This window comes from Agelaius phoeniceus, chromosome 1 (assembly GCF_051311805.1).
Source record: "Agelaius phoeniceus isolate bAgePho1 chromosome 1, bAgePho1.hap1, whole genome shotgun sequence".
Classification (NCBI taxonomy): domain Eukaryota; kingdom Metazoa; phylum Chordata; class Aves; order Passeriformes; family Icteridae; genus Agelaius; species Agelaius phoeniceus.
This window is the reverse complement of record NC_135265.1, coordinates 42737409-42809147: the sequence shown is the minus strand read 5'-3', so window position 1 is coordinate 42809147 and position 71739 is coordinate 42737409. Positions and strand designations below refer to the sequence as shown.

Below are 71739 nucleotides of genomic sequence, written 5' to 3'. Positions count from 1 at the left end.
AATGCCTTTTTCTAATGAAATAAGGTTACTTCTGATTTAGTGGGGTTTTTCTTCCTATTTAAAGCAGAACAGTCCAGCTAGGCAGCACATGAATGTGATTTGTTTTGTTTTCTACAGCTTGCATACCAGACCTAGTGGTATACCAAGGTATACCTAATGTAGAAGTTTCTACTAGATAGGTTGGAAGAATCGGATTTTGACTTTGGATAGAAGCCCTTTACTGACAGTGGTGAACATACAGAGTACTGAGACTGGTTTTGGAGGTTCATAGTGTTTCCCTTCTGGTATCAGTTTGTCAGCTTATTGTTATTCTGACATTCTGACATTACATGTTGATTTTGCTTCAGGATTGAAAGGTGTCTGTGACAGTACCTCTTGTGCTGGTTTTCCACATGAATGTGTTAGATTCACTACAAAGCTTGATTTCAGCAGATAGTGCCTCCTGGAAAGGAGTGACTAGAGACTATTAGGGGAAGAGAAGATCTCAGGCTTCAGGTATTAGAAGGTAAAATAAAAGATAATGAGGTTTTTAGAGCTCAGATACCAAGAAATAGACACAAGTTCCCTGAGGAGGAGTCAAGAGGAAGTGCACAGTTATGCCTCTGGTCATGTAAAGAGATTGGAGCCTGGGCCATGGAATCTGCAATGCTGAGGTGATTGAAGCCAAACCTGGCAACAAATTTTGGACTATTCAGTAACTTCTGCATGTTCTTTGTTGTTTTACTTCATGTTCTAGCAAAGTTTGAGGCTGAAAGTCTTTGGTTCTTTTTGTGGTACTTAAAGTCCTTCCCAGATCTGAGAAGCAGGATCCCATCATAATCTTAGATGAAAATGCACACAGTAACTTACCATTTAATACATGACTTTTAAAAAAAACCTGCACAGAACAAAAGAAGGGTTCCTGGTTTTGCTAATTACTGGCTATTTATGTATTTATTTAGAAATAGGTGTTACTGCTTTGGTGTCCTGTGTTAGTTAGTGAAGTCATGGCTCCTTGCCTTAGTGCAAATGCTTCACCATTTAAGAAAGGGAAAAAGTACTACAGTTAAAATATTCTGGATGACATCAATCCTCTTCACCTTTCAAGTGGAAATCTTGTGTATGTTGTCTTCAGCCAGATGTGTCTTGTACTTGGTGATCATAGAGACCTGGGACTATAAGAGAAAAGTCTTTCCAATACTAATCTGATTCTTTCTTCCTGTGTCTGGACAGCACAGTGCAGTTGGAAGTCATTTGTGTGATCCAGTAGTGAATTTCTTTTCTATGCAGAACTCTTCTGTTGTACATAAACAGCCCTTTCAGAAAGTTGCAGCCAGGTGTGTTGTTCGTTTCCTGTGGCATCTCCAAAAGGTGCTGAAATTTACTGACACTGAATTCTTACTGAATTTACTATATTACAGGAATTTGGAATTTCTCAGAGCTTTCTATATTTAGTTCAGGGTTGCATCATGTCAGTGTGATTAACTTACACCCTTTTGTAACAAAGGCTAAGTCTTTTTGCTTAGCAAATTGCCACACATATCTTTGGCTGTGTTTTAATAAAAAAGCTTAACTGAATTTATTTCTAAAGTATTGAATTCAATATTCTATAAGTAAACTTGTTGTACTGTTCAACAGGGACCATTAAAGAACATAGTGCTTGGATAGAATTTTAATTGCAGATTCAGCCTAATATTTATTTGAAATGGTTCCTGCCTTAAGCATGAAATATTTTTCCATAAATTTCACATTTAGGAGGTCCTAGGAGTTCTTAAATATCATTAGTTCTAAGCCTTTGTAATACTTAGGAAATAAAAGCTTTGTTGTCTTGTAGCATGGGAAACACATAAAGCAATGCATTTGTACATTTTCAGCTGAAGATGTGAAGACCCACAACTCCTCCAGAGGAAGCAGTCCTTCAGGAGATGTTAGTGAGGACTTTCTTAAAGAGAGGCAACAGAGCAAACTAGATGAACTTTTGACAAGTGTGGATGGGGATGAAAAGGTACTGAGAAATTATGCTTTCTCTACTTAAATAGTTTAAGAAATTACAATCCGCATAATTGGATAATTTTAATTGCTAATGCTGTTTTATCAACAAAATCTTAAATTTCCTGAAATAAAAAGAATATTAGCATTTAGTAGATTACTGTGTATTGGCAATGTAATCTTCACTTAACAGAACTTGACTTTTTTTTAATTGTCAATTAAGCTTCAAATTGGAAGTGAAACAGGATATTTATTGTTACATCAGTTGTTGCAATAACATTGTATTCCCAATGGTATGAAAATTACTGTTCCAGTGTACTCCTATGAGTACTGCTTTGCATGTATGACATTTTTACATAACATACCTAATTTTAAATGTTGCTGTTAAATGCCTCTCAGTATCAGAAGGATGGGGCAGTGTTGGAAAGCTGGGGAGCTGCACAGCCATCGTGCATCAAAAAAATCATTCTGGGCTTCATTACTTGGGCAGAAGGGCCTTTAACATACAGATTTCTGGCTGTTCAGAGGAAATAATTTTCATGCTGACTGACTTTATCTGACCTTTCTCTGTCTTTCCTCCTCTAGATAATAAGTCTAGGTCTTTTAAGATTTACTGGAATTTTATACTATTTGCTTCTTTGATAATTAATTGGAATTTACAGAGAGAGACATCTCTCTACCACTCATACGTTGTTGCTTGCTGTTTTCCACTACTCCAGGAGTGGCTAGTGATTTTAACTGGATAAGTTAAACTGTACAATTCACGGGGTTAAAATTGGTAAGTAATTGGGAAATTAATCAAACAGCAGAGAATCGGTTTCCCTTTAAGCAAAAAAGTATTTAAAAGAAGAGAAACATTTCCTTCAGCAAATGGAATTGGGGCAGCTAACATGCAATTCACAAAGTTAACAGTGCCATTTTGTTTGCTGATCTTTTGGATAGACAAAAAGGGTCTGTCAAATTGTAAGTTTGCTGAAGGTGGGATACTTGTTGCAGTATTACCAGGTTAGTCCCGTTTGGCTTGTTTCATAGCTTTGTGGCTTTATAAAATCAGCATCCTAGTGCTTGCTTTTCTGTGCTGTGTTGGACAGTAAAAAATACGTGCAAATAATCTCACCCAACCCAAACTCAAACCAGAAAATGCATACTAAGCCCTACCTAAACCTGTTCTGTATGTGGATAGAAAATAGCAGTGCACACCTGCAGGGGGAATGCGATAGCAGAACCCTTATTGAAGGTACTCTACCATCCGGGGAGATTTTTAGATTATGCTTTTTTGATGGTTTTTCCAGTTAATAATCCTGTGAGAAGGGCAAAAACTACGCATGGAGAAAATGCTAAAACTGTTCAGAAGTGGTAAAAAAAAGTTTGGAAATCCAAGGAGAACATAGTCATCTCTAGTTCTTTGGCTATAATCAATTTGTAATAGAATATGAAGTCCTAAGTTACTTTGTGAAGCCAGGATTCTCTGACTTCATTCTGAATTTGTCTTTTCAGATTCTCTCCTCCAAATATGTGTTGTGCTGTCTTTTGTCTCCATATCGTTGGGGATTTTTTAACTGTCCATGATTGTGTAGGGCTGAGCAAAAGGCTTAAATTCCTCCTCAGTGCAGTTTTAAATTTCATTAAACTTGTTGGAATAACTTTTGTGGTGTTTCACACATCTGTCAGGCGCAGTTAAAGTCGGGCAGTGGGCGTAAAAATTGCTGAGATTATCATGGGAGCAAAGAGAAGTGAAGACAGTCACACTGTCTTTTTTTCCAGTTAACAATCACTATTTTAAAGAACACAGTGTATAAAGGCAGTATGTTCATTAACAAAGATGTTGTAAGAATAATCCTACACACCAAATAACAATTTCTGCAGTTAAGACTGTCTTATCACACCTTGCAATGATCTCTAACAGTTTTAAGTCTGTAAAGCATAACAGCCTTAGTAGTGCTTTGTTGTACCTGAAAATACTTGAATATCTTCACAGTTCAAGCTTGCAGATGGAGTGCCTGATGTTGAAGAAGAAAATAAGAGTGAAGCTGGGAAAAGGTACATATAGTGTGTCCTTCATGTAACCTGTGCTATTCTCCAGTTACTATACAAATAAAACGTGATGTTGTTACCTGAAAACCACCAGTATTTAATTGTTTTCCATGTTACTGTAACTATGTAATGAAGAACATAAATGCATGAAATAATATAATTTCACTCCACAAAGTACAGAACAAGTGTAGTCATAGCCTGACAGGACAGTAGGGCTTATTTTGACTTTTGACTGGTGACAAAGTATATTAACTTCATGACAGTGTCTCACTTTTGCATCTCAATGTGAGTGTAGCATAAGATGCATTTCTTGCCACAATAGCACTTACCAGAACTTAACAAAACCAAAGCATAGTAATAAATAAGTCATGAAGCTTTCCTTTTTCTTTTCTGCTTATGAAAGAATTGAAAGATCTCATTCAAATTCAGGCTGACAAATATTTGTACAGCAGTAGAAAAAGGTGCTTAAAAACATGTCACATGCAGTTAAGGACATGCTTTACTGTTCTTCTAGCTTCAAGCTGTGTTTGCAGTGTTTACTGTACACATTTCTTAATCTGATTTATAGAATCACTGAGTAAGCTGAGTTGGAAAGGATCCGTAAGGATCATCAAGTCCTACTCCTGGCCCACCACAGCACTATTCCCAAGACTCACACCATGTGCCTGAGAGCATTGTCCAAATGCTTCTTGAACTCAGGCTGGTGCTGTGACCGCTTCCTTGAGGAGCCTGTTCAGTGCCTGACCACCCTCTGGGTGAAGAACCTTTTTCTAATATTCAGCCTAAGCCTTCCCTGACACATCTTCAGGCCATTCCCTTGGGTCCTGTCACCAGAGAGAAGAGATCAGTGCCTGCCCCTCCTCTTCCCCTCACGAGGAAGTTGCAGACTGCAATGAGGTCTCTCCTCAGTCTTGTCTTCTCCAGGCCAAACAGACCAAGTGACCTCAGGCGTTCCTCACCAGGCTTCCCCTTAAGGCACCTTCACCATTTTCATTGCCCTCCTCTGGACACTCTCTAATAGTTTAATGCCTTTCTTACATTGTGGCACCCAAAACTGCATAAAATATTCAAGGTGAGGCCACACCAGTGTAGAGCACAGTGGGACATCCCTTGGTCAGCTGGAGATGCTGTCCCTGATGCCCCCAAGGTCACAGGGCCCCAGTTGGCTCTCCTGGCTATCAGGGCACTGTTGACTCAACTTGCCATCAACCAGGACCTCCAGGTCCCTTTCCACAGTGCTGCTCTCCAGCCTCTCATTCCCCAGTCTGTCTGTACTTCCAGGGTTGCCCCATTCCAGATGCAGAATCCGTCACTTTCCCTTGTTGAACTTCATACCGTGGATGATTTTCCGAGCCTGAATTACTGTCAGACTGAGAAATTTTCATTCATCAGCAATCCAGAAATGACAGAGAATTAGTTTTTGTAGGAAAGGTACACTTAAGATTAAATTCTTAAGTAATTAGAAGAGAAATAACAGAGTGTTGTGGTCTAGGAGCAGTAATCACCAATTAGCTACTGCAAAAGTAACCCTTTCCTGGCTGGAATTAGGACATAGTAATTTTCAAAATAACCAAGAAACCTTAGCTGACATAGAAGAGAGTACTTTTTTTTTTTCCAACCACGCTCACATTTCTGCAACAGACTTGAGTCTGCCAGTAGTCTGTCAGAATACTGCTTCTTTTTGTTAATCCACTAGAGAGCTCCAAGCTCCTCCTTCTGCTATAAAGTACCCATTTAAATTTGCCTTAGTAGCATAAATAGTTCTTTATATTACAGAATAAGTAGATTGTGCTGAACAAAATATGTTTGTGCAATGCAGTACTCTGTGTAGTTAAAGAGGCCTTCCTTTGGAGTCAACTATTTTCGCTAGTTTAACTGAAAAATGTTATGGTTGCAAAGTTTTATCTAGAAGAAAACATAGTTGCTGTTCTTATTTAGCAAACTCCTCTTCTAGTGATGCTGTTACTGAAAAAAATGCTTGTAGATGTATATAGTTTACAGTTCCTGGCAAAATAGTGTGTAATTTCATGTTTAGATTAAAGAAATCTGAAGGGAAACTGCTACAAAAATCCTATTGTGTCAGAACTGAGGCTGGCATCATGAGGTAGCATTAGAAGATTTTATGTGGTAATTTGAAATTTCTGAGTAACTAAAACTGCAGATTTTTTGTTCCCTCTGGAAAACAACCCAAATGCATTGATGAGAATAAAGAATGATGTTGAAAAAATTATGTTTGTTACCTGGAATTTCTTCCTCTCTACAGTAGCATTTTTATTTCAAATTGTATTGAAAACATCCTAAAGTTTAGGAACTATTTGAATTATCTTGGCTATGAGAAGTGTTAAAAATTTTGAATCCCTTCTACGAGGTAGCAACTCTGTCTGCAGAGGAGCAAGCAGGTTAAAACCAGGATTGTACTAAACCAGGATTCTTAATGGAAAGGGGGAAGGGGAGCAAGATCTCATGAAAGGGGATGATATTTTTCCTGTAGCTTTGTTTACAAATACAAAAGAGATTACCAGTGTTTTGCTAGCAATATTTTTATCTTATTTTTGAAAACACCACATTTTAGTCATTTAATTCTCTGGAATTTACATATTTGGGAATAAAAGCAGAACAGTCTTTAATTAGCGCTCTCTTTGAAATCACCTAAATCTTCTGTCCAGTAATCAGTTTTTTAGGAAAGAAAACAGTCAACTCTTTAAATGTAATTTGAAAAGCCTTGGGATTTATTCTTTGGCAGATATTATATAACAGACTAATGTAAATACTTTTTCAGAGATGACAGAAATAATCTCAATCTTCTTGTCAGCATGGTGTGGGGAGTGGTTCACAGGTGCCTTTTCTACTTATTTATTGAATTTAAATACAGTTATGCATTAGGGCAGAATAATCTCAGCTAAAATCATAATCAGATTGGACCAGGCAAATGAGAGTAATGAAAGTAAAATTGTTGGGACTGCTGGCTATTTAAATTTATGGCAAGTTTTGAAGTGTTGCATAAAGTGTTGCATAAAGTGTTGAAGAAATTCTCATCTTTTATACACTTAATCCCTCTTTAAAGGCATGCATTACATGAAAGAAACCCCTGTTAAATTTGGTTAAACAAACTAATTTTAACAAAATTATGGTTTTTAATATTCAACAGTGACTGTAAATACAAAGCGAACTGTGAATTGCTATCAGGATTGCCATTGAATGACCAAAAAGTAAATCTCTTCAGTGGAACTACAGAGATGAAATCCTGGACAAATGGTATTGTATGCTGTATTGATGAGCCTGTCATAATTTTTTATTTGTGCTTTATTTGCCAGTAGAATCTTACGGACTATCTTCAGTTCCTGAAGATATTGACTGGAATTTTACTTTGCATATATAAAAGTAAAACTGCAAGATCTCATATGGTAGATTAGTGAGAGGTTTGGGGTTGGGTTTTTAGCAGAATTCTATTCTAGAAATAATTCTATCTGGTATTTATGCCTGTCAGATAATGTTAGGGGAGTGCATGTGTTCTTGGTAGTCTGACACATTGTGCTTGACATGCGTTATTAGCAAGTAACTTGTTTTCCTTTATTTGTGGTCAGAGAATGTGACTGCAGATTGGGTTGGTTGATTGTTCTTAGTAAGATTTGCTAAAGTGGTTTGCCCACCTTGCTGAAGGTCAGAACTTTGTTGTTTATGCCAATTCAAATGTTTTGAGGCATTCACTAGACTGGATCAAATAATTATATGGATTTAATAAGTAGCACTTCTTGTTGACCCAGTATATTTCACATGTGGGACAGATATCTGTGCCACCAGAGAAATCATAATGGAACTGGAGTCACTGCACATTACAAATCTGACATTTAGCCTTGCATACATGTATGGTTTATTTGGCATACAAGATAGAGAAAAATAGGAATCAATTACTTGTGGATAGATACTACATTCTGTTTCTTCGCAACAGGTGCTTTGGAGATCAATGTTTTTAGAATTACTGATTAATATAGATATTTATAAACATGGATTTCTTGAATTAAGATCAGTGACAGGGGTCCTTGTTGAGTTTCAAATTATACTGTCAGTCTGAGCTTGTAGAACAATTTTATCGTGTCATTTAACAGTATTTTCATGTAGTGCAAGAAACACATGCTATAAAAAGCAATTTTGAATATGTCTTCAGACTCCAGTTATTTGAAGCTATTCATGTCTTTGGCCTTCAGAGTATACCTTCTGAAGAGTTCTTCAAAGTCTTCCTTCTTAAAGTTATTTGAAAGTTGCCAAAGCAAGAGTTTCTGTGCTGGGACAGAGTAAAACAGCCTTTTATTCCCAGAACTGTGCAGGCAGGATTGGCTATTCACTTTAGGGCCTGCTTCCCTACAAGTCTGACCTACAGTCAGCAAGAGAGAGTACAAACTCTTGAAAGGAGTTGGGCAAAAACTTCGTGCTTGGGGATGGCAAGAATCTGGAAGAAAGATCAAAAAAGAATCCAGAGGAAAGATCAAATTCCCAGTGGGATTTTTCTATAGCTGTGGTTGGCTCTTTTCTCAGTCTTTTTCTTGTCACTAAATGTATCCAGTCCTGAACTTACCGAGTGGCCCACTGTCACTTCACAAGTTTTTGCAATGTGACAATACATAACATTTGATACTCATTGTTCTACATTATGCTCAGTCCTTCCTATCTTGGGATAGCCCTATCTATTAGGAAGACATGGAGATTAAGAGCCATGTACCTAGTGCCAGTCTCTAGAACATTCATTACTGGATGCTCTCTAGTAACTGTAGTTTGCTAGAATGTCTGTCTTGTGGGCACTCAATTCTTTGAAGGGGCCAGATGAGAATCCTAGAATGCAGGGCATTCAGAAACTCATTTGTCTTTGGATATGGAGTTGAAAATTTTAACTTTTATCTTCCATTAACATTATTCGGTTTTCAAAGAAAGAAAACTGTCATTCAATAATAATTAAAGTTCTAAAACCAAGTTTCATGGTTAAGAAACCAGTAACTTACACTGGGCTTAAACTTTCTACTTACATTGCTTAAAACATAAGAATATGAAAGGTTTTCTATCAGTTCAGAAAAAATAGCTTAAATTTAGGGCTAGTGATGTTGGAATGCAAAGATTACTGATAAAGTGGGTAGGTTTTGAAATTAAAACTTCTGGATATTTTTATTCCTTTTCTTATCTCTGTAAGTTGGAGCAGGATCCTTGGATAAAGTAGTGAAGTTTTTAATTTAAATGTGCTTACTCTTGAAGTTTGTGTAAAATCTCACTTTTAGGATAATTAAGAAAACTGTAATTTAAATTACTGGCTTTAGACTGCATTAATCAAATTTTCATTAATCATTGCTGTGACTTGAAGGAACTATAAATATAAAGGAAAATAAGATAAATGAGAGTGGTTTCAGTATGATTCATTTTTATTATGTGATTTGTGCCCTCATCCTAATTTTTAGGTTACAAATCTTTGGGAAGAAGTACTTCACTGCCATTGAAGAATTGTGGAGATTTTGAGCCATGGAAGATGGAGAAAAATGCAAGTGTGAGTTGTTAAATCTTTGCCTTTGGCACTAAATTCCTTATGGCTATTCAGACAGTTCCCCATGTATCAAGTCAGAAACTGTGGATCTGTATATGTTTATGTTTTTACACCTTTAAAGATGCTATCACTGAGTAAGTATAATTTCCAAGAACAAAATCAGTGATGAAGGGGCTGCTATTCACAGTGAACTTTTCTTGATTTCTGTTTTCAGCTTAAGCAAAATGAAATAATTACTTTTGCTTTATTGGTGTTTGTAGAACTGAAAAGCAGACAAGGTTTCACATGTTCAACCCAGCCTGCTTTATCCATGATGCTGGGCACTGGAAAAGGGTTAAGGAAATTGATGTCCCAAAATTCTCACATGATTACTCAGAGCTGTGCAGGAACTTGTCACCTTTCTCCTTCCTCTTTACTCTTTGTCCATCTCATTTAGCAGTTCTTGCATTATCCCTGTTTGTGGTCTTCAAGACAGGCTTTTGTTGAATTAGACAGTAACGTGACATGGCAAGGGATTGATCTTTGTGTCCTTTGAAATGCTGCAAGTACAGTACAGAGGTGAGGGTTGTTTCAGAGGCTGAATTATAGATCACATTTTCTGCTTTTGTTTATAGTTTGTAGATATTTTTAAATTTTAAAAAACAAAGACCATGTTTGCTTTCAAGAAATATTATTTGGCTTTTTCTGCTTGTTGTAATTTTATTTTATTCCAGGCTTCTCATTCAGTCCAGCAGATCCTTGATGCACTTAACTTGCCCCGTAAATACTGCAGATATTATTTCATGACTTCACGTGGGTGTGAAAGAACAAAATGTTGGTTCTGTCATGTTCCAGGACAAGGGGATGAAAAGGTAAAAAAAATTACTGAAGTAAGGAAAATATTCTAAATGTGAACACTTTTTAAAACCAAAGCATCATATTTGTTCATTTATATATGGGAAGTAAGTAATCAATCAGAGATTGATGAATGAAAAAATTGTTGAGAAATTCTTCCTCTCAAGATCTTCTAAAGTTTTTTTTAAACATGGTGTAATTTTGAACTAGTAGATGCTTTAACACGCATCAACAATTAGGCTGTACAAATACAGAGTAGTAGAATGGGCAGATTCTGAGACATTTCTACCCTGAGCATCAGAGACTTGAAGCAAACCTTTGCAAAGACTTTGTATATACTGTTAAAGCCAAAAGCCATCTATGGTATATTACCTTCTGAATATTTTGTGCAACAATAGGCGTGTTTGTTTTAAAATGCTGTAATCTCCTTAAATAGAGCAACAATTCTCATAATATTTGCAAGCAAGAATAGTTTTCCAATGATGGGCAAAGTAAGTGTGTTTTCAGATCATTTAACAGAGGCATTTTGAGTTTAATACTTCCAAGAAATGTGCAAGGCAAGCTAGTTGTACTGACAAGTAATAAGATTTTGAAATTTGCTATATGAAAGTTTTGTAACTTAACTGGAAGCAAATAAAAACATCAAAGCAGGTAACCAATAAAAAATGCCTAACTTGTCCTCATCAAGTCTTACAAGATTTATTTCTTACCTACCATCTTACTGGTATGAGTGCAATTTTATCATTGATGTCAGTAAGTAAAAAATTCCAGAATCAAAATGTAAAAAAATAACTCGCAGTTAACCTCTTAGACATGGTTGCTAAAAAAAAATTAACACCTAAAGCAGCTTGTCCATCTTCCTGATATCTTAAATATACTGTGTCCAAATTTTTAAAATACATCAGTGTAATTTGGTTTTATTTTTCTTAATGTTTTCTCTTTTATATATATTTTGTATGGAACATTTTTCCTTTTTTCTCAAGTGTGATACATCTTTGGCAGGCTGTTGTGAATATTTGTAATTTTCAGCTAGTTTATCTGAATTATTGTGGTTTTTATTGCTTCATTATATTACAGGCCCATTAAAGAATTGTTTGCCTAAGACTATTAAAAATCCATTCCATTTGATTTGACTTGTGGTACAGCACTCCAGCAGACTTTACCACTTCTACCCACCAAACCTAGACAAACTTTCTTGGTAGTCTAAAAGTATGCCTGAGTTTTGTTTGTTTGTGTATGTATTTATGTTTTTAGACCTGTCCATTTAAAAATGATAGTAGGCCAAGCACCTCATGGTGGCACCAAAGTGCATAAAAGAAAAACAGGTAAAGAAGCTATAAAGGCGTCTGATTTTATGCAGGATCATTTATTCCAGGAGGAATACATCTCTTCAGGAGAACTGTTATGCAGACTGATAGTCCACTTGCTTAGAGCTCAGTGTTCTCAGTGATAATAGTCACTGAGTGTTTGAAGAGAAATACTTTTCCCCATAATGATATTTTTTCTTTTTCGTTAAGTAACTGGTTGATGCTTTAAGGCATAACTTCCTAATATTTAACACTTTACAGTTGTAGTTGATCACACAACACAGCCATGCTTGAATTCGTAAAAACATCATATGTTTTGAAAATCAGCATATTCTTGAGCTCAGCAAGTTGTACACGTTATCAATTTTTTTGTTTTTTTTTTTAAGATGCCTTTCATTTTTAAACAGTGAAATCTGTTTTGTATTAGATAAACAGAAGACTGTTTCAAATACTTGCCAGAGTATTTAAGGGAAGGGTGGATCTTAACAATATGTATCAGCGATGGAGAAGAGGATAAAGGAGATGATGCTGGATCCTACTCCATGGTCCTCAGTGAAAGGGCAAGACACACTGAGCTTAATACAGTAAATTGTTTTGCTCAAATGACATTTCAGAGTGTGGCACGGGCAATCATTTCATGGTTAAATAAGTGGTTTCAAAACATGTTGTTATGCAAGCCTGTATTTCTCTTTGTGAACCTCACTCATTTTTTTTACTCCTATCCATTGGAGAAGTTTTTACTTTCTGTGACTTCATATTCTCCTTTTCCTTCATCCTGTGAACCTCCTAACTGGAAACAAAAAGGATATAAAATAGGAATATTTCTTTCTTCATTAGTGTTGTCTTAAAACTTCAGGGCCTTGGATATATGCTTCTGTTGTGGTGGATTTTGGTTTTGTTTTTTTAATGTGTCTTCCTAAAGAAATGTGATTCTACACTGTCTTTTATTACTGTCTCTAACCACCACTAAATGACCTTTGAACCTTTTGGTCAGTTTCAGCCACATTGAATAGGAATTGTGCATCTCAAAGCTTCCACAGCATTCCTGTAAGAAGGATCCTGGTTATGATCTCACTGAGATAAAGGCTGCAGTATGGGGGTTTCTTCCTTTCTTAAACAATAGAGTGGGCACTGTCTGGGAGATGCTGGAGTATTTAGTGAATTCTTTTGCTTGTTCTTCTGAATAAGCACCTCTGTGTTACTGTAGTAGGACCATGCTCTTAGTGGAGTTGGTTGGTTGGTGTTATAAAACACAGAGGCCTTTATTATGGTTTTATTAAATTGTCATGTTAAATGAGTCATGGAATCAACTGGCAGATGACAGAATAGTGTGATATATACTGCCTTTTGAAAAGAGGAATAATCTCTTTCATGTACCTACATTCAAAATCTATTACAGCTAACTCAAAATTTAAAGATTCTGACATTTTTACATAGTCGGTGGGTGCAGTTACACCTTTCAAAATCGGAACAACTAAATCAACTGAAGCCTTCTAGAAGGTGTAAATGAATAACACATTTAGTTTCTTTTATTAATGTAATACAGCATGTCCCATGATTGAATACTACTACAAGTGGTTGTGCAAGCAATTTCACTAATACTTGGAACAGTCAGAGCTCCAGATGCAATCTTGGCCTTTTTTGGGAGTCAGTCCAAAGAAGGAAAAAAATGGATTCCATAAGAAAGCAAACTAATTTCCTTACTCTAAGCTAAAGTTTATTCTGGAAATGGCCTCAGCCACCTGGGAGTATAGATTTGGATTAAGTGAGTTAACCTGTTCCCAAGTGACACTTCACATAAATTAATGATCAAAAATTTGACATGATTTTCTAAAAGGTATATCTTGGAATATAGCTCAACATTGCAATACTGCTTCCAAATAAAAACAGTAAGCTTTATTTATACTTAGATGTATCATTTTTGTATTCTTTGGCTTGATGCTCTAAACAGGTTAATGGCTTTAAAATAAGATGTCTTGGCCATAAACCAGTATCTTTTGCTTTGATGATAATTAATTTGCTGCATAATGAACTTCATGAGTAAATCCTGTGTCATTTTGAAGTTGCATGTAAAAGTAAACCTGATTCAGTTATGTATTATGACTACTAATATATATATATACTAATATATATATGACTACTAAGAGACATTTTCTGTCTCTTGATGTTTAACTATTTCACAAAATAGTATTAAATATGACCAATTTACATTGTTGTGCAGAAAGACTGTAAATGTTCTAGAAGTGACAGAGAATTTCTAAAAGGAGGTGGGGGTTTTCCTGAACTTGGAATTCTAAGATATAAGATCAGTAGTCTTTATTTCTTCATCTGCAGAGATGGAGCAGTGTAAGTATGTAAATATCTAAAATGTGTAGGTATCACAAAGCTGACAGCTTAAGATGTTAAGACAAGAATGTTCCAATACTAAATAACATTAAAATATCTAGATGTGGATTTTCTTGTTTTTAGTCACTTCAATCTGTGGTGAAATGGCTCATTAAATCAAGTTAGTTCTGAGCTTTTTGTTCTGTGTCCTTATGAATGATTCTTTGTGACAATTGGTGTTACCAGCTTCATTTCTGGATGATTTTTTGATTTCTTAGTTGGTACATTCATGGAATTTTTACTTATCATGTTTCACTTTCACATTTTTGCTTCCCTTTCTTTGTTTAGAGTCTGCCACATTTATGCTAGCTCTGAAGTAACTGCATTTTCAAATTTTTTCTTCTTTTTTTTTTTGTTTGCTATGAGTATATACATATACATGCAAACATTTGTGGTCCCAGCAGCCTCTTTCCCGAACATTGCATCTGCATTATTTTTCAGTTTGATTTGCTGGCCTTTTGACAGAGCCTTTGCCTACAGACCCCATTACCTTCTTAAATCATTTATCAGTATGTATGGCTTACATGGAAGCAATGTAAAGCTCATTAGATAATAGAACTCATGCTTGTGAGTAGTTCTTTTGTTCAGCATAAACTGAAGTTACATTTTACTGTAATTTTTTTCTTTTTTTACAGATTTGCATGGCAATTCTTAGGACATACGTTAGTATCAAAGAATCAGGCCTCCTAAAACGTGCAGGTATGATATAGTAGTAGCTGTTGATGATCTTTGTTACTTTGCTTATTTAAAGTAAATTAAATAGGCTGTCAAAAGAGAAATGGCTGCCACTTCAGCAGTGAATAAAAAGTTCTTCAAATTAAAGAATACATTCAATCCCTGTATTTTAATGGTTCTGTTTCCCAGTAAGGCTAGAAATTTTGATAGGCACTTTAGCTCAGGAGGTTCTTAGAAATCTTACTTCCACATAAAAAGAACATACCTGACTGTAACTAGACTTGGGAGCAGAAATATGTAAAGAGGGCAGGTAGGAGGTTTAACAGAACCTAAATTTTATTAAGGTGCTTTTGAACACCCTGGCTAAACATTAGAAACCCAAAAAGTTGAGAATGGAAGCTCTTGAAATTAAGTGTTGCTACTGCACCCACCCCCAATAGCTTTAGTTTAGTCCTTACACCATATATGCAAAGGATTATGAGTAACACATTTTAGGGACTGCAGTTCATTCAGACCCATCTGAGCTTTTGAGTTCAGTCAGAAAGGGCTTTTGTTTTGTTTTTACTCTGGACAGTGATTTCTTTTATACTGGTCCTGAGCAGTCTTTAAGTTTTTGAAAGCTTCTTAGAGTGTAGCAGAATGAGAACGGGGAATTCAGTTGCTCTGTGTGCTGCAGTGTTCCCTGCTGAACACGAGCGTTTTAATGTGGGTAACACTGAATACCAGCAGGCCACAGGACATGTTTGTCAAGAAAGGCTGGCACTGGAACAGGTTGTAAGACCATCCACTGTAACACAGCACTTCTAGAGCTTCCTGTCTGGAAAGGCTGTACTACCACCTTGATGCATGTACCAAATCTAACCTGGGTTTGTGCATTCTTCTTGTGCTGCACCAAATCAGCTAAACTTGCTGGGAACCTACAGAGCTTACAGTGCTCAGCTCAATGATACAACATATTTCAGAATAGTCAGTTTGGTTCTGGTAAGGTTAATACTGTATTCAAACTGGATCCTTTCACTCATATTTCTCCTATCCCTGTTCCATAATATCTTGGACAATTAAGCATCATTACACTGTGTCTAAAATGTAAGGAAATAACTTGTTTAAATAGTTAGCATCAGTTAACCCCAAAGTGAAATTCAATTTAATTGCTTTTTCAGTCCAGATATTTGTGCAGTACTACAAAGAAGTTACTCCTGGTGTGGATTTTGCTTCTGAAGTGCTGAATGATCTTCTTGTTTCATTGCTCAACAACTGCTTGTTGCAGGAAGTATTTCAGATATTGAATGTAATTGTACAAATCAAGACATTGGTAGGTGACTTTGTAATATTTTTTAAATCTTAGTTTAATAATTTTAGTTTTTTGAGTACTATGCTATTTATAGTAATAGGTTTGTTTTTACTCTGGTACTTAAATCTTGGGTGAGGGGAGTAATTCAGAATACCCTATTACAAAATCTCTACACTTTCTAATTGAAAGGAGTTGCAAAACTGAATGTGCTTTTTTGTCTATATTAGCCAGCTGTAGAAGTTCTTCTGAAAGTTTTTGAGCATGTGGCTTCTTTGAATATAAGAAATGCTGTGCCTTCATTAATCAGTACCTTCTGTAAGGTATGAGTTTCATTTGTACTACTGCTGCTTGTTGGAATTCCTGAAATACTATATTTACACATATTGCCTGTTTGAAAACTCAAACATATCAATTTAAAAACCAGTACTGAAATAATATGAGAAGTGTTACTGTGAGTAGCTGGATTCGACTGAGATTCACTGCAATGTGTTCTTCCCAATGTTGTTTGCCATTTACCTCTGAAGATGCATTAAGTCATCACAACTTTTAATATGATTACTTTTCTTACTTTGTTTGATATTACAGCTCATTGATGCTGGTATGTTCCTTGAGTTAGAACATTTTGACTACATTATTAAGTTACTTGGCCAATTGCAAGTTTCCAGTTGGGAAATGAGTACTGTCTTGAACATAAAATCCAGGTATGTCTTTAAGGAGATATTCTCTAATTATAGCTGCTTAGCTCCTTCTTCAGCATCTATTTTTATAAATTTATGTGGAATCTTTAAAAGATGTGTTGAATGAAAATACTATCATATCATGCCCAATTGTATTTTAAAGTGCTGTCAATCTACTGTGTTTTAAAGACCAAGCATTGTTAAATCAAAATTTAGATTCTGACCACAATTATTAGTTTTTCCATATCAATCACCATTGTACAATTTGCTGCCAGCTGTGATAGAAGTTCATATAGCTAGCCAAATTAGAAACATCATGGTTTAATATATAATTTATAATATTTATATATCTCTTACCCACTTCAGCAAATGGTACTTCTGCAACCCTTCTAGGATTAGTTATAATCTGAAGTAGTTTTCTAGTTTCCTTTACAGTTTGACTACATAAACATTTGTGCCAACACTACTAGGGAGGAGGGTCATTTTTTGAGTACTGCTGGGATATGCTGGACGAAATGTCAAATCTGTTCAAAAACTGCTAATACTTCCCCATCTCTTGAACAAGATTGTGATTCTTTTTCATTTTTGTATTGTCTGCATCAAATACACACACAAAAAAGTTGAGAAACTAAATTTGTGATTCATAAACATACCTTTGATTCTTAGTGGAAACCAAATATGCAGCATCTGTGAAAATAGCTCTGCTCAATTATTTGTTTAATACATGGGCTAACTTCCCTTGGCAAGATTTTAAATGAGCGTTTTCAGTGTGCAGTTTGTGTAATGTGAAGCAAATAGGATCAAAAATCACATCTATTTAATGTTCATATGTGATAATTTGTTGTTCAATAGGATGTGTTAAAATTCAAGTATTCTTTTTTTTTATATGGAAGAATTAAGGAAAGATATTTTGAAAAGACATGGATTTTTGACTTCAACTTGGCAGTGGCTGAAATTCAGGTACACTATGTGCATTCTTCATGACTTCTTTAAAACCTACACGAAATAGCAATTTCTATACATTTTTTAATTAGTGGGCTTTATTATCAAGTATAGTGAGCTTATGCAAAGCCATGTTTGGGAAGAGTTAACATGCAGGAGAAAGAAAACTGTCTTTGGCCTTTCTGTAATGTCAGTCTTTTGATTTACATACTTGTAGTTTTTTATCTTCATTTTGCATCAAATTCAAAGATTTAGTAACTTAAGCAATTATTTCCTCTGCTTTACATTTGTTGTGCTTGTAACTGGTAGTGGTACATCATTCCTCACCAAAAATTTATTTAATACATTATTTGGCAGATAGAATTCATATCTGGTATAAAAATAGATAAGAAAATTGTCAAAGCAATTCACAACATTGAGCAGTATGTTAAAGAATAAGAAAATATTATAAAACATTCTTTATTTGGATGCTTGTGTCTTTCATATTCAAGGTCAGATTACTCATTATGCACAATTATAATATAGTTTGCATATTATCACACATACTGTGTAGATCCAGAGATTGAAATATAAAAAGGGAAAAAACAGTAGTGATTTTTTTTACTCCTTTAACACCAAAGTCATCAAGTGATCTAGCAAGCAAAAGACTAATTCATATAGAAAATAACCATAAACTCGGCATGCATCATGGGAAAAAAAATACTGAATAAATGCCAGTTCCTAAATAGGATGAATAAGTTATGAGCTTTCTCAATTGGGGTCATGACATGAAAAAAGGAATTTAATTTCTTGAGGGATAGAAGTAATTAGCAGTCCATGCAAGTTTGGCAACATGTAACTGCCATATGACCATGAATGTTCTTGGCAGTAGCATTTCATCTGCATTTTTTCTCCTTTAAGTCTTATCCCAGGTACATATCTCAAATTTCACTTTATTTTCTGTTTGGTTTTCTGGAAGCAGGTATGCTTATATTTATCCTTTACCTCCTTTTCAGCACTGCAAGGAAAAAAGGGATTGGACAAAGCTGGGAGCTTTGTATCTTAATGCAAGAACTGGATGTGAACATTTTGAGGATCTTCAGAAATTGTTTATATCTATTGCTGAAATTCTAACCAAGGATTCTGAGACAGACAGACCAGGAGTCCCTTTTTGTGATTTTGCTGATATAGGTAAAGTTAAGGTGCAAGAAGTGCTTTTCGTAGAGGTTTTAAAAGAGATAAAAAATTAATTCATACAGTTTTCTGATTATTAGTTAATTTTATGTTACAATATTCTGAATCATTGGAGGTGTAAATACAGTCAGCTGTAATGTTCAGTACAAGCTGTTTTCCAGTAGAAATAAAATGCTTACACTTAAGGAAGATTCAGAAAGAGGAGCAGTAGAGTTTTGTGAAATCAAAAAGAGAACCCAGAATTCATGATCTTTCAATAAAAATGGCCTAGGCTCAGAACAACAGCAAATGTATTTCAGTATTTTCATGTAAAGTGTCACATGAAAATGTTACATCATATTAATAGCATAAATAAGCTTTACTGCTGTAAGTATATATATATACTTGTGTATTTTAAAACACATTGAACAGGTTACATCATGTATATAATTTTTACCTTTTTTTTTAGTAAATTGGATTTTTAGAATTATTTTATTCTCCAAAGAATCAATGGTTTCTGCAAGGGCTGGGTGCTCGAGAACCCAATGTTTTAATGGTTCTGGCAGGTTTTCTTGCCTCTTTCCTCCCTATGCCCCTTCATTTGCATATCTGTATCATTCTTCCTAATGAGTTTGCAGATTATTGAGGCTTGGTACAGTGTCAGTGGAATATTAAATCGTTTTGCAAAGGATTACTTAGATATTTTTCAACCTGTATTATCTACTAAAACATAATGAATATTTATTCCAGATATGTGACATATCCTTTCTGACCATGGACTTTCATATCATAAAAAAGCTTCAAGTTGTGACATAGGGAGAAGATTTTGTTGGAGCTTGGAACTTAGTCTGTCTTTATTAGAGCAGTGGTCTCCCAACTGACAGGCACCTCCATCAGTAAAAAATTCTTGAGCAGTGACCCACAATTTATTTATTTATATGTTATATACATGTGCTACTACACCAATATATTAAATTCTCTATAAACCGTACACAAAAACAGGAATTACAAATATGAGTTAAATATTAAACAAGCACTGTATTTTAAAGTATTTTGCTTATTTTTATTTTCTAATAGTACAAAAAATATTTCTTTCCCACAACTGAATGGATTGTTGTGCTCACACCCTACTTTGAGACCACTGCTCAAAAATTCTAAGTGCTTCAAAAGAGGTTGTAATTACTCAGTTCTGCAATTGCCAGAATTTCTTCATAGTGCCATAAAATGTAAAGCTTACTTTACAAATAATGATGTTACTAAATTAATGCCATCACATGTCCAATCATTTTATGGATGACTTGGACTACTATGAAATACTGTCTGAATAAACTATAGTTACTTACTCTCCTTCTGATGTTAAGACTTAGGAAGTTGCTTCTTTCAATGGCAAATATTTCAGAAAATGTATTTAGTATTTTCACAATTACTGTGTTTTTGAAATGTGTAATTTCTTTAAAACTGCATTTACATGTTAAACAAATAAATAAATAAGCCTTATTCTTTTTCTTTTCCAGTAATGAAAAGTTCCCAGCATAATAAAGCAGACAGACTTTTCATTGGAAGGACTGGGATAAGCGTAATGTATTCGTATCACAAAGTACTGCAGTGGATAAAGGTATGCAGTTCTACAGGAGCCTGACTGGAAAAAAAAAGAGAAAAAGAATTAGCAATTTCTTGTCTGGATTTTAAACTCTAGTTTCTCTAGTGGAATGACCGGGTGTGCCACCTGCCTCCTTGCTCTTTTAGTACTTCCTAACTGTCCAGCTGGACCAACGCATTTATCGTGCCTTTCTGAGCAGTAGTCTTCTATGGAACCTATCATAACTTGATCTTACAACCTAGAAACTGAATGCTCATGTTCATTTTGTGATTTTTCTGAGCTGAGGTTGAATCTGAACTAAGAGACAGGCCTTCCTGAGATTCTGAGGTGAGGTGCTGATGGCATTATTTCCCAGAAACATTCTTCCACCTGACAATCATGTTGCATTCTGAGACCTCCCAACTGAAGTGGTATTTAGAGAAGTTTGGGCAATTTCCTGCACTTGTGCTTCTGCATCTGACCTCAAATAGAATGGATAAGGCCAGGAAGACAGAAAAGGAGTATAGCACGTCTGTGCTTGGTCATCTCCCTGCTCCCCAGAGCTGCTGAAGTGCTTTTCTTCCACTGAATCTAAGTTTCTAAGTTCTGTGAATCTTGTAAAATTCCAGTGGTCACAAAGAAATACCTTTGCAATCAAATCTTTGCTGTCAAACATTACACAGAGCCAGGGCTAAGAGACTAGCCTTTTGACTGGATATTTTACATTCCTTATGCTTCAGGCAGTATTGGTCATAATTTCACTGCAGTAAGATCCATTTCAATGTTAAATTTGTCTTTTTCTTCCTGGAAGGAACTAGTGCATACCAAACTCTATCTCTTATAGAAAGCAACATGAAAAGTGATAGCATAAGAAGTAATATAGACCCCCAGTCATTTTAGATTGTGTTTTAGTCAGTGATCCCATTCTGAACTTGGGCCTGATCCTTTCAGCTAATAATTATGCTGTACTGGGATGTGTGGCATCCCATGAATTCTCCCCGCTTGGTCAATCCCCAAGCCCTCAGGGATGTTCCTCATCCCATACAGGATGATTTCTAGCTTGCATTTTTATGAGCAGGAGGAAGTGCTCTTGGTCCCCTTTTGTCTCTTGAAGTTTTGGGTTGGCTTTTCTGTGCAAATTACCATCAGGGAACGCTTCCTAGTTCACATCGAGGAATTAAATTGTCTTTTGTACGATTGTCTCTAGGGGATGCCCTTCAGGAATTCTATTATGTAAAAAACCTGTGCACTGCTCAGTCTGTTTCCAGGGTCAAGCCAAGGAGATATATAGTAGAGGTGCTTAGTCTAGAGACAGGATGCCTGTTCTGATAAACCATTAATTTTGCAGCATCACCTTCATGAGGTGAATGGTCTTCAGCAGGTCCCTTTCAAGCTGCAGCACAGCGTGGTACTGTTTAAGAGTAAAAGGAAGGAGAGAGGGTCTTTGCATTAGCACTTGAGTAATACTGCACTAGAACTCTAGGGTTTTTTGTTCCATAAAACTTAGCAGTTAGAGCAGTTAAGATACTCCTGACCACAGAAGAGAGAATCTAAATTCTTGGCATCGAGGAGTGGCAGTGCTCACATGCCCATTGAAGAGTTTCATTTGGCGTGGGTTTTGGCTGTCTTCTTCAGCATATAGGTGAAGAATTTCAGTGAACTTCAGTGTTTGTGTGCCTTCAGACATTTTAGCTGTTTTCCGGTCCATCTTAAGGGAGAGCCTTATCTTGGATTGTGTAACCCCTGGTATTTCAAGGAGATTCATCTTCATGTCCTAATTTCTTCTCCTAATGTGTGAGAAGCACATATAGTGTTATTCTTGTACAACATGAGTTACTAAAGGTAGATACTTAGAATACTATGATTTCATTCATGTCTAGAGCAAAACATCTTTATTTCTTTGAGAGTGTTGTGTTAGGTATCAAACCTACTTCTCAAGAGATGACTGACCAAGATCCTCAAACAGCTTTGTAGACAACCTATGTTCACCATATTAGAGGTTCTGCTCTGAATGATTTTTATCAAAACTGGCAGGTCCCAAATTTATCTCTGCTTCAGGAAGCTGTCATTCTTACCTCTCTCTCTCTACCTGTTTCACTCCATTATATATCAGATAAATTCCTAATCGTGGGCTGATGGGCTAGTATCTACTTGGTCCATGTCTTTTTTGCCCAAAGTAAGATAGTAATGAATTTGCTCTTCCTGCTCTGCCCAAGTTAATTTTGGCTTTAGGACATGCCCTGTGGTGTTTTATGAATATCTTGGACTGCCTGAAACCCTAAATGTGCTTTTCATATCATTTTTCCTTCAAGAACATCAAACCCCTTTATTGCAGAGCTTTGGTGGCTCTTGGGGGTAAAATATGTATGCTGCTTGGTCCTGAAGAGAATTTTCTTTGTAAGAGGTAAGGAAAGTTCATAAAACAGATGTACTTCAAAAAAGCATGCAACAAACAGCCAAAAAGTTGTTAAGATGACGTTTCTGTAGAAAACCAGTCTAAATACCAATCTGATGATAAAGTTGTTGGTTGTTACAGTGTTGGCCAGATAGACCCAACTTCTTCCTGTTTATTGTCCTGCTGCTTACAATCATCAGTGTTTTCTTTGACTTACGCTGGAGTAATTATTTCAGTTTAACAATTATGTCTCTGCTGCAAAATGAAAATTATCTGTGTGATCTTGTAGAATTGGGTAGATTGTGTAGTACTGAATGAAATCAAAATTAAAAACATTAATAAATCAAAGTTAGCACATAAAAATTAATTACAAAGTATATTAAAAGTACTGTCTTGAACATTATATAGTAGAAATAATGTTATGGGTAATAGTGTGTTGGGAACTCTTCAACAATAGGTTGGTAGAGTTTTTTTGTCTGCATAGTAAAAAAAACCCTTAACTCTTCATTTGAAATTCTACTAGACTTCACCCCTGACTCAGTTTGGAGCAGATAACTGCATCGATACCTATAAATCTGTGTCACCAAATTAAATCTGTTATATTTTATGTAAATATACTCTGTGTTCACTGATAGCATTGCTTTCTCTGACCTTCCCTCTTTCCCTCTCCCTCTTACACCAGGGAAGGAAGGTTTTGGATAAACTGCATGAGCTACAGATAGATTTTACCCTCTTGAAAGGACTTGTAGGTGCAGGGAGGTCAGCATCCAGATGTCAGATTGTTAATAAAGCTGCAGAAATCTTTCTTTATTCTGGACATTTGGATGGAGCAACAAGGGTATTTAGAGGTAAGCCTGTCTTAAAATTTTGACTTAAATTTGAACAGTTCACTTCTATGACAGTTTTCAGATAAAAGTTACAAGCTGGTCTGTGTTACTAAATATAGTCAATAATACTGAGGCAACAAAGGAAAGGTGATCATCTTACTGGTTAATATTCTTCTTTATATATATATAAGAAATATTATAACTAATTTTTTCAGAACTTTTCACAGTATTCTACTATCAACATCATTCTACCTAAAAATCTTCCATAATGAGGGAGGAGTGCAGCATGGAAAATGATGCTGTCCCATGCTGGGAGTGTAGTTTTCCTTTGAACCAGGGGACATTCAGTGTCAAATTTCTGGCCTGGGTCCATGCAATGTTCCTTTGTGCCTCACGGAATCCTCATTTAATATAATTGCTTTAGAACAGTACCATATTTCTGCAATTATCACATATGGCTTTTTGGAACTCTGATCTGCTGAAAATAGAAGAAAGTCAGAAGTAAAAAGAATAGAATGTATGCTGTAAAGTGATATTGAGGATGTAAATTTGCTGTTCAGTTTTATAGCTTTACATAGATACATACATATCTATATATGCCACTTACAGTCCATTTTACTGCAGTGATATTTCACAAAAGAGGTGATTTACAATATAATGGTTCAGAGAATCAGTCTAAGGAGTATTGGTCACGAGGAACAAATTATTAGTAAGTCAAGCTGCACTTCCTGTGCAGTTCTGAAGTCTGTGTCATGGTACAGTTTACAGTACATTCTTACTGGCTCAAAGTCTCCACATCCAGAAGTTCCAGTTCCCAGAAATAACGCTGCACTATTGTTTGCCACAGAGTCAGAGTGGATCACAGATGCACCATTGTGGCCCTGTGATAAAATGGACATCCTCAATCGACATAATCTGTTATGTGCAATAGTGCACAAATACTTGAGGAAGAATTTGTACAGGCCGGCATTTGAAGTTCTGCAGAACTTACCGGGTTTGCAGAAACATTCTGGTAAGTAAAGAAGAAGATACTGTGTAAAGAGCTAAAAATTTAACAGGTGATCCTGTGCTGTTCTTGTATGTTTTCTAGCTAAAATTTGCTGAAGCAAGATGGGTTTATACAAGCCTGTTTGTGTTTTCCAAAGAGTATGGTGTCAGTTAAATATGCGTTGTGCTCTGCAGCTCTAGCTGCACTTTTGCACACACTTGGATGTGCACACACACCCGTCCTCTTTTGCTCAGTTACTATGCAGGGCAACAGGAAAGACTCATTAAATTTTTAAGGATCTGTGCAGTCTATACAGTGAGATAAAATAGGAATATTTTAATTTTATCTTAATTTCGGATGAACAAGGTGGGGATTTTTTTCATTAACAGAGCTGGCTAACCTAAGCATCTCTTACATACCATGTTGAGAACCAAGTGCTCTTTCAGGCTTAATTTATCTGACAAATTTTGGATGAGTACTTCAAAATGAGATATGTAGTTACTTAGGCTCCACTGAGAAAACCTCAGCTGATTCCTGCGTGTAGGTCTCAGTCTACTGCAACTTTTAGGTATGTTAGGAGGAATTGGTGGGAAGACCATCTACTTTAGAGAATACTGAAAGATTGTAGTTCTTCAAGTTATGAGGTAAATACAACAAGGCTGCTCAGTCCTGCCAAAAAGGTGACAGTTCAGAGTAAGAGTAGAAGCAGAAAACCAAGGGGGGTTTTATTGGTGGAAATCTTAAATCTGAGAGATCAGATAAAGATTGTATTTATAGGCTGGAGCAAGTGAATGTGTTTTTATGTGATTCTATTGGTTTTGGCAGCAAATTGTTACTTGAACCTTAACACTTGTCCTTCACAATGTGAATGAACTACTGTATGAAAAAGACTTTTGATGAATAAAGCATTCATGTTATTCCAGCCTTGTTCCATCTTGCTGATAGGGGCAAGAGTTCTGATTTAGGTACTGATTGAGAAATGATCCTTCAACTAGATTTGCATTTTCATTAATTCAGTAGTTAATATTTTTAATTTCATTTCAGATATTATAGATGCTTCTCAATACAGCTGCCTTTTTAACAAGCTGATAAATGCCTGTTTTGAGAACAAGAACCTTGGGGTCTCATCTTCTGCAGTAGACTTCATGCTTTCCAAAAGAATTGCTATTGATTTTGTTTTACTTAGAGGATTAATCACAGCTTTGGGAAGAAGTTCTTTATGGTCCAAAGCTAGGACCTATTACAAAAGTAAGTTGCTTCTTAAACAATATCCTCCCTTTACATTCTTCAGATAATGTGCTCATAACATTTCAGTATGAATAAAAAGAAAAACAGTACTTTCTGTGTCACTCTCAGGAATTTATTTGTAACCAAAAATACTTATTAGGAAATGGTGAGTTGAAAATAAGAATCATACTATCTGGCATGAAATAAATGTAATTGTGATAAAATTAATTTTTTACATTCAGTTCCAGAATTTCAAGTATGTGAGCTCTGAAATGATTGAAAAGTGCATCATCTTCACATTTTCATCTAGGCAAATTAGATTTCCTGATACTTCTCTCTAGAAGTGTACCAGCATCTCTGTGGTGGTAAAATTATTAATATTTAAGATTTGAGAAGTCTGGCTAATTATTTTATCCTAACTAGAAGAAATTTCATTTCAACCAAAAGCTGATAGTCTGTAATTGTTTTCAACTCCCCATTTTGGAGCTAAGATAATACTGGATGAGCAGAGGGTCTCTCCATAGAGTCACATTATTTACTGTTTGATTCTGTCTTAGAATTGTTGTGGTTAGCAGATTGCTTTAAGAGACCATCCTTTCTGGCATGGATACTTGGTTTTGTTAACATTGGAATTAGAGTTTTTCCTCATCTCTTTTTGGTTTTTTTCCCCTGAAATGCTATGTTGGGTTGCTGGGATCACTTGACAGAAGAGAGGGGAACAAAGCAGGAGATGCTGTTCAAATGTTCTCTCACTTTGACCATGATTAACAGCTTAGTTCTGACCTGCCTAAATTGTACTTGTGTTATCATAGACTTGCTGTCTCCAGATTTCTGACACAGCTTTTTAATCATAGCTGATAAAACTCATTGCAAAAAAAAATCCAACATTTTGTGAATATTGTTTGTGAGTGCTGTGTGCTGTGTTCTCCAATCAGGCTATTTCATAGGTGAAATAGTAATATCCATTAAGGCTTTGGGGTTGGGGTTTTTCCACATTTAGTCACACAGAAGAGAGATCTGTGTTTAGTATTGGTAATCCTAATTCCTCATTTTCTGCATTTACTCTCAGATGCTTTATCACTGGGTTGCTACCCAGAGCTTCAGGGAAATTTATATCACAAAATCCTGAAGATTCCCTCTTACTTGTCTGAAGTTGAGATGCTGTTGGCCATTGAAATATTTCTTGTTTCAAATGCCAGTGATATTCAAAGTTCAAGGACTACTAGCCAGACTCTTCAAATAATACTGAAAAGGTTTGTTGTCAGATATGTGCCATTTTGATTGTATTTATTCATGTGATCATGTAAGTAATAGATCTTGATTTCCTTATCCTTCTCAAAGAATACATCTCTTCCTTTTGTTCCTTGGATAAGTGAGAAGTTTTTTATCTCTTGTTCCCGTGTGTATGCTACTGTATATGTATGTTTGTTTTCTTAAATAGTAAGTTCCGCTTTTGCAAAAAATGTAGACATGTCACTTAGGCACAGCCTTGTTCCAAAAGTAATAATGTGCCAAAACTGAGCATGTTATAGATTCAAGCCTGTACCTTAATTCTTGCTATATCCAGTTCATTAAATAGTTTGCATTCCTTTACTGAATCTTCCAGCCCAGAGACATTTTTGCATGAAATGTGCTGTGAATATCGCAGAGCTACTTTGCACTGGTATTAAAGCTTACTATTTTTCATTACCATTAAATATGTTAAAAATACTCTTTCTATAACTTCTTAATTCTTCAGAACAATAATATAATCTGTCTAGAAATTAGCATAATATTTATCAGTGAAAAATACAAGGCATTATTTTAATGCTTTTTTAATTTTCCTGCCAGTATAAAGTGTTAGACAAGTGACACATAGGCCTGTATGGTACCTAATTTTATATTTGTTAAAATTCCCTTACAGATCTGAAGATACAGTTCAGAATAATGGTGCATATCACAAGGCAGTGGAGAGGCTGATCCAGGCGGCTCATTTATCTGATCCAAAGCTTTTTCTTAAGCATTTGACAGTGAATGCTAATATGGAAGAAGTTTACAGGCTGGAGCATTCATCTGCTCTAAAATGGCTTCAGGAGAATATGAAATGGGCTGAGAAGGTCTGGCTGTTCCAGTAGTTACTGAACAGTTTCCACTGTGTTCGGACTGTGCCTTACTGATTTACAGCAAGGTTTCAAACTCAAGTTGTGGTTTCTAATACTATATTGGTGATAATGCAGAGAGTAGCACAGAAATAGCAATTTTTTCCCTATCACAATGACTTATATAGATGTTTTGCAATAGCATCACCAGATAATGAGGAAGCTGCAGCCTCAGAACCTACATTCTCCATTCTTACAAAGAATTAGCACTTAGCTTGTTTCTCCCAGCAGGTAATCATATAATATAAGCATAGATAAAAGTGTAGGTAAGTGCATTGGTTGAGTGCATCGGCTGTTCTTGAGTGAGACATTTTCCACATTCATTCATAGTCTGTAAAAGTATACCTATTTACTTTTGTCTGCCTTACAGTAACTTGTGAGGTCACTGTCCCAACTGTTTGCACCTTAGATCTTAATTTCTTTGCTCCAAAAGCCCAATAAAAAGCACTGAGAATAAAATAATTTCAAAATCACTTGAGACATGCCTGATTTAGGATACCTTTCTTCACAGAACTGAGAGCCAACACATTGCTCACAGCTGAAGGTTTAGTTGATAATTCAATTAGATATTTATTTGATGCAGACAGTAGCTTGTGTATGGTTTCACATTTGTATATGTGGATACTTCCACTGAAAAGGAAAACTTGCATTCTCCCTTGATTGTGCTCTTAGAGAGAGGTGGGTTTGCCCATCTTTTAGGTTCTGCTAACTGCATGATCAGATGGAGACTTCTAGCAAGCTTATTTCACCATTCCCACTTCTTCAGGATTTCTGCTTTTTTTCCACCTGAAAATCCTGAATCATATTCAAAGCATGAGTTGCATAAGTCACATTCTACAGCCTGAGTAAGAAGAACCAAACATTTAATACCAGAAAACCTCTCACGGCAAAACAATACAGCCTCTGTCAAAGTTGATACTTACTGAGCTCTTGCTCACCACTTTTTATTGTTGTTAGTTTAGATCTTCAGCACCAGCCTTCACAAACTTGCCAGTAATACAGCTCTTTTGGTCCTGCTCTCCATCCCCTTTGAAGCCTTTTGTTTTGAACACTTAAGTTCTTTTGGGTATAGAAATTCATGAGTTTTTAGGCTGTTCCATCGTAAGCGAGATTAAAATGGGGGCACAGGACCTCAGTGTTTGAAAAATGTCTCTTCTTTGGAGTAGCATAAGTCTATTCCCAGTTCCTGCAGGAACAAGGAGGACATTATTTCACATGTCCTTTGCAGCTCTAAATCATGAAAGCCATTATGACCTTAGTACTGGATGGTTGTGAGGAGGGTTTTGGTGTCAGGTGTTTTTCTCTTTGGAAGAGATTGCCATTCCAGTCTTGTGGTTTATGCCATTGATCTGATGTCATGAATCTAATTGTCAGTTGTTGGATTCCTGACCTCCTGAGGGCAGGTCCTGAACTTTTTCAATACCACTTCTCATCCAGTCTGTTAGAGAAGTTGCTACTGGAAGAGAGAGGATTGAATCTGATGACCACCAAGATCGCTACTTTCCTCCTGTGCCACCTGTACAGAAAAATGCTAGGATAGAGGCTCTTGTTTTTTCACAGGGTGTCATTCTTCTGTAGGGATAATCTGCCTGCCTTGTAAAAAATGGTAGATCCAGTACCAGTGGTACCAGATGGCATTTCTGTAGAAGCTATTCACCTGAGTCTTAGAGAGTTGGCACTGGTCCAAACAAACTTTGAGTTCTTCCCCTTCATATTCATAAAGATAGCTCTGCCATTTGTAAGGGTATCCACCTGGTCACATCTAACTGGATTCTGCTGATTTTGCTTCCCAGTAGCTGAAAGACTGGGTGAGAAGTAATCAGGTTTCAGGTGAGGTATCTAAACTGATGCTCTTGCAAGCACTCCAGCATTAGTGTAAAGAGCAATTTTGAAAGGTTCCAACAAACTAAAACTGGTAGTAAGAAGCAAAGTCAATTTTGCTAATTACTTCTTGTAAGATCCTTTGTGGCTTAATCTCCCTTGGAATTAGACAGAGGCTATCTGAACCTCGGCTAAATCCCACATTTCTGTGAGTGGTACCCGATGTGGCTAATAGTGTGTTTGACAGACACAAAAGGACAAAATTCTCTTTGTATGGCTTCAAAACTTGTGATGTTCCAGAGACAGCAGAATTTTTTGGTCTATAAGCAGCCTTGAATTTTTACTTAGATCATCCCCAGAGCAAAACTCCAAATGTTGCTTTATTTTTCAGACAAAGGTTAATCATTGACCTTCAAGCTTAACTTGGAACTGTGTAAAATATTTGCAATGTTTTGGCTCCATCTCCTGAGTATAATCTTCAGCTGATAGGATGTAATCTCAGTCATGTTTTATATTAACAAGCAAAGCGAGCTCCCCAGAAGTTTTGTTACAACTGAGGCTTCTAAGTCTTTGTGTCAATATAGTGTTTTTCCATTTATCACCATGATAAACCAGTAGGCAATTGAAACAACTTTGCTGTTAAGTCCTGTATTTCACTTTTTGTTCTGCCTGGGTCCACGTGAAATACAACGCAAGTCTCGTCATTTTGATGTGTATCAGAAGGCCAGAGTAACACTCTTGGTAACATTCTCAGTGTTTTGGTTAGAGAAATTCCATGTGCCAAACAGGACAAGACCCCACTGTGGAATGGAAACGAGCCTGGAAAGATGGAAAAAGTATCCTGAAGAATAACGTTTAGTACAGCAGAGGCAATGCAGTTTTGCAGAGCCAGCCACTCAGTAGACAATATCCATATTTTTGCTTTCTCCCAGTATAAGTTAAGCTGAAAGAACTTCTGTTTGACATTAAACAACATATTTGGTATCATTTTTTCATATAGGAAATAAAATGTATGTTTACCTGTTTACAGAGAGAGAGAGATGGAAAAATGTGCAAATAAAAACTTCCCTGTGCTGTGCTCAGCAGCTTGGAGTAGACAACACTCTGCTCCTTCAGTATGTTGTTGGATGCATGAGAAATTCCCTCTGTGAAAATCTTTCTTCAGTTTTCACTGATTTCACACTATACTCTTGGAAAGCTTATTTTTGTTGGGTATGGACAGTTTCTTGTAACTAAAACAGAATAATGTGGTTTGGAAATCTTACCACAATTTTATTTCAAATATTGATAATTTTGAGAGTTTCAAGATGCAGGACAGAGGTGAGAAGCTGCAAGTAGGACCCTGATAGTTTTATGGTGTTTTATAAAGAGCAATGGGGGAGGGAGGGGGGAGCATTTTGGAGGAGTTGTTAAGTTGTTAATAAATGTGTTTTAATATTTATATAAAGCATTCAAAATATCTGAGTCTGTATTGTCATCAAATAATTTAATTATATTCCGATTTTTGTAATGAACACTCTTAGATATGCAGCAAGATAGGCAAGCAACAAAGTAGAGGTGGAGAGTTTATCTTGTAACTACTACAAGAGCCTGGAGAATGATACGCCACATGAGGAGGTTAAGAAAGTGTGAAATCAGTCAGACTATGCAGTTCTTCATCACACCAGAGCACACAATGTAGCAAATGCTCATGAATAAATTGGGCTGAAACTCCCAGCTGTGGAGATGGCCAGCTTCCAGCTTTAACTGGAAGTGAAGGCTACAGCCAGGGTTACAGGCTGTGCTCAGTTCACTGAAGAATTCAAATGGTTGTTAGTAAGAGTTTCACTTGAGGAGAAATAGTGCAATTAAATATCTCTGCTGTAGTAGTAGAAGTTTAATTCCTAAAGTCTCAATGTCATACTCCTCAGCTTAATAAACTTTAGCCACAGTAAAAGCAATTATTCACATTTTTTATCCTATCACATTCTCCAGATGCATCTCGCACCTTTGTGGTTTTATTGGAGAGGGGTTTTTTGCAAATCCAGCTCTATAGTTTTGAGTCTATACTCCTACATAACTTTTTTTTTTTAATTACTAGAATGATGTGTAGTATCAGAATGATACTGACATGATTGTCTCAGAGTTCTGGACGATTGCATGTGAGAGGATTGGAGAAACTGATGCTATTTTTTGACCTTCCACAGACCAAGGGCCAAACCAGAAACAAACGAGTGAGGAGAAAACAGTTCCAATTGTCACTTGTAGCAACTTAGAATTTAAGAAGCAAGAATGTTTAAAATTCTCTATTAGGGCTCAAGACGTCAAAATACAAACTTCTTCAGATGATAATTTTATCTGGTATAAAACAAGCTTTCCATTTAGAAATCTGTGCAACTCTTGCTGAGCTAGTGGGATGTGTCCTGGGTATGGATATATGGATAGGGAATATCATGACCAGATGAAACCACAGTAGTACTCCCATCAGCGCAATAAATGTTGGGACTTAGATAAAGCAGGAATTAATGCCTGAGCTGGGGCAGGATGGGGGTGCTCTGTTTGAAAATATATACCCTAAGCAGTGGAGCTGGTATCTAGCACTGGCACTTGCTGATGACCTCTCCCAATTTATTTTATTCCTCAGCAAGTTGAAATCCAGGTGAAACAAACAGCATGCTTTTCTGTTGAATCAATTAAATTTATTTTTTCATTTGCATAATTGTCCAGCCAATTTGCTTACATAACTGATTGGCTTCTGTTGAAAAGTGAAAAGCACACTGCACGTTACGGAAATTATGAAAATCCCCCAAGGGCTGTGAGAATGTTAACTTGATTTAAAGCTTCACTGAACTACAGATAGTTCCTAAACCTTGACAGTTCTCTTTTTAACCTTTTCTGGGTGGAAATGCAGTAGATTGCATGCAACTAACAGCAATCCCTAATAGTTAGTCTGCTTTTGTACTCGGTAGCAATGTACTTGGTAGCAATGGACATTTTTGCACCCTGTATCAGGTGCGTTTTGACACCAACTACCTTGGTGTCAAAAAAAAAAAAAAAAAAAAGATGTGTAAATGTATGTGTACATCGAGAGATACTATTGCAGGACATAGTCTAAGCTGTGCCAGGGGAGGTTTAGATTGGACAATAGGAGGAGTTTCTTCACAGAAGGGGTGATTAGACACTGGAATGTGTCTAAGGAGGTGGTGGAGTCACCGTCCCTGGAGGTGTTCAAGGAAAGACTGGACGTGGCACTCAGTGCCATGGTCTAGTGGCCGGGTAGTACTCGGTCACAGGTTGGACTCGATGATCTCAGAGGTCTTTTTCAACCTAACTGATTCTATGTAACTGCAGGAAAGCAGCTCTTCCATTCCCCTCGGGACTGCAGAGCTTACGCCTGGTTCTTCGGCTACTTTTTTTGCAGAACAAAAGGCGACGTGAAGCATTTGGCTAAATTGCTCCCATCCCCTCAGCAAAAGGGCAGGCATTCCTTCTGTCGGGGTTTTCCCGTAACGGGTTATCCCGTATTTTCTGTATCCGTGGGGAACCGCTGCAGGCGTAGCCGGACTGACGGGCGCAGCAGCCTCAGCAGTGGGAACGGGTCGCTTCCCTCAGGTGCCCCTGAGGGGCGGGGCCTGCGGGGCGCGCGCCCGGAGCCGGGGGCGGGGCCCGGGCTGGGGGGCGGGGGGAGCCCCGCCCACCCCGAGCGGCCGCTCAGCGGAGGAGCCGCAAGGGGGCGGGAGCGCAGGCGCGCGCCGGCCCCGCCCCCGGCGGGAATCCCCCGGGCCCGCCCCCTCCGGGGCCGTCGGCGGGGGCGATGGGGCCGAGCCCCGGCGGTCGCCGTCCGGCCTCGGCGGTAAGCGGGGCCGGGCGGGGGTCCTCGGCGCGCCTCTCCGCGAGGGGAGGGCATGAGCGAAGGCAGCGCGGCCCACCGCCCACCTGTGCGGGGGCTCCGCTCGGACGGCGGCCGGAGGATGGTGCGAGGCCGAGCCCGGGCGGTGTGTGGGGGGGTGTCTGCTTTGAAGCCGGGCCGGGCCGCGTCGCTCGGTGACCGCGGTGGGGTGGGGGCCGGCGGCTGCCCGTGCGCTGGCGCGCGCGTGGCAGTACGTGCGAGCGGGCGCGCGCGGCCCCGGGTCTGGGCTGAGCTCGGCTCGGCTCGGCCCGGCCCGGCATCGGCGGCTCCTTATCCCGCGTCTTATTCCTGAGGGTGCGAAAGGCCCGAGAGCCGGATCGCGGTCAGCTCTGCCACCCTCCGGGAAGACCTTGCCTTTAGCGGATCTTAAAGCGAATTCAAACAGGGCTCTGTTTTCGGCGGTTTAATTTATTATTGCTCGGAGCGCCGCAGCTGATTCCCTTCCAAGCAGTGAGCGAATCACGCTCACCCGAGTTGATTTTCTGAGCGCTGTCATCTTGTTGCTTTTCGCGCTGTTGTCTCCGTGCTGCCTCAAGTGTAGGTAAACACCTGAGACAGACAGCAGCGGGCTGAGCGGGGGGTGGCAGCGATGTGACACACGTCGGGGTGCCAAAGGCTTCTGCGACATAATTCACATTTCGTTATGTTTCAGCGCGTTTGTCTTTGAGGTGGGGTGCAGGTGAGGCTTAGCCAAACCCAGGAGGTTTTGTTTTTCAGCTAAGCCGTGTACCAATTTCCAAGCAGTTAATAGAGCGTTTAAAGCAAGAAACAACGATGCCTTTGTCTGGTTATATAAAGCGTCACCGCGGATTAAGTGAGATTGTTGAGTTTTTTCCATCCTCTGCCCAGATGCCTGAAGCTGAAATTACAGTGAGGGAAAATGTTTTATGACCAGAGAGCTTGTTAATGTATTTAACTTAATTTATGATTAGGACTCTTGTTACAGACAGTGAAAATGACACGGATGCTGTTTTGCCTACCTATCTGAAAATCAGAAGACAAAAATTAACAAATGTTTTGGGGGTATTTACCTCAGTATATTTTTTTTCCTCCCTCTATCTGCCTCTAGTGAAAATTTAGGTTCTTCGTTAAGTATATTGGTATTAGAAATATGCACTTCTGAAACTTCAAGTGTTTTGCAAAGTAGGCATAGGAAGTGTCGTTCTGTGTTGGAACACAGATGATGTTTCTCTGATAGCTGTTCATCTCGGGTTCTTTAAAACAGCATATATAGCAGGCATGTTATTTTGATAAGTGCAAAGTGTATTTAAAAAGAAATGCTTGGAAAGCATTGCCAATAGGGAGTTTACCACATAGTCCCTAATAATTAGGTGTATATTTGCACTCTGACATGCCAAGTGGTTTGGCTGCTGTTGGCAAACTCTAGCCTACAGTTGCCTAATGCATAAGTTACTGGTAAGAATTGCTAATTCATTTTCATAAATGTCAGCAAACCTTTGATTAAGAATCCCAGGCATTGCTGTATGACAGTGATTTTCCCTCTGATTTTATATTACCCTCCCATAAAGTAGTTGGCACTAGTGTTTTGAAGTATTAATATTTGTTTGGGTGTAGGAGTTAGTAAAAGCTTACTTGTGTTAGTGCTTAAAGAAAGCTTCTATTTGTTTGCTTTTTAAATTCTTAGGAGTTCTTTTTCTCTAACTGGAGTACCTTTAAATGTTCATTCTCAAATCAAGATACTGTAACAACTCATAATATTGGCAAGACTCACTGCTAGTAGAGGAAACTGAAAGCATTCTTACAAAAAGCTTTAGGTTTTATGTGTGCTTGCTCAATTTTATATTACCATCCTGACTTTAAAAGTTAACACCCAAAATTTAGAAAGTGTGTTGGTAAGTAACAGGGGGAAATACCATGTCCATTTCTAAAGGTTTTTTTATTTTCTGCTTTTTTTTTAAGTGAGTTAGTGGATGGCTGAAATTTGGCTCAACCATTAAGTTGCTGAAATGTTTTGCTGCTTGAGCACCGTGAGAAGGTATGGCATATTACTGACCTAATTTACCTTTAGCATATGTTTCAGTGTTTGCTTATGACTTGCACATTTGTGAAACTGGTTTGGTACTTTTGTTTCATGCTTATTTCTTTGACATTCTCATCTTTACAGCTTCAGCTTTCAGCAGGGCATCCACAGTTGAAAATCCTCCAAAGCCGTATGCCTGTCCTCAAGTGAGACATTAAAAAGGCTCTCAACAAAACAAGAGTTTTAAAATGGCTTAATTATGAGAAATATGAATATGATATCCAACATATTACTGCATTATTGAGTTATTAAAGCTCAGTGCTTCAAAATGTGTGAATACGTCTGTAACTATGAACTTAATTTAACAGAGCTTTTCAGTGCCAAAGCTATACGCCAAAAAGTTGAACTTTGGAGAGATGTGAAGAAAAAGGAAGTTGAAGGGAATTATTAAACCAATAAATTAAATCAGTCTTGGAGTATGATTGCATAATGTGTTCTAGTAGAGATTGTGTTTCATGTCTTTCGTGAAGTACAGACGCTGCCCTCAAAGTGGTTGTGACCTTGATTTTAATACGAAGCCTTTCTCTGCGCTTCAGATCTAAATGAAGCTCTTGGAACAATCTTTGCTCCTTGTGAGTGAAGCCATAAACATCTTTCCTGCATTTTCTCCCTCTAAATCCATTTTAATTCACTTATTTTGTCACTCCAGTTGAAAGATGTCTCAGAGTTCTGTCTTTCACCTTCAGTGAATGAATTCTTCCTTCTGTCACGCAGACTAATTTTGGCCTTTGAGCATTTCTCTTTTAAGCAAGTTCAAAATAGACTTTTGGCTGGAATCCTAAGCCTTCCTTCTAGCATGACAGTGTTGTTTAGATACAAAACAAGGGAACTAAAGTTAGCCATACTTGGCCATTTTTCATCTAGAATAACAGATGGAACTTCATGATTAATAAACTCAGAAGTATGATTAATGGTTTCCAGCTATGTTGAACTTTCTTTCTGAAGTATTGGAAACATCATGCTTGAGAGTGGATGTGGGAAATGGTGTACAGATGAGGTGAACAGAGAACTGAGCTACTCTTCCTCCTAGCACCTTGGTCTAGGAGGATGTAAATTTCTTGCACATTAGTCAACTGCTATCAGAAGGGCAGCTGATTAGTTTACTGTTTTCCTTTACTGGAAATATTTTTTTTCCTTTTACTGTTTTGTGTCCACTTGCTACCTGAAAAAAGAGAAAAAATCACTATTTTTTTTTCTCAGCAAGACAATTATTTTGGTGCTTCCATCCAGATCCAAACTGGTAAAGCATATGACCAAGTGGACTTTTATCCAGAGTGCTTTGCTGCCTGTCTTGCCTAGTTTAGTAGAGATGTTTTTCCTGCCTCACTGGGCAACTGTGGCATGATTTTGTCATTAAGAGTTTTCATTCTCCCTAATAATATTATATTGCTGTGGAACTTCACCATCTCCTGCTGTTTTGAGTAGGATCATGGGCTGTAGTGATGACTAGTTTAGATGAAGCCAACAAGGAGGTAGAAGTGTTTGCCAGTGATACATTTTAGCTTCTTTTTAATCTTACATTTCATCTACATGCATGAAAATTGGTTTTTAGTCATAGCAGATTTGGAATTCCATCAGCCTTCTTACATCATGAGGTTTTTGTCCCACTTTTCCACAATAACCTCTATTTTCAGCAAGCTGACTTTTAAGATTTGCTAATTAAATATTTGCCCACCTCTTAGGCAGAAAAAATTAGTCTTCACTGCTTTCATGTTTCTAATTGAAGAGCTGGGAAGGTTGACAGAAAAAAAAGGTAAAGTAAGGGTCACTGTTTCTGCTTGACTACTCAAATATTATCACTTATTATTTTCCAAAATAAAGCATTCTGCTTATTGTCTGCTTATTGGAGATTTTAAATTTTTTTTTTTTTTTTAATTAATGATAGCAGTTGGGAAAGTCTCATGTGTCTTGTGTCCAGGATGATTATTTGATCCAGGATGCTGGATAAATAGATCTCTGTAAAACAGTCCTGCTAACTATTATTAATAAAGTTATTATTTTTATGTGAGTTGGAAGCAGCTTTGTCTGTAATCTGCCATATATTTTCCTATTTGGGGATTGCAGTTTGAGTGATACTGTGAGGAGTGAAACTGCATTGACAGAGCAGAGTCTCTGCCCTTCTGATTGCAAACTAAAATGAATGTTAATCACCAGAATTGCCCTGATCAATTTGTAGCTTGTGAAATCAGCTGAAGGAGAAACCTGTTGTATATCTCCCAATTCACATTTTCTTGCTGCTTTTATGTATACTCTCTTGCTTCTTAGTTTGCTAAATGTGAATATTACCTTTGAGCTATGGCAGGATATTTTGGTGATTTTTCTTTCCATTTCAGTCTTCTGTAACACAAATATGCTCATTACAGAACTGTTGTTTAATTTCTACATAATTGCAGGCATTCTGTAATTTGAACTCTCTGAACTTCCTAGAACTTCTTCAACTTAACTTTTCCTTCTGATCTTAGGTAAAACAATCTTTTTCTCCTACCATTAAATTTCTTTTAGTCCTGGTTTCTTATAATTCAATGAAGATGAAAGTGCAAAAAGTACTGTCTTTTTACTTGATGCTTTCTATAAAGAGTATGTTCAGGAAAGTAGATGTTTTTTTTATAGATGCAAGTATGGAACTCAGAAACTAATGCAGAAACTTTTTTTCACTGAATTGTGATTATTATTCCTGGGTAAAATTTATTATTCTTTTGGCACTGCTTGAAAAATACTGGGTTTGGCTTTTTACCTTGGAGGTTCAGAGGTATGTAAAGGTTAGCTTTTTAGAGCAGCTTCAATGTCTACAACAAAATAGCACTAAAGGCAGTATTTCCAGTTTGAACTACTTTACTGGGAATTTTTATTTGAGGCATATTTGAGAAAGTAGAGAGAAGTTTCTGTACTTATTTACATGTCTTATTCAACCATTAGCATCCACCATTCCTCAAACCCATGGGATTGGCACTGTCAAAACACTCTTTTTCCCAAGGGGAAAGATCCAGAATTCAGACTCCTAATTTAAATTCTCCAGTTTTAAATTATTATACTTGCAACTAGAAATGTTTACTCCATTCTATCACATTTTAGTGTAATTGTATCAGTTTGTCACTTGATTGGTAACATCATACAATCATACATAAACATTTTACTACTTTGTTAGGTTGTGTCTGGACAAGATATTGCTGCAGTGCATTCTTCAGTCAAGAACTTTGTCAGGCGCCGATGCCATCAATGCTCTCAGACCTTTCTATTTTGCTGTACATCCAGATTTCTTTGGCCAGCATCCCAAAGAGAGGGTAAAATACTTTAGTATGCTTTCTTTGTAAATATTTCATGTATCCAGGATGGAAATTTTCTAGTTTTCTTGCTGTCAGAGAGAGAAAAGTAATGTTAGAATTAATTGTGGTTGGTACCAGAGAACAAAAAGATGCACTTCCTTAATTTTTAGCAGGGATAGGTCCCTTGAAAGTCCCTTATTTGTTAATCATATTTTCTAATTGTTCTAAAGAAAGTACTGAGTCCTTCCAGGCAAATTTATACTATATTTTATCCCTTTGAAATGCTGTTCATTTTATTTGAATCAATTAATTTCTTTAAGCTTGAAAGCCAGTGGGTTTTGGAATGTACACAAATATACAAGTATGTTCACCATACAAATTTATTCATGCAAGGTAATTACAAATGCTGAGAATATGAACCATATTAGTACTTGTTAAAAGCAACTGACATTTTGTGAAACCTAATTCTGCATGTAAGATTAAAACGGTTTAGATGAAAAATGCCCAAATTAATCATCTGTAATTTTTGTTTGGTTTTGTTTTAAAACAGGAGGTAAATGAAAACTCTCTGAAGAGGCTAAATGGCTACTTGGAGAACCTACAGAAACCAGGATTTCGTTCCTTTAAGCCAACTCAGCTTACTTTTTATGTAAGAGAAAGAGAACCAAACTCTTCTAATGTTCAGGAATCCTTCAGTGCTTCAGGTGCTTTTATATCGTGTAGAATGTATCTTCCTGTGTTTAAATTCCTTCAGACCATTGCTTAGCCCTGTGCAGTCGTAATGACTTTTCAACTGAACAAAATCCTGTCGAACCATGAAAATCTGTATTAGATCAGGCAGGTGGGACCATCCCAAGTAATTAAACATCTTAAGCTTTAAAAAGCCTTGAAAGAATGAGACATTACAGCCCTGAGGTCAAGTTACAGTATAAGGAAGTAAAAAAGGTGGATGTAAATGATCATATTTCTGCTTTTAATACCACTGCCATGTTTAACTGGAGCAACAGTTGGGTCCGTGGCAGTTCATGTGTAGGACACAATGTCAGGGCACTTGTAGAATCAGTAGGAACTTACTCTCTAAGCAGAAGCTGTATGATATCTGAAGTTTTAATTTACTTCATTGTGTCTTATCTTTGAGACTACAAAAAATATTGCCAAATTTGGATTGTTGCTTTTGATTAACTTTACTCTGCAGTTTGTCTGCAGTACCGATATGCCTTACCTAACAGAAGAGTTTTACATTCTGTATCCTGACATTCAAAACACTTGAGCAAATTGTGTGGCACCCTCATGCTAGAAAATAAAATCTTGCTGTTTTTCAAGAAGGTGGTAGGGTTATGTCTGGTCTCCTTAACATAACATTTGAACTGTAACCTGTCTTCTGCTCTTGAGTCAAAAGCTTACTTTCTAATTAGAGAAATTAGGCCTAGTAGCTAAGTGATGGGACATAGTTAAGCTGCATGTGAATTTTGCAGTGAGTATTGAAATAACAGTATCATCATAATTTTCAACTACCTGCGCCTTGCCTAGCTTCTTCTGTAAGAGGAAATGAATGGGAATGCATTTTAAATAATTTTAATAAATAATACTTGTTTTTTACAGGGTTTCGAGCAGTCAGTTTTACGTTACATACCAGGGATCTCCTGAGCACAGTACTAGATATTCTCAACTCCTGCAGTCTATCTACAGAGCATGTTCAGAGTTTGAGTGTGAACTCTCAGCCCCACAAGGAAGCAAAAAGCACAGTGAACAGACCTATCAAATGGGATAAGACTTATTATTCATTTACTGGATTCAAGGATCCTGAGGAGGAACTAGAGCAAGCCCAGAGAGTGGAAACAACTTTACTGTATGTAATGCTTTCATTGAACTGAAATTTTGAAACCTAAATTGGTCTTATTTTAATGCTGAGTTTTTTAAAGGTAGGCAATAAACATTCTGAACAATACAAAACATTATTGTCCAACATGCAATTATAACATGCTGGTTATAATTAGAGTTCAGATGAGCTCCTGGAATAACTACAGTGCCAGCAAAGCTGAAGCATTCTGGTTTCTTTGCCCAGCAGTCATGTTTGGTCAATCTAGTTTTGGTTGATCTAGTTTTTCAGATTTATGAAATATTGGTGGCAGTTCAAAAAGAGACAGGGGCCCCACTTGCTCCAAATAGCTCCTTGCCTCTTATAGGACTTCTGTAACACAAACCTATATGGCTTTTAACTTCATGGTTCCTATTTCATTATCCCATTCTGTTGAGGGTGGAAGATAATACATGAAAACTAAGGTTAAAGGGTTTTAATATGCATGTTAACACTATATCTTAGTGTTGTGCTTCTCATTTGTTGTTCAGCAGAAAAACTTGAATATAACTGTAGTTATAAATGCTGAACTTGCATTACATGTAGCATGTTTTGTAGTAAAGTTGGTAGTTGAAAAAAATTTGTACATGCTCATTTTGGGACACATTCACATTTTGGGGCCTTGAAAAACTTTTTGTAACAATGAGATTTAAGTGCCATTTGAAATGAATGCAGAACTGTGCTGGAAGGATCTTCAGAGCAAAGTGTGCCCCTTGTCCTGCATACCAACTCACAAATAAAACTACTCTAAAATACACAATTATAAAGCACTTAACTGGGATTTAACGTGCTAGAGAATATTTTTACTTATTTTTACACATTTACAAGGAATGCCACAGACAGTTAGGTATTAACAGTCTTGTTTTAATACACAGACAGCTGGCATCAGACCTCCCTTTTTACTTGAGATTGAATTTTTTTGCTTCAAATACAAATGAGAATGCAACTATTTGTTTGCAAAAGTTAGAGTACGAAAATTAGTTTATACTATGAAAAAGGCTAAATCTCTTAAATAGTAACCTTTTCCTAGAAACAAAATTACTTACTGAAATTTTAGATGTACTCAAAGAGTCATGTTTGTCTGGTTGTGATTATTGGCAAAAAAACTATAAAACTTTGACCTGTTTAATCTATGTTCTTGTCAGCTCTTTAAAAGTTACCTAACTTAGCCCTTTAGTACTACCTCCCATATTTGATAGTCTACTATGATCACTTTGAGGTTTTTTGTTAGGTTTTGGTGTGTGTGGGATTGTTTCGGGTTTTTTAAAGGCACATCTGTGGAAACTCCTTAAATTAAATCACAGAGTTCTGGAGGTCTCCCCTGAAGTCACAGTGATCTGTTGTTTTTTGCCTTTTAAACAAACATCCAAGTCTTACAGTTTGAACACTGTCAGTGATTTTGATTGTTAGATTTCTTAGGCCTCTCCAAAGATATTAAGTGCCAGGGTTTCCTTTGTAGATATCTTAAGGTGAAGCATTTAGCAATTTCATCTTCTATCCTGTATTTTTAAAAAATCCCTTTACCTGGTAATTTGGCTTGAAACATATTGTCAGTAAGAACTGAGTTACTTGTACTGCTTACATGATAAATCATACAGCAGCATGCTTCTACTGTTGAGTATTTTTCCTCCTCTTTCAGGTCCTGGCTAGATGATAATGAAGCAAGTGCAGTAAAAAAGCTGAAAAAGAGTTTGCCGCTTAGAAAAGAATTAGAACGTTTAAAAATTGAACTTTCTCATGAACTCCAGCTCTCAGATATCAGGTAATTAATTAGATCAGTTGCATTTGGATTAAGACAGTCAAAGCAAGGAAGTGTTGTCTAATACTCTGCAATGAACTTTAAAAGCTTATTTCAGCAAAACAGCTATATTTCATATATGAAGAAGTGTTACTGCACTGAGTAAATTTCTAGAAGTGTACTGGGACAAAAGTTTCCTGTTACAATCTGCTCTGATAGACCTCCTATTTGTAACTGAAAGTGTAGGCTCCAGTTGAGGCAAACACAGAAATAGAACTGGTGTGTATGTGTTAGTTTGGATGTTTTGCTGGTTAAAATTGGATTTCTGAAATCAAGTTACTATCTACAAAGGTAACTAGACTGGCAGTGGAGTGCAGCTTTGTACATGGTACATAATGACATCTTGTGAATGCTTAATAAAAATGTTCTTTCTTTTAGTGTTTAGTTTGTCTCTCCAGAGAAGGAGATTTCTTTGTTTGAAAGATCTGAGTACAGTTGGAGATCATGATTCTTCAGAATACTTCCAGAAAATAATTTGCAATCATTTTTTCATTTTTGTGCATTTGAGTGAGAATATTGTGAAGTGAGATATTCAGGGTGGGGAAAGTGGCAGTGAAGGTATTCACAAATGGAAAAATAAACTTTGGGGAATTATTTCAAGGGCTAGTCTGTTATGTTCTACTTTTTTAACCAGAAAAGAGAGAGTTGGACCTTCTAAAATCATGCTTTTGTACTTTCACCCTGCAAAAGACCCTGGTTTCCTTTAAGCTGAAGCCAGGTTTTTTGAACACAATTTCTAATGCTCTGTAACTGTTCTGTGGTGAGGGTTTTTAACATTCTGGAACAGTCTTCAGTATTAAACTCATAGGTTTGATTTTATTCATGGCCTGTATTAATTTTCTTAAATAGTTTGTACTTCTAAAATAAATTAAAATTATTGTGTCCCATGAAGAGTTATTTATCTTCCATGAGTTACATTGTTTTAATTCGGAAAAGAATGTGAGTGTTGGAAATCTGACAAGTCAGTATAGGACACTATGACCTGTGGTTCTGGAGCCTTGTGCTAGTGTTCACAGAGATCTGAAAAATAGCTGGGTCACTGGCATTATTCCATGTATAAGTTTAGGACAGATGAGGAAATGGCCACCTTTTTCTGCTCCAGTCTGATGCTGCTGAAAGCAAAGTGATATTGCTAGGTAACAGTAAATAATTGTTTGAATTACTTGTATTTGATTAAATTCCCTCACAAGTGCTGTGGCATAGTGCCATTCTCTGCAAACCAAAGAGTGAGGTTTTGCCAGTTAGGTTTTCCTAAATGAGATGTTGTGGGTGACCCCAGCCAGCAGCTGAGTACCCACACAACCATTTATTCATTCATACACCCCCAATGGAAGGAGGAAGAGAATAGGAAGAGCGCAAGCAAGAAAATTTGTGGATTAAGGTAGAAGTTTAATAGCTGAAATGAAGCAAAACTGTGAGTTCAAGCAAAGCAAAAGGAGAAATTAATTCTCTGTTCCCCATTGATGGGCAGGTGTTTAACCACTTCTGGGCAGTTGGGGTTCAGCATGTGTAATGCCTGCTTGAGGAGACAAACACCATAACCATAAGGGTACCCCTTCCTTCTTTCCATCAGCATTTATTGTTGAACATGACATATGGTCTGGAATATCCCTTTGGTTTTAGTAGGAGTCACCCAGCCTGGCTGTGTCCCCTCCCAGCACCTTGTCCAACTTAGCCTACTTCCTGATGGTGGGGGGCAGGGTGGCAGGAAAAAGTAAAGACCTGGACACTGTGCCAGCACTGCACAATAGCCAAAATATTGGTGTGTTATGATCACTATTAATAAAATATAAAATATGAGTGTTACGAAGAAAATAAATTCCAGACAGACACAGTACAATAAAGGAATGGGAATTTTCCACTTTGAGACAGTTTTATATCAATTAATAGTCTGTAAAAAGGTGTATTTTTCCAATACACTGGGACTTCACAGTTTAGATGCTTTTTGAAATTTGCTTAGCTATCAGTCTCATTGGTTTGTGATGAAAAAAAAAGTCAAAACTATGTGCATTAAAGCCAGCAAGGTAACACCTGGCTCTTGTATGGTTTAACAAAAATTACTCCACTGTAAAATATGAATAATACATAGCAACTTTCCATTGGAATTGTGGTAATGTTTTGGGCTAGGAACCAAAAAAAAAAAAAGAAAAGAAGACAATGTCCTTACATACTGTATTTGCTCCTCTGGACAAACATTACACAGTGTCCAAACAAACTGCATGGTCCATGACCAAACCAAATACTGGGTTGTCTGGTGCTGTTCTCTTACTAACCCCCTTCTTTCTGGGGGAGAGATTTATGAGTTCTGTCTACCTGGTTTTATATTTATTTTTCCTGGTGTTGGTTTTCTTTGTTTGTTTTTTGGGACTCAGTTTAAGAAACACTGGAATTTTATTTAGGCTTTTTATCAGTTCAAATAGCATATGACATGGACAACTTTTGGGTAGCCTTTGCTTTTATTATTACTGTTGGGGTGCTATTTTGCTTTTGTTATAAGGCTTTGAGTTGCATCTCAACTTCTGTGACTTTTTTTTTAATAATATTGAGGATTAAATGCTTTCAATTACATTTTTATTTAGGTGGCAGAGAAGCTGGGGCATTGCTCACCGCTGTAGCCAGCTACACAGTCTGGGTCGCTTGGTCCAACAGCGACCTGAAATATTAGAGAATGTTAAAGGTATTTCTGTTGCTTGTTTCATATATCCTAATATAGTATTGATTCAGAAATGAGCGTGGGTCCCCTGTAGCAATGGAGCTCTAGTTCTTTTTACAAATGATACTTTTGATAACTGCAAAAACAAACTTGTCAGGCTTACAGAAAAGCTGGTGAGAACTTACCTTTAAAGCTACTGCGTATTTTTCAAAGTGACCTTTCCTTAGAATTGATTGACTGCACTCAGCTTCTAGTTTACTTCTTAATAAATGCAAGTGGAGTCTGTTGAAAGCACTAGGCTTAATATTAGCAATGAAAGTAAAAAATCTAAACTGAAGCTCTCAAAGGATTGAGTTAGCAATAGATTGTTGCCCATGGTATGTTCAAGTCAAAAATGTGAGTAGGTCTCTAACCCTAGCGATGATTTGCTAGAATACCTTAAAATGCTCCTTGCTTTCTTTTCTCATGAGTTCCATAAAATAGCTATATTAAAGTCCATATTTTCTCAGGAAAAACTAAAATACTCTGTAAACCTGACCTACCATTCTTCTCATACAGCTGTTTGACCTGTGGCAGTAGCTGTTTCCTCTAATTGTAATTCCACATTTTATGCCTGTCTGCAGATACCCAGTTTTGAGTGGCTTTCATTTGAGGGTTCACCTAATCCTTTGCCAAAAGACAGAGTGGGAAGGACAATGAGTAGTAGTTTTAAATTGTATTAGATTTCAAATTAGTTTCTTTTCCTGAGCATGCTAAAGATAGAAAGCATTACAGAAGTCTGTCTTGTGAACCTGATGTAGTCTCCATCTTTGAAGACATTTAGTAATGCACTGGATAAATACCTATCAGTAACTATACAAGTACAGTTGATGCGGCCTTAGGGTACAAGGATGGATTAGATGCCTTGAAGTCAGTGTTGCTCTTTTGTTGGGATTTCAGAACACTGATTTCTAAGAGCAAGAGCTTCTACTTAAGCCTTGTCTTGTAGATTAATACATCACACTGAAGACTTACGGAAGCTTATTTTGATAAATAGTTGCCTGTGCTTTTACCCTAAAGAATTCTTGAAGATCTTTGTACTTTGTTCTTGAAGATCTTGAAGATCTTTGTTAAAAAAACATACTCACACTCAAAACTGATGTATCCCCCTAAAAATTCATCTAGAATTAGCCCTTTATGTTGTCTCTATTTTAAAAAAGAATGAAAACATAATGTGCAGGTGTTTCTTACAGCTTGCATGTTGCTGAGAATTCGGAAATAGAGTTGAATGCCCTTATTCATAATTATTTGACCAACTTTTAATTTGCATATACTTCAAATATATAGTGTGCATTTCCTACTTTATACATGATTTATACAGATTCTTTGAATATCCTCTCTGATGAGATTTTCTCATATTTTAAAAGCAGTCATAAGAAAAAAGCCCAATTAAATAAAAGTCTATCAAGTTCAAACAGAGAGAAAGCAAATGCTGGGTCAGGTTTGTATGAAAAAAATTCCTAAACTGGACTTTTCAGGAACCTTTCAAAATTTGAAGAATAACAGAAGCACCTACTCACATGCATTTGTGTTGCAGAAATACATTTCTTGTGACATGCTAGCAGCCTGGTTAAGTCTTCAGTAATTGTAGGAATGGTTGCAGTAAGCCAAATTAGTAAAGAGCTTTGTTCAATCTCTAGGACGCACGGTGGTATTTACAGATCGCTCGGGTATGAGTGCAGCAGGTCACATAATGCTGGGGACCATGGATGTTCACCATCACTGGACCAAAGTAAGAAGATTTCAAATCAAATGAAAATGCCCCTTGTTGTGACATCCTTTTTTAAACTATAAACAAAAAATACTAATAGGTGCAGATAACCAATGAGTGTTGTAAAGCAAACACTTAGCTAACGCATTTAGCATAATGGTGTACACTGCATTTGAAACTTAATCCTGTGTGTGCTGTTATTAACAACAGTCTTTGCTAGATCTTTGCTTTCATTAGTAAGTCAGTACTACTTCTGATTAGAGATAAATAAAACTAATTTGTTATGCACTGTTCCAGTCTGTACAGTGAGCCCTGGCAGAACACTTTGTGATCATAAAGAGCTCATTCCCATGAAGAGCGAATGGATTTTATTCCAATCTTTTGTAAATATGAGATTTAAAGGGAGTTGTGAACTGATAATTTCAGTCAATGACTCTAACCAACCCTGTCGCTCCATTTTGTTCTTTTAGGCAGCTAATGTGGATGTTGCAGAATTTTATCTTTAGTGACTATGTCAATTCTGCTGCTGCTTGTGTAAAGTTCAGAGTTTATAAGCTTTCTGACATCCTAAATGATAGCATTGTATGCAAAGGACCAAAAACTAAATATGTTGCAATATAAACATGTCACTTGAGGAATTTTTCTTTAATCTTGGTTACTGAAACATTACTGATAATTCTATCAAAAAATATTTCTTCATAAAGGGGATTCTTGGTGGAATCTCATAGTTGGAAATTTCACCCTGCTAGAATATCAGAATATTCTATTTCTGTATTCCAGTCAGTGAGTAATATGAAAAGTTAACACTTGATCTTCTTTTTTTGGTGGTGCTTTGAATTTTTCCCTATATGTTTCACTGAGGGGGGGAGGAACAAACCATGGCTTGTTAGTGTGAACAATTTACTAAGAACTTAAACTGAGAAAACAGAATTTAATAGAAAACTTTCTGAGATTTGAGAGTGTTGATAGTCATTGCAATAAAAGTGTTCTGATTATACTAAAATAAACACTGACTTCTTGAAAAGATAAATGCTTCCTCTCTCTAACCTTTGCTGCAGGTTTTTCCAAAGGTGTAAGGCCACACAAAATGACATGCAGATGGAACAATGTGTGTAGTTAGTTGTAGTGATGGTATTTGCTTGGGAAGACAAAAGAGTGGTATATATTTGAAGCTGGTATCAGAGGCTTTTTATTTTGAAATGCAGTGAAGATTATGTGAAACGTTATACAGAAAGTCAGTGAAAATCTTGATGAGGTTGGTGAGTCAGTTTCTAGAGAGCATATTTGTCCAATTCTATGTCATTTAAGAAAGCAGTTCTAAGTGCTATTACTTTTTGTTACTAATTACTAGAAGAAGGAAGCAGTAGAATACTGTCCAAGTCAGTCTCTAGGATGCTTGGTCAGAGCTACAATATTTAAAGGATTTTTGCTGGTTTTCTCTGTTACAAATGCAAATGCTGAACCAAATTTTATTGTGCCAAAAGCTGTTCTGACTCTACTATCAGAACTATCTACTGTCTATTCTACTGTTCTCCTGAGTTTCTAAAGAGATAGTTCTGAAATCACTTGACTTGTGGCAGCAGCAGCTATTTCTTTTTTGTATGAAAGGGTACTTTAAAATAATATCAACAGGGGAGATGGTAGGTAGTGACTACTGTATGAGGAATAGCTCTACCACTATAACTGTGGTGATGTTTTATATAGGCATCAGATTATATATATTTTTTTATCTGAGACTATTAATTTTTGAATATATAGAGGATATTCATCCATGTTTTTACATCCTTTTGGTACCTTTATGTTATAAATACAGAAAATACTTAAAAGCTTTTTGGATTATAACTTGTCCCAAAACATATATACTTGATATTTCTCATCTATGGTATTCTTTGATTGTAATTTTTTTCCCCTCTGGGTTCCACGTTTGCATTGTTAAGTGTCTCTTTTATGGTTTCTTGTTATTTTTTTAATTTATTAAAATTAACTGTTAAGCTCTGTAACACAGAAAATGTTCATTCATGTGTATGCACAGATTTTTGAGAGACTGCCAAATTATTATAAGCTTCAAAAAAGGCTGCTGCTTTTGGAAGATCGGATAAGCCAACTTCTGGGAGGCATCCAAGTAATCTACATTGAAGAACTGCAACCTCTGTTGACTCTAGAAGAGTACTTTGAGACTCTGAACTCTTTCTATAATAAACTACGTGACAGCAGATTACCTTTTCATCCTCGCAGTCTGCGAGGCTTGCAAATGATTCTGGAAAGGTAGGTGTTGGCAGGGAAGGTTGATTTCTTTTAGAGCTTTTACTGTTTTCTTTTTTTTTTGTTACACTGCTTATTGCTCTCACTAATAAGAAAAGCGATATAATCTCAGATTTTCATTATGTCAAAGTCTTTTTGTTCCTGAAGGTTTTAAGTGCATTTTTATGGGTTAAGAAGGAATCAGATTGAAGAAAATCCTGCTTAGTTTTATTCAAGTTGGACTCAATTCTGTCTAGTTTAGAGTGTTAAATCAAAAGTTTTGTGCTGTCATGATGGTGTTTATATTTTTTGAGTATTATTGTCAGCTCCTTTTGAAATGTAATTTTAAAAAAGCATAACTGACTATATTTCTCCATTCTCATGAACCAAACTTGATAACTTTTTACCAATTATTCTGATTGTGATTAACTTATATTCTCTATCTCTAGTATCTCTAGATTTTTTTTCTGAAAGTAATTCATATAAATAGTTGCATTAAAAAATTATACCTTGTTCTTTACTTCCATTGTGTTTCATTAGTGACAGATACGCACCAAGCCTACATGAACTTGGACACTTTATGATCCCAACAATCTGTGATCCAGCAGCTCTTCAATGGTTTATTTTTGCCAAAGCACAGGAAGCAAGAGAGAATTTGAAAAGAAAGGAGGAGTAAGTGTTCATGTGACTTGATACACTTAGCTCTTTAAAATCTTTGCATGTCCTGTTTTTTATTTGGAGAAGGAGGAGAATTTTTAAAAATGCATTCATACTCTTTTGCTGAAAAAAACCCTTTTGTTTCTAAAATAGAACTTTACCCATCAGCTTTACTAAGTAAAGAGTTACAGGATTAGTGAATGCAAACAGTTATTAGAAAATACCCTCTTTCACCTTTGTAGAGACAATTGTGCATCATTCAGAAGTAAAATATCTTTGCTTACAAGACAAAATTGCATAATTGTTTTTACAATTATGTCCTCAAAGAAAAGGTGGAAAACACCTTCTTAATGAATAAGAAAAGGAACAATTTTTATTAATGTTAATTAAAATGTGACAAAAAAGCAGTGAAATCTAAACTCAAAATAACTGAGACCAACTAGAGAGTCATTATTTCTAGTTGTTGATTAGGCAGTTGAGAAAAATATTAATTAGTACCTAACAAGGCAAAGAAAAGAAAATTGGGGAAGAATGATGAGAGAAACATCTTGTGAGTACTCTCTCACAGATGACAAGAGTGATTATGATAGGGAGTCACAGCACCATACTTAATATTAGGGCCATGGTCTGTAATATCCATCAGAACTGTGAGTTTGGTTCTTGACCTTGTACCCTGTATGTGTCCTTGAGGATGAAGTAGAGCTACTGGGGTTTTTAAATAAAGTACTGTTACAGGTAAGTGGGTGGTACTTGTCCTTTAGGAGGTCGTTACTGCAAGTCTTTTTTTCTGCTTTGGAAAGCTTTTAATGAGTTGTTGAACTGTCACACTGTCATCAGTATACATGATGTATAGATCCAGATATGTTCTTGTGATATTATTTTAGGCATGAGTCTTGCTGAAGGCTCTATGCTTTTAGCTCTGTTAAGACCTAATTACTTGTAAAGATATGTTTTGCAGGTGGACTTCAGTAAACATGATTTGTTGGAATTTTTCCACATCCTTAGTCCAGCTTGGAAGCTAAATTTTTGCCATATAAATTGTAACTACTGAATAGCTCTATGTAACTGTCCACATGTGACAGCTGGGAAAGTATTGTCTATAGATTTTGGGAGAGATGTTGTTGCAAATATATACATTTGCATCTGGGTAACTCTCCAAAAAACCTCGCCCTTCCGCACTTCGTAAAGACACCAATCCAGGAAAACTGTGCCCTCAGAGTAAAAGCAGCTGTGTTGTAAGATTGGAAGAGCCAAGATGCATATCTTGTGTGCTGGATGATGCTGGTTTGTATGAAACAGTACACAACCATACTGGGTCACAATATCTGTCCCCATCATCCATTAGCTTATGGAGAGGCTTTATGCATGGGGCAAAAAATGTGGTGGGTTTTTTACTCCATACTCCTTCCCAGTTTGTGTCTGACTGCACTTGAGAAAGTACTTGAAGGTGGAAACATTATCTCGTGTTAATAGCAATCAGTAGACTTTTTATTTTTCCCCCCTCTTAATTATCTTACTACTTTTTGAGCCAATTTGCATTTTATGGCTCCGAATATCCAATGGCAGCAAACTGCATATTTGAATCACATATGGCATGTGTCTATGAAAGAGGGTGGTGTTCTGTGATTTATATACCCACAGCCTGATGATGTCATTTGTTGTTCTTTTGTTCTTGTGTGATAGGAAATACAAAACAGTCATTCTGTATCACCTCTGCTTTTGTTTTGTAGCTGTGTCACATTTCCTCTTACTTGTCTTTTATCAAAGCTGGAAACTCCTTTTCCACTTAATGCTTCCTTGGACTTACTCATGTCCTTCTGATTTTCCTTAGCCTCGTGTGGTGGTTAAAAAGGCCCCATGATAAAGGAAATACTTTGAGATGTACTGGCTGTACTTTGCACATGGACTTGAATGTTTTGCATGCAGTAAACAGCCTAGAGTGGCCGTAATTCTGACCTGAATGCACAGGAAATCCAAACGCTGCTGCTCTAGAAAGTTCTGGTATCTGTGTGGATAATGTCAGTCTTCTAGTAAGGCAGGATTCTCCTTCCCATGCTTCTTTAAAGTATCAGATTTGTGTGGTGATAAAGGTGCAAGCCTCCCTGTGGAAGGGACAGAAAACAGTTCTCCAGCTGACTGGAATTCCTTCAAGGGAGCCTAGGATTTCACAGACCTGGAAAGCTTGGTGCCTTGGTATTTGGGAATGCACTCAGGAAGGTGGCATGGAAATGGTCCATAGAAGAGGACAGGCTTGCTCTTGGTTAACTCACTGGCTCAGCTCATTGCTGACTGCCACAGTGGGCTGGGCTCTTGGGCCTCAGCAGAGCTCAGTGCCATACAAGCACAGAGTGGTCCCATCCTGAGCTCTGGGGAGTAGTGGCAAGGCCCTACAGTAGCATTTTCATGTGAGGCAAATGGTGTCAGTAGCTGTGTCTGTGCTTAACTTGGGCTGATTCGCATCCCATTGGTGCTGCTGCTCTGTAGCTCCTCCCGTCTTGCACAGGGTCTGTGCTCTAGGGCAGCAGTGGAGCTGTGTCTGCAGCCAAGCTGGCTTGGAAGTGCAGCTGTGTTCGTGTGGCACAGTGCCCAAGCTAGTGGGGCTGGCTGAACCTGAACTTGTCTCTTCATCAGTTGATCAGTCACAGCTCCAGTGCCTTAATTAAATCTGCACATTAACTTTCTTTCTGAATAGTTTGAGTTTGCATGTGGTGTCTTATTTCTCTGGGGTGAAGCAAAAAATCATCTGCAAGCTTTGGATTCAAAATTCATAGAATCGTTTAGGCTGGAAAAGACTTTTAAGATCATTGGGTCCAAACATATCAACAAAGTTCTGCAATTGGAAAGTTACTAACACACTTAATATGCATCAGTTTACTGGACCTCTCAGTTGTTGGTTTAGATGACATACAGCGTACTGGTTTAATTAAGACAGAGTAATTATGAACATGATTTTATGCTTTAAACCTAAGCTTTCAATGTTATTTAAATATTTTCATTCCTTACATTAAAAATGGAGCCTCACAGGATTTTTATTTTTGTGTTTTTCCCAGTTACTTAGTGAGCAAAAAGATGTCAGGGCATGGGCTTTGAAATGTGAGTCCATGGACATGTGGTGCCCATAGTCATGGAAGAATGTTCACTCTGACTTGTGAGATGGTCACGTGTCACAAAAATCTCAGCTCCACATACCTGTATATGAATTGACACCTTTGTTTGCATGCATTTAATCTACTTATTCCAGTATTTCTTGCTTTAATATATGTTCAATATATATTGAAATGCTTATTTTAAGGCAGGGGTTTTAAGAGATGAAGTTGTAAGTTTGTCACTGTGTGTTGTCTCCATTTGCTAGGATGATGCTTACAGAGAAGGAGCTAATCAACACTTCTACAGAAAGATTTTCTTTGGATCGGCTGTATAAGGAGCCCAGTGTTTCCAGTGCACAGATGATAGATTGTTGTAAGAGGCTGCTGGAGGAATCCTTACCCTACCTACAAGGCATGCACCTTTGCATTTCGCATTTCTACTCTGTGCTGCAGGATGGAGACCTTTGTATACCTTGGAACTGGAAAAACTGAGGGATGTATCTGATAATCAGATGAATTGTTTTATTTTCTGTAAGAGGTTATAAATATGAATGTTTTTAAGAGTAAATTATTTAAATCTGTATTTTGATATCAGTGTTCAGCTCACAAATTTTCTTCCAACTGCTGCTGAGGAAGGATTGCAGTTCTAGACAATTTGCACAATGCGCAGTATTCGTAGTCCTGGGAAAGACATCTGTACATTATCCATAATACTGTATGAGTCCCAGTGTATGGTTACAGTTGTGAAACCACGTTTTTGTAGTGAATTCTGAAAATACATTAAATTTCAAGTCTGCAAAAATGTGCCTGTGTATCTTTAATATACATGAATATTGCCAGATAAATGATCTTAAATAAAGAGTGTGCTACTCCAGCCAGGCATTACGTGCAATCTTAAGGGGTTCATTGAATGCAGAAGTTAAGTACAGAAGTTATCTGGTGGCAATGCTGGCATTTCATATTGCTGCCTATCACTGAATTAGAAAAAAAACAACAAGGGAGAAAACATTGGAATATTTATCCTTTGCAGAAGACAGCAGTACATTATCTTGGAGTCTACAGCAGAAGTTCACATGCTGGTCTAACATTGTTGCCTTAGAATTCCAAAATATGCCAGTTATACTGTCTGTGGTTACCTTAAAGCAGATGTCGTTCTCTTTTTGTTTTCCGGCATTTGCTCCATAAATACCAACAATCCTCTTTACTTACACTATAACAGATTGCAAATCCCATACACAACACTTAAACCCTGAGTAGTGTAATGTGACATCTAAGGGAAGGAAGCACTGATTTGTGTGGGATTGTCTGCAAGAGTAAGTACAAGTCAGTAAGAACAAGGAGTTTGCAGTATGGCAAATGCGTGGATCCTTACTGGTACTTTATTCCTTTAAAAAAAAATGAAATAAAGTGTGAATGCATGTCAACACTTTTTCATTGTAATACATGCCAAGATGCATTTTGGTATTTGGATTACTACTTAGCAAAATATCATTTGAGAAAGGCCAACTGCTTAACATTTCTGGATTTGAATTTACCATAACTGGCAAAAAGAAAAGGAATCATCAAATGCTTACTTGCCTTGTATTTTTATTTGTATTGAGCTGGGAAATTGGTGTGGTTCTGTTTTCTCCTGTTAGAAGGCTCAGTATCAAGTTGTTTATTAAGATGTCAAACTTAAAGCAAAAACCCCCACTGATCTCAAAAATATCTGTTCTAAAATGTCAGGACAGAAGATGTGACTTCCTCAGGCCTTCAATCCAGGGGCTTTACTGGCAAGGCCTGGAAAGGTTTTGAAGATCAATTGACAGTTTCTTCCAAGCAGTTTAACTTCCATGGCATGTGGCCTCCCTCAGTCCATCTAGCACTGCTGCTACTCTGTCCCACCTGTGCCAAGCAAGTGAGCCAGTGCCATCAGCTGTAGCCCAGCAATATTCCCTCATTCAGCTCTTGGAAAGTAGGGTGTCTTTGGGAATAAAAAGACTGTACTAGTGGGGTTTTTCCTGCTTGAGCTGAATGACCCCTTATAGAGCTTGAGGGATGAAGCAGCTGTCCAGTTTGACTGTAGAGGAGATGATAAAAGGTCTAAGGGAAGGTGAGTGGATGCAAACAAGAGCCTGAGGCCATCCTCTGAGGACTGACACTAATGTCACTGAAAGCAGTGACTGCACCTTTTCCATGCAGCAAAGAATGGACTACTGGAACTGGCTGGAGAAGAAGACATAAAGGGCCTGTATGAAATAGAGCATGGGATGTTTCCACAAGTAATGGGGACCCTGACATGGACTGGGGGTTGGAGAAGGCAAAGCTTGGCAAGGGGGAATAGGACTGAGCTTAAGTGTAGAAGCAGTTGCTGTAAAACATTTCTAATTTGGGATGCATCTGAAGATCCTCACCATTCCCTCTAAGGGAAAATAGCCAAAATCCTCTGGCAGAATGTGTCAACCCTCAAAGGGTAGTATGGCAACTTTCTTTCCTGATAGCTCCTCCAGGCTAGGGTCTTGGGTCTAATAAACCAGAGTTCCAGTCCTGGAACCAGCAGGGTGGTTGTCTCACATGCCATGAGGGTATGCCTTCCCTCTTCTGTTAGGCTTTTTTTCCCCTGAGGTCTGAAGGAGATGCACTATGAAATTTCTAAAACTGCTCATAAGTTTAGCAATATAAAAATGAAGAATGAGTATAGGTCAGTAATTCAGCAGTGTAAGGTCTGGGTGTAACTAGTTTTTTATAGTGCACTTTCTGTAAGTTGGTTTTGCTGCTGAATGATCAAGTTGCCTTTACAAACATATGGGCCTCTTTACATTCTTTAACATACTTAGAAAACAGTGGGGAAAAAAGGTGCATGTTGTAGGTGTTTATTTGGTCATGTTTGATTTATTTTGAAGACTGTCACCAAAGTAACAGAATTATCCATTTAGTAAATGTATATGGGTTAAATCTGTCAGAATTACATTTTGATTTCTAACATTTTATATATAGCAGGGGGGAAAAAAGGAGTTAGAACTCTGAAAATCTTTTGTCACTATGGCAGCATGGAAACAGATGATGAATTGAAGCTCTTGTGTTTTTAAATAGTGCAGAACACCTCAAATTCTGTTCAACAGACAGTGCTGTCACAACTCTGTGGAAATATATTTGAATGAGTACTGACATCTACTGTAGTTTTATTCAGTACAACACTCCTGCTTGCTCTGTGACCAATAGCTGAAAAGGTTTGGTATGAAGTTTCAAGAAGCATCCTCTTTAAAAACAAATCCTAATATTAAATTAGGTGGAGTTGATGTCTTGCTGTTTTTATCATTATTGTTTGGCTTAGATTTGAGGTTTTCTACTGTTCAGAAATTTGCAGCATACATTTGAAAGGTAAGTAAGAAACCCTACCACTGATCAAAGAATTGAAATGTGTGTTGGTTATCCATCATGAGTCAATAAACTGTGATGCCCAGATCGTGTCATTCAGCCTCTCAGCGAGGTTTAGTATTTTAGTGCAGCTGCCAGAAGGAAATCCAATGCTAAAATAAAAGAGATGGGGGCTCGAGACAAAATTTATCACCTTAACAAGTTGTTTTGATGCTGTTCAATGCTGTGACCTTGAGTTGCAGGCACTGGCAAACAACATTTTCCATTTTGTCAGGTGTTGGTGTAACATTTTACAGTATCAGTTCTTTGTGAATTCCAGTGTTACAGAACTCCTGCCTGTGTTTTAACAGCTGTGTATGAAAATTGCATGAAATTGCATGCAATAGTGCCCATTTTGTCATTGTTCTTATGGGTATTAACAGCTGGGATACAGTCTCCAGCACTAGTAGGCTTGTATTCATGTTTTGTAAGACATTCAAAAGGTTGATAATGAATCTGGAGAAAGACTTAAAAAGGGAAAGTCTTCCAGAAGATTAGAGCTGATGTTTCAAAGCATATCCAAAATTCATCAAAACTCTTGATGGAAAAATGTAAATCTCATCTGGTTTGTGTACATGACAGCTTGAAAAACCTTTCTGAGAAAACTGAAATTTTTACACTTAGTCATTTCCAGTTGTCTTTCTGAAAATATATAGCACTTAGTGTGTTATCTCTGTGACTCCCTGGACATACTTGTGTATGGTATGTGTGTAGTACATGTACACAAAAATGAGACTTTCCTAGTGTTTCTTTATAAGCTTAACATTACGCAAATTTGTAATAGAGAAGAGCAGGAAGTTTTGTTGGGTATTTTTTATAGAAAGGTAGCCTAAGTGAGAAAGAGAAAACATAGCTGTAAATACAGTAAAAATGTTAATTTTAAAATTTGAGAGAGCAGTGTTCCTTTTCAGATACATATAAATACTACAGTAATTTGACTTTAAAATGCAAGATTAAAAGCTGGGATCTCAATTCTGTGCATGGGAAAAATGTCTAGATACCTCCCTGGAAAGCCCTGTTAAAACTAAAGTATATACTGATGTAATGGGGAAATAATCTTGTTTTGCAGTTTGTCCTTTTCAGCTACATATTCCTTACACAATTGCTTAAATGCTGAATAATTTAGTACTTCATTTTTGCTAAATCCTCTGATGGGGTGCTGTGTCTAAGTAGCCAGACTGATTGATTATGAGCTCAGCAATCTCTTTAAGACAAAAAAACCTTTAGAAGATATTTTATTTAGTAGAGCTGAAATTCAATATTTTCTTGCCAGCTTTTATATTCTGAAAGTGTCTGTTCTGTGATCTTCCATTTCCATAGCTTTTTGCTATTGTGTGGCTCCATATTTTAGTGACTTAAATGATTTTTAACCCTTTTGCTTTTCCTGACGTATTTACCAAAAGAGGTTTAAATGTCTATGCTGTGAACTGTGCTAACTGCAGACTCTCCCAACATGCCTGAAATTGGGCTGCTTACCCTCTTTGTAAAGTTCTCTTGGATTTTAACAGGGAATAAGATTCCTCAGAACAGGAAATAAGATTTCAGAAAAGTGAGAGCGGCCCAAGTTTGTGCCAAATGTAACGGCTGCAATGACCACATGAATGGTTCTAAAAAATAAAAAGAGCAGGGTTAATTTTCTTCTTACTTAGTACCAACATCCCTGCCTAGCTATTCAGGACAACACAATGCAATATACTGTAGATTAAGATACCAGTCACTTTTAATTTCTTTTTGATTGTTTCTCTTTCATCATCTCCTTTGTCATTTGATTTTTTATGTTGCAGGGACATAGTTGAGCAGTCAGCTAATGCCTGTGGTAGCTGTGTGCACCCTCTCTCTGTAATGGGATATTCTGGGACCATTTAATAAAAGCAGCAATCGGATGGGAACCTGATGTCCTCCCTCAAGACTGCTCTGTGATCTGGCAGCCACAGTTCAAGATCAAGGCGTTTCCTTGATAGTTCTTTGCCAGCCCACACGTTATTTTACCCACTGGTTTGTCATGCTCCTGGGAGCTTCTCATTCAGAGCTGTGGTTTTTTTTTTAATGGGATGTTTCAAGTTCATTGAGTCAGAGGGTTGTAGTTGTAGACTGAGTTTTTGAATCCTGCTTGTGTTATCATCCAAAGGCATGGGTAACTTCTGTTTTCAGCTTGCATTGATTTCAGACAGCCCTTTGAGACAGAGCTGCAACTTTCATGCAGCACTAAAAAAAAAAAAAGTAAATGCACAGATTTTGTGAAAAGGTTTTTTTTTTCCCTTAATATCCTGTTTTGAAAGGAAGAGCTTGCTTTGTCCTATAATTTTACTGTCATAACATGAAGGAGAAGATACATTGGTACATTCTTCATTAGTACATTCTTATTGCGCTTCAATTTCACACAATTCAAAGTGCTATGAAGTACTTAACAAGGAGCACTAGGTGTACTTTAATTTGATCTCTCTCACCAATTGGCAGCTAGGGCACTGCTGTGCATAGGCTCTATGATTTGGGGCTCACCCACCAAAAGGGTGCAGTGAAGGTGATGTCTCAGAGAAGCTGAGCTACCACGGGTGAGCCAATGTTGTCTTCATCAGGATTGCCTGTGCAGCCCCAGGAGAGGACACTGACCACAGCAACCTTGCAGGTGAGGTGACCTGAGGAGCCTTGCTTGTCTGAAAAAAAGGATAAATAAATAAGTAAAATAAAGATAAGAAGAAAAATAAAAATAATGACAGAAACAAAAGTGAGGAATGGCCTTTCTTAAATTACTACCTGAGTTTGTAGCAGTGCTGACAGAATTAACAGCTTATGGTGTTTTGAGTCAATTCTCTGATTCAATTTTGCATAATTCAAATAAGAGAAGATTCCTGGAGGGTGATGTTGCTGTCTTCAAAATACACAATCCCTCCAGCCAGGTGATATTTAAACACAGGGCCATTAGTGTATTGCATGATCAGATGCACATTCCTCTCTGTTTAATCTTTGAGCTTGTAAGACCTTTCTCTAAAAGGTCACAAAGTGTTAATCTAAATGTGACTAACCAGTTCACAAAGGTTTTAGTAGAGGGAAGTTTGTCTTGGTCAGTATTTGTGTGATGGCTGGAATTGCTCAGTCTCTTGCATTCTGTATTACCACAAACAAAATGAAATCAAATTAATGAATAAGAATTTAAAAGCCCATATGGCTGCACAGTTTTCTTCACTGCTCAGGTCTTTGTTGCCCTGTCATGACAGACTTTGGAGGGAAAATAAGCTGTGCTGTAAGTTGAGGGATATATGTGCATCCTGACTTTAGCCAGAAATCTGTGCTTCATTTTGAGATGGGGAAAAGTGAGTGGGACAACAGGCCCTGCAGGTCCAAACCCCTCATGGCCAAAGTCAGGAGGTCAAAAAAAATTTACATATACTGTATGGTTCTCTTCCTTTTTAGTGGGTATAAAAACCATAACTGTAATCTTCTGGCAGGAGCCACTGTTCATCTACAGTTTATGCTCTGGCCTAAAAATGAGGAAAAGGAACAACCAAGTTTAGGATTGCTTCAGCTTGGCACTTATGACTTTTTACCCACCTCCTTCCTAATGTAGCTGAGATTTCTAATTATAATTTAGTAACGTATCCCTAACTGGGTAGCAGGGGAAAGCCAGAGACCTTCCTGCATTTGCAGGTATCTTCAGATGTCTTCAAGGAGTCCTAAAGGACTTCTCAGCTCATGGGTCTCTCTTAGAAGCCTTGACATTTAATCAAGCCTCTATTTGAAAAATCTCTTGAAGATACTCCCTCAAATAACAAAATGAAAATATATTCCCTCACCCAAGTAAAGCTGTGTAAGTCTGTACAGGGAGCACGGTATATCTGCATACAAGAAATTGCAAGCCAGGGTTTCCAAAACTGCTTTCTGCTTCTGACAAAAAAAAGTTTTGGTGGGCACAGGCAGTGTCCTAAACCCTCATGTTCCATCACAGCCCCTCAAAATGTAGTCTACCTGCCTTCAAATATGTTCTTGCATGCTGCTCATCTTGGTGGTAAACTGTAGAAGTTCTATACAGATACTGAGTCATCCATGGCACAGGGTACTTGATAACTCCTCTGGTTTTTTTGGTGTAAAGTTTGTGCTGATTTTGTCATTCCCTCATTGTTCCCTTCTTTTATTATGTTCATTTATTCCAAAGATAAACCAGCCTTTCTTGAGGACAGAGTTAATATGAGGTGAAACTAAATTATGCAGTGATTAATGGAGGCCTAGGTGCAGTTAGCAATTACTTAAAATGGGCTGGATTTCCAAGTGATTACATTGTTCTCTACAAATTTATTTTGCAGACAACTTATTAGACTGAATTTTTCTTGGATAATAAATTTGTGAAACATTTGCAGCATCACCCTGAGGCACTAACAGAAATTGCCTCCTCACTGATAAATAATTTAGATGGGTAAGATCTTGTGCAGACCCTGTACACTCAAAAGACCTCATCAGTTCCCAGCTTCTGGAGGGAAAAGGTGACCACAAAAGCAAGGAGAACTGCCCTGGAAAATTTGAGCATTCACACCATGGTGCACTGTTAAAGTCATGGAACAGGTAGGTAAGAGGCACAAACAGACGATATCTGAAAAATAACTTGGAGTAGCTGTAAGCTGTGCTAATGTTTCCATTTCTGCTTTTTTAGTCATTGTGCACCTCCTGCTAGCCAGGTTATAACCTTGGGATCACCCTTTATATGATGAGTATATTTAGAATGAATATTTGTGTCCTATAACTTTAACCATAGCATATGTTATTAAAAATTAATTTAATAGCCCACTAGGATGCAACTCTGGAGGCAGCAAACAAGCGTCTGGGTTATAAATTGTCTTCAATTATTCATTAAGAGCTAAGGGGAGATTTTCTAGAACGTATCTCTAGCAAAGCTCAGAGCTGTTCTAATGCCAATGACAAAGCTCTACCACTTAGTTTAACAAAAATGGACAAGATTTCCCTGTTGGATTTCTCTGTTTGAGCCGTGTAATATTTTATTGCATTTAATAAAGTTTATTATAAACGTGACTTGGTACAACAAAAATCTTCACGGTGAGGCTAAAACATTATTTAATTTTGAATGGACATTTTGCCAACAAGAATTTTAATATATCATCATGTGTGTGAGCATAATAAATAGTTGAGGACACACAATGATTCAGTATGAATTATTTTCTCAGCAGTTTGCACTCCCAGTTGCATTTATTCTATCCTCAGTGTTATTCTGGTTTGGATTTTGTAGTTGTTGCTGATTCTTTTTTGGTAAAGCAAAGCTGTTTTTTTCAAATACTGCCAGTGCTGCATCCTCACTGTGGGAAAGGGTCTCATTCCACTTTGTGCACCAGATGTACAGGTGCATAAACATACAAGGATCTATGGGAAGAGTGTATCTCGGAAAATGTCAACATTCTGAGAGCCAGAGTTGAATCCAGGATGCTAAAATATTAATGTCTGAGTATTTGTTCCCATATTTTGTTTTCTTTTTGGTTGTTCTATTTTTTTACACATATAGTCTTAGCCATAAGTAAACTTTTAAAAGTTTATTAACTGTTGCAGAAGTGGGTTTCCAGTGGGGAATTGCACCAGAGTTACTGTAAACTAAATGTATAGTTTAATTGCTGTCAATTTTGTGATGACAAGCCCTTGTGTGGCTTCAGTGAAGTTCTTTCTCATTTACATGACAGCCAGCTAATGTGTTTTATAAAATTTCCCCTTTCCTGAAGGATTGCATTTCTGTAATCCCTGTTGGATGCTTTGCCTCCAGAAATTACTGTTGAAACAATACTGCACCAAGTGTCCTGGATTTCTGTGTAGATTTTTTGATTCCTGCTATGAACAGGTCAAATGCACAGATTTTTTGAAAAGTTGTTTGGTTTTTTTTCCCTTAATATGCTGTTTTGAAAGGAAGAGCTTGCTTTGTCCTGTAATTTTACTGTCCTAAGAGGAGGGCACAACATGAAGGAGAAGGTAGATTGGTACATTCTTCAGCATGGTTATAACTGAACTTTCAACAGAGCAATGGGACATTTCCCTCCCACTGTAAGAAGGCTCTGAAGAGAGCATACCACGAGCTTCACACTGATAAATTCACTTGACTGCATTTTCATCATGCAGGGATGTGGCTTCCCTATAGGATGCCTTGTGGAGAAAGGTCCTGTCCATGTGCATTCCCAGTGATGTGCTGCTTCCATTAAGTTACACTTGAGGGAACACCTAGGCCAGTCCTCTTCTATAGCCTGCCTAAGTTTCCTTTCCAGACATTCTGTTTTATAAAAAGCTGGATCCTCTGCTAAATTTCCAGCAAACCAAAGCTGAGTGATGGTATTATATGATCCAGCAGCTCAGAGCAATTCAGCAGGCTCCAGCCTGGAGGGGAGGGCTGTGAGCACATGAGCTGTGCTGGAACCATGGGGACCCCCAGGTCTCTTTCCCTGGCGTGACCTCCCCTCACACCACAAGAGGAACATTCTGGTGTCTAGTGCTTGTGAGAGTAGATCCATGCATATTGCTGGCTTTCTCCATCCACAGCAGTGTGGTGGTGTTTGAGGGTCCCCAGGACAAGGGAAGAGATGAGAATCTTGACTCCATGTTTCAGAAGGCTGATTTATTATTTTATTATATATATTATATTAAAAGAAAATTATATACTAAAACTATACTAAAGAAAGAGAAAGGAGACACCAGAAGAGTAGAAAAGAATGAATAGTAAAATCTCATTACAGACTCAGAGAGTCCAACACAGCTGTCTGTGATTGGCCATTAATTAAAAACAATCAACATGAGACCAATCAAAGATGCATCTGTTGGTAAGCAACCTCCAGACCACATTCCACATCCATCAGATAATTATTGTTTACATTTCTTTTCTGAGGCTTCTCAGGAGAAAAATCCTAGCAAAAGGATTTTCATAAAATATGCCAGTGACACAGCAGCTCTGCCATCTCCAGAATCCGCATGAGCCATTGGTCCACACAGAAAGATCAAGAAAGCAAAAGCACTGCCTGCAGTTTCTGACCATCCTTCAGGTCATGAGCTCTGGGGAGAAATTTGGTCCTCTGATATGCCCACAGTGGAAGCCAGGTAAGGAGTCTGCCTGCAGGACTTGCCAAGACCTGAGTGAAAGGAGAGCATTTCAGTCCTCCCTGCAACAGGTTGTTTGCAGCTCCCCTTCAGGCAAGCTGGGATGTCATAAGGGCCATGAGGGACAGGGCTGTATTCTTGTCACACTGTTTATCAGCAATCAGTGCTACATCTTATGTTGCATCTGCTGCTGCTGTGGGTCACAGGCCAGCAATGCCTGGGGAGTGCAGGGACCCACATTGGGCAGCAATATCTTGGTAAGGTGAGGGGCTGGATGGTGCCAAGCCTCTCCCCAAGAACCAGGACTCCCCATGCTCATCCTCTGTGAGGAGCCCATCCAGGAAAGCTGGAGGCAACCTGGAGACTGGGCAAGGAATTCCATGGGCAGGGAGAGCATGGCTGTGGGCAGGAGCGCTGCAGCTGCAGCTTTGCACCACGCTGTGTGAGCTGTGTACCTCAGCTGTGCTGAGGCTGAGGGCTGCGGACCAGCACCAGGGATGTTGATTCTTTCTAGAGTGATCCAGGACATGTGGGGTGGCTGGGCTACTCCTGCTCACCTGCTTGAAAAAAATGTGTCAGCCTCCTGGAAATGCTTCTTTACGATGGGAATGCTTAGGTTTGGTACAGGGTAACTGTGAGAACTGTAGTCATCCCCTTATGGAGGGGTCACATCTAAAAACAGCACACCATCCCCACCCAAGCTCTGTGAATGGGCCTGCTCATGGGGCAGAGGTGGATGAACAGGCTTCTCCCATTTGCTCATGTTTTATCTCCAGAGGTTTGCCTTGTCTCCAGGCCTTACAGGTTGCTTTTCCTTCCTGAGTACAGGCAGTGATGGTCAGCAAGCAGCACCCCTAAGGTGCTGCCAGTGGAAAACAAGAATGTTCCAGAGGAAGTGTGCTGTTACAGCAAAGCTGGCCATGAGACCCTGGCACATCCCACCCACTGCCCATCAGGCACCTCTCAGGGTGGGCTGAATACCCACCTCTCCATCATCACCATGTGCTGCTCCTCCAACACAAGGCAGCAGTTCCTCAGCACTCACTAAGGCACAACACTGTTCCCAACCCATTCATGCTCTGCCATTGCCATTTCCCCCAGGGGCACAGCCAGGCCCCTCAGCTCCAGCCTCTTAAGTCACAACAGTGCAGAACATGCTGTTTAGGGCTCCACTGGTCAGTAAAATTAATTATATTCTGTCTCTTCTTTAAATAACCTTCAAAGACAGAGATATCCAGGTTAATTGTGTATATTGAGGGTTGCATCCAGTCTCTGCGTCCAGGTGAACTCTTTGGGTCATGTTTTTCACACAAAAAAAGAAAATTTCTGATTTTAACTTAGCTATTTAAATGATAAATCTACAATGGGGTGTGGTCTAATGCAGAATGAATCTCTCAAATGTTTTAACAAGGGAGAGTAGGGCGTGTGGGACCTGGAGCTCTGTCCTGCCAGAGGAGCAGCCGCGGCAGCGCGATGAAAGATATTCCACTGCGGGATTTCTGACACATGCTGCCCCTACATTTCTGGTATTTATTATAGAGGGAAGGGAAGACAAAAGCTCAAGGGAAAACAAAAATCTAGGTCTGCCTCAGGTTATTATAAACTGAGAATTGATAGGCAGGCTCAATTGCCTGTTGCTAAGCAGCCAAGAGAATTGGTTGACCATACCCTGGGCCTTTTAAAGAAAAAACACAAAGCAGAAAGCTTTGTGTGTGTGTGTGTATGTGTCTGTGGTTGGTATATGAAATAACATGTAAATATCATATTGGAAAACAGACACACATTTTTTGTTGTTGTTGAATGTTTGTGAGATGCTGCTGCACGGGTGATGTGAAACAAGTCAGGCCTTGGGTGGGCAGGATAACCTTTGCTTTAAAATAAAAAGAGAGAGAGGGATTCTGCCATACAGAAAGACCAAGCAGCACTTTCTCAGTGCTTGCCTATGGAACTGTCCCTTTAGGGCATGATCTCACATCCCCCTGAAAAGCTGAAGGCTCTTCCTGATCACAGAGCCAAGTGCACCCCTCTCCCAGCATTATCCCCAAAGTCACCTTTAGCATTATTGTTTTCCAAACACCAACGTATAAAACAGCACAAAGTACTGGAGAGCCCCAGCCCTTATTTTCACCACTGCTGTTCCCAGCTTGCTTTTGGCCAGAGCTGTGGGAAAGGCAGGATGCAAAACTCATACTGAGTGAAGTAACACCAGGTCCTGGGGAGAGAAGGGAGAGCCCAGCCCCACATGGGGACCCCCACTACGCTGCTGGCTTTTCCCCTTTGTGCTCCTGGTAGGCAGGCAGCTGAAGTGGGAGAAAAACTGTGTCTGCCTGGCAAAACAGTCGGCCAGAAGGTTACGGTGGGTTTTTTGTTATTTTCTTATTGCTCAGACAAGCTAAAATGGCAAAATAAAATAGACAATATACTTGATGAAGACAATGTTGTCTTGGGAACCAGCTTCCCTCTCACCACCCATGATTATTTCACACTCTTTTCCTTTTTGCTTGAAGTGTGATTTGGCCTGCCCCAAAGCTAAAACCCAAAGCCTAACTTGGTTTGCAATAATCAGTCTCTGACATCCCCAAGTTTCTCCTCCACTCCAGTACCTTCCTAGCTGCCCCTCACTCACCAGCAGCACCCACAAAGTTCTCTCAATTCAGAACAGATCCGCAGCAACCTCACTCCTTTGCACCAAACCGTGTCTTCCCCAGCACCCAGAGTGAACCCCCTTGGAATCTGCTCACTATGGAGCATTACTCCTGTCCAAACCAGGTGTAACACGTGCTCCTGCTCCTCACACATGACAAGCAGACCTCAGTCTGCAGGGGTTTTGGGGGTGGTGAGAGCACCCTGGTACCATTCCTGGCTCACTCAGTGACTTGGAGTGTGCATGGGCACATGGGGCCATCACTGCAATGTGCAAACAGGGGCAGGCACAAGGAGGGAACGCAGCGGAGCTGCGCCATCAGGCAGGGTCAGCCCACCCCTGCTCCCCCTCCTTCCCCGAGCACGGGCCTAAAAATAGATGTAATCAGGTTTCAAAAAGGAAAAGAAATGAAAGGTCAAGTGTCATGACCTTAGACATGCTCTGAGGCTGCTTTTCTCCTGGCGTAGCTCGCCCTCGCTGGGCCCCCCGATGGCGTTTCCGGACCAGAAGCAGCCGGGGCGCGCGCCCTGGGCACGGCCATCAGCTGTGGCCTCTGCTCGGGGGGTTCTTCCTTTTCATCCCTCCCCATCCGCCTTCCTGCCGCCTGCAACCAGCTCCTTCCTTGCCTGGGAAAAAGCACCAGTGGGCCCCCAGGGCTCCATCCCTTTCTCCTTGCTGCAGTCACCTCACAGGGCCAACCCCCTCCACTGGAGCACCTGCCAGAGCCACACTGATTTTGGGGTGCTTGAGCCCCACTCTGTACCAGGTGGGTGCAGGGAAGCACCTGGAGTGTTCCTTTTGTGAGCCCACAAGTGTTGGCTTTCCATGGCTGGCCCACATGGCTGCACTGCTCTCTTTGATTTTGTCCCCATGATAACAGAATAAAGCAGCACATTTCATGTTGGGAACTCCAGACCTGGAGCAGGGAAGGTAGTGGATATTACATCTTTGCAATTATATTATCATTTTACCCAACTGGTGAGAAATCCCTCCATCATCCTTTGCTTTTTCCCTGCTCAAATAACGTCTGGAAAACTTTAGTAATTTTTTTGTGCATATGTGCTTAGTGCAGGTATGAGTCAGGACTCACATTCTGACTTCTCTTTTCTTTTTGTGCAGTGAAGAGCACACAGTCCAACCTCTGGATCCAACCAAACGGCCACAGAGACTATTCTCTACCAGCTCTAAGTCTGCCCTGGCACTCTGCATTTATGAATGTTGCAGAAGTCACTATATTTCATTGTTCATCAGTGCATATGGGGCTGGCATGGCAACAAAGCCCTTTCCCTTGCTTTCCACTTGCAGATTTTCATGTTTCGTACTGGGAGTATTTTACTCGATGGTTTAATTTTTACTGCAGCAGGAAAATGTAACAGTGCAGCAAAACCAATCTGTGGGTGCTGTCAGCTCAGAGTATCCTAGGGGCAGACAAAATCCAAACTGGGTCCTGACCTGCAGATCAGGAGCTGGCAAAGCACAAACACTGCAATCAAAGCTCCCATAACAAATTTATTCTGCAGAAGGCAGAGGGGGCAGGATTTGGGTTTCTGGGGATGCCACACAGCTGCTCCCTCCTCTTCAGGGCTGGAGGAAAAGGGCAAAAAATGACATGTTAAATAAACCATGGCATTTTGGAGGTGTGAATGGTTATTCTAACTGCTTGAAATATTCAGCAATGTAGCACTCTGTCTTTAGCATTTTATTTGTCCCCTCAGTTTGTCCTTGTCCCCTGCTTTTATCCTCCAAAGCTCCCACCTCTGTGTTCCCGGTGTTTCCTTCTGGCTTGCCTGTGCCTCCGCCCTCCTCCCGCATCCTGCATCCCTGGGATCCTGCCTTACAAAGCACAGTGGAGGATTTCAAAGCCGCTTGTCTCTACACCAGTCCACCCAACCTTGCCCAAAATAACTGTGGCACACAGGGAGGTGGTGGCTGTCACAAAGAAAACAATTTTTTTCCAGGAGCTGTGCGCACACACTTTACACAAGCTGTCCTGCCATCAGCTAATATCCTGGATGGATGCATGGGGATCTATAGCAGATAGTTTTTTAAAATCGAAAGTATTGATACTAGAAAATCACTTTGAATGGGTATATTCAGAATAATACCCCCTTTTCATTAATTAAGAAGATTTATCTATTAAACAGGCATATTCTTTGCTTTAAAATGTTCATTACTTCTGCAGTTTTCTGCTTCTGTATGTCATAAATCTTTTCTGGGCACGTGGCTTCCTCCATAATGATGTGTGGAAAACCTGGTGCATGTCATGTTATTTACTACTGGTCATTTGCTTCATCTGCAATACCAAGATCTGCCATCTGAGGTGGGATTTGCTTCAAGATCCTTAAAATCTTTAGTTCAGAATATAAATTAAAAAGCTGCTTAAGAAAAAAAAGTTAAAACAGAGCCCTTCCAGAAGGAAGTTTCCTTGACCCAGATGGGAATTCATGGCAGCTGATGAAAAAGTATTAGTAGGAGACTGGCTCAGCCTGGCCAGTGGTGCCAAGTGGTACCTGAAGACATCAGGTGTTGCATGAGCCCTTGGCACTCCTGGTTGAGCACAGGGAAGTTCAGGGCCATTGGTATCTTCAAGCCTGTAAGGTGTCCCCAGGCAGCAGGAACCCCTGCTCACAGTCCAAAAGGATGTATGTGGGCCACCATCTTCAAAACACCCTATGTGATCCCTGGAGGAAAGGCAAGGCAGTGCTGTGAGACCCCCAGGTTTAATGCACTCATGCCCCTCTGACCTGCATTTTGTAAAATGGGATCCATTGATCATTGTTTTTATTCTTCATACTGGCCAATTCTTGCTACAACTATAGATGCCAACACACCTTCCCCTCGCTCCACCAGATCTCTGGGGCATCAGAACTGAAAGCACTCAGTGCCAGACCACACACAGCCCCAGGGAAGGATGTGGGAGCTCAGGGGCTGCTGTTCCCATGGGGCTCACACAGACTGTGCCTCAGCTGACAGGGACATCATCACCGAGTCACCTGTGGGCTCCCAGGACTCCCCAGGGACAGCAGTGCCCCAAAGGCTTTGACCACTGGTTTTATGGACTTGAGCACTGCATGTCCTGGCTTAGAGCACCCTGGCACAGCAGCCCCATGCTGCTGGTGAGTGAGGAATGTTGTTTTGGGGATGGAAACCTTGCTCTTACCAAGCTGTGTGGGCTTTCAAGGTTCCCTCTTCCCACTGGAGTTGTGAGTGGCTGTCCACCAAACTGTGTCTTTTTGGCCACATGACTGCTGGAATGCGTGGGGCTGTGTTAGTGCTGGAAGTCATGGGATTACCTCGTGTCAGGCCAAAAAAATCTGTGAATTTTTATTAGCACAGATTGAAACTTCTCCTAAAATTTGATGAAAACTTTTCCCAGAAACTGACTTGCTTGTGCAAGGAAAACTGGCTCCTGTATCCAAGCTGAGCTCCTGTACCCAAGCTGAGAACCTTCAGCAGCTTGAACAGGGTAACCAAGCTGAGCTGAGAAGGCTGGACCCAAACCTTGTGATGTGCAGTGCGACCTCTCCAAGCAGACAAGAGTTGTGCTGGTGAGCTGGGTTCTGGATGTTTTTCTTGAGGTTTTTCCCAAAGCTTTGGTTGACATTGGCCATTTACCCACAGCAGCAGCATTGCAGAGCACATGGGAAATGTGCAATGAATTGGGCTCTGGGACACAAAGCACATGCCCATGGCATGATCTGATGCAAACATCAGACCTCTGACACATTAGACAGAAGCCAAACATGCTTGTGCCCCATCTCCTTTGGGGTTCTGCTCTGAGTGGCACAATTACACATAGGCAGGGTCTGTGGCCTGGGCTATGAATTGTCTCTGTACTTTGTAGCTCAGTTCAGGGTCTGTACCATGAGATTGCCCCACCTCCTCTCACCTGTCCTATGAAGAAAAACATCTGTTGGAAGTGGAAACTTCCTGAAGCCTGGTTTAGATAAGTTTGAAAATACTGAGGGATAATCACACTGACTAAAGGAGAATTGGGCTTACTTTAAAACATTTCTTGTGAAAAACACTGATTCCTTCCTCATGCATTTTTGCATGAACTCCTAAAGCTCCACCAGCTTCCCAAAGTGTGAATTTTACTTCAGCTGCCCTTGAGAAACTTCATATGCCAGCAGCCAAGTGGTGGTGCACAGAGCATGGCTCTTGCTGTGGCAGATGGAATTCAATTACTTAATTAATGTGGTGTCACAACTGTGATTTTCAGGCTCCTGCTGCCTCACATCTTGAGCAGGAAGAGGGTCAGGAGCCATCAGCCTGGGTGCAGCTTCTCTACTCTGTTTGCACTTGTAGAGCAGAAAATGAAAAGCAAATCCCCAGGGCCAGAGGTTTCTCTGAGGTTGTATCTCCATAAAAAGTAGTTGGATTCCTTCTGGCTTGTAAATCCTGCTGCTAATCCTGCTATGAGAGGACAGCACCCTCCAAGGTGTGTTCAATTTGGCAGGCAGACCTGACAGATGTTAACAAAAGCTTTTTAATTACCCTTTGGGAAATGCTGATGAATTATCAAGAGGAAATTCAGTTGGGCAATTCTCAGAAGGTAAGGAGCAGCTCCCAAGGAGGGGGGCAGATAAGCCTTGCTGAGTTGTTCAAAGTCAACTGGGGTTAAAAAGTGAATACCACATAGCAGAAAGCAAAAGAATTATGGCAGTGGGTCAGATCTGGTGTGTCTCCTCATCCCAAACCTCCCTCTAGCAGCAACGAGTAGCAGATGTTCAAGGAAAGATGAGAAACAGGGTAAAAGTGATATCCTTGTATGTTCTCCTGGATTTCAGCACACAGTGGTTTTGGCAAATCTCTAAGTCCCAGGAATAAATCATACATTAAGCCTTTAATAATTCTTATTTCTGTGATGCACGAGTGTGAGATTTTTGTCCTGAATCCACATGAGCTCATACAGCCACTGAACTGGCTTTTCAGAAAGACTCTGAAAAATGGCATTATTGCAATATCCTGACCTTCTCTGTGGCTTTCCACATGACTGCCGTGGAAGGGCAGCCTGCTGGGCTGTCTAAATCCAGCCAAGAAGTCTATACCAGCTACCACTCCAGAGTAACCAGCTCCAGCTTCCCAGCAGTTACATTAATGGTGGCAGGTCTGACCACAGGGGGAATGGCATGTCTCCCTCTGTGGAGCAAGAGCAAGGCCACAGCGTTGGGTTGCTCAGTCCTCTAGGGCTGAAGGGCCATTAAAGTCTGCCAGGACAACAGATTTGCAGATTTCTCTGCAGATTGGTGGGATATCCCAGGGGCTTCATCGAAAAAGGGAATGCCTAAAAGCACAGGGGAGAACATTTTGAACGTGTAGTGCAAGGGGCTCTACCCATGAGGATGGATGTGTTCAGGAGGATGGGTTTTGAAAAAGACAGAGTGAAGAGGCAAAAGCCTTCATTCCTTGCAAAATTCTCCATTTCAGCTCCAGGCTTTGCAAAGCAGACGACGGAGTTGAGTTGTAAGTTGTAGCCTCCAGCAGCTGCCATCCCTGTGCCCTTGGGGTGCCTGGGGCACACACCCAGGCATCAGCCACCCCAAGATGTTTGAGAGGCAGAGGGGCTGTGGGTCAAGGAGAGGATGTGGCCTCTCTGAGGGGCAGTCCCAGGCTGTAACCCACACC

General features: G+C 38.6%; 2 protein-coding genes across 3 annotated transcripts in view; both read left to right on the top strand.

Moving 5' to 3' along the window:
* Positions 1–30774, top strand: part of TOPAZ1 (testis and ovary specific TOPAZ 1) — a 38442-nt gene extending 7668 nt beyond the window's left edge. The window contains exons 4-21 of the mRNA XM_054647048.2: positions 1854–1984; positions 3947–4008; positions 7151–7257; positions 9444–9529; positions 10240–10377; positions 14688–14751; positions 15888–16039; positions 16246–16338; positions 16604–16719; positions 17589–17655; positions 18633–18807; positions 20304–20404; positions 23446–23611; positions 24438–24602; positions 25623–25826; positions 26875–27058; positions 27709–27901; positions 30533–30774. Of these exons, the coding sequence (XP_054503023.2) occupies positions 1854–1984; positions 3947–4008; positions 7151–7257; positions 9444–9529; positions 10240–10377; positions 14688–14751; positions 15888–16039; positions 16246–16338; positions 16604–16719; positions 17589–17655; positions 18633–18807; positions 20304–20404; positions 23446–23611; positions 24438–24602; positions 25623–25826; positions 26875–27058; positions 27709–27901; positions 30533–30616 (2288 nt within the window). The 3' untranslated portion in view covers positions 30617–30774. The remainder of the gene's footprint in view (positions 1–1853; positions 1985–3946; positions 4009–7150; positions 7258–9443; positions 9530–10239; positions 10378–14687; positions 14752–15887; positions 16040–16245; positions 16339–16603; positions 16720–17588; positions 17656–18632; positions 18808–20303; positions 20405–23445; positions 23612–24437; positions 24603–25622; positions 25827–26874; positions 27059–27708; positions 27902–30532) is intronic.
* Positions 30775–33437: 2663 nt separating this feature from the next.
* On the top strand, positions 33438–53802 carry TCAIM (T cell activation inhibitor, mitochondrial). 2 transcript variants are annotated; one of them, XM_054635250.2, is made up of 11 exons: positions 33438–33596; positions 35574–35649; positions 38840–38975; positions 39508–39661; positions 40560–40806; positions 42455–42577; positions 45193–45290; positions 46946–47037; positions 49049–49281; positions 49798–49929; positions 53267–53802. In XM_054635250.2, the coding sequence occupies exons 2-11, from the start codon at positions 35621–35623 to the stop codon at positions 53490–53492; spliced, it is 1470 nt and encodes a 489-aa protein (XP_054491225.1). In that variant the 5' UTR covers positions 33438–33596; positions 35574–35620; the 3' UTR covers positions 53493–53802. The 2 variants fall into 2 exon arrangements, with proteins under 2 accessions (XP_054491225.1, XP_077033355.1); XM_077177240.1 differs by having other exon boundaries at positions 33451–33717.
* Positions 53803–71739: the final 17937 nt, after the last annotated feature.

Coding starts and splice junctions, on each gene's coding strand:
- TCAIM (XM_054635250.2), top strand. CDS start 35,621: ATGTTTTGCTGCTTGAGCACCGTGAGAAG. Junction 39,662..40,559: donor GGAATCCTTCAGTGCTTCAG/GTGCTTTTATAT, acceptor TGTTTTTTACAG/GGTTTCGAGCAGTCAGTTTT. Junction 47,038..49,048: donor TTCACCATCACTGGACCAAA/GTAAGAAGATTT, acceptor GTGTATGCACAG/ATTTTTGAGAGACTGCCAAA.